This window comes from Pseudorca crassidens, chromosome 19 (assembly GCF_039906515.1).
Source record: "Pseudorca crassidens isolate mPseCra1 chromosome 19, mPseCra1.hap1, whole genome shotgun sequence".
In the NCBI taxonomy this organism is placed as follows: Eukaryota; Metazoa; Chordata; class Mammalia; order Artiodactyla; family Delphinidae; genus Pseudorca; species Pseudorca crassidens.
Window position 1 is genome coordinate 47,354,717 of NC_090314.1, and position 58,718 is coordinate 47,413,434.

Genomic DNA, 58,718 nt, shown 5'->3' on the forward strand with positions numbered 1-58,718 from the left:
CCTGCTTCTAAGGTTTGGAATTCCTTCAACTGAGGACCAAGACTTTCTGTCCACAATCAACATTAAGGCTTCAGATATGCGTACCCCTGGGAAAGGGGGCAGAATTCTCACACCCTCTAGGTCTCTAGAGGGGAGGGAAGGAGAGCAAGGGGACCCTGGACTGAGCGGAGAAAGGGGCCACCTGGGGAAAGGGAGGTGTCAGGCCTGATGCAAGCTTTGATGACGTCTCAGCTATATATATATATATATATATATATATATATATATATTTTTTTTTTTTTTTTTTTTGGTACGCGGGCCTCTCACTGTTGTGGCCTCTCCCGTTGCGGAGCACAGGCTCCGGACGCGCAGGCTCAGCGGCCATGGCTCACGGGCCCAGCCGCTCCGCGGCATGTGGGATCCTCCCGGACCAGGGCACGAACCCGTGTCCCCTGCATCGGCAGGCGAACTCTCAACCACTGCGCCACCAGGGAAGCCCACAGCTATATTTTTTATATTTTTCGATCATCATATGTTGAGCATCTTCAAATTATTCTAAACAAAATGAGACTAATTAGTGTCATTTATTTACTTATTTGTTTGTTTATTTGTTTAGGCCGTGCCACGAGGCTTGTGGGACCTTAATTCCCTGACTGAACCTGGGCCCACGAGAGTGAAAGCGCTGAGTCCTAACCACTGGACTGCCAGGGGATTCCCCCCAAGCAGTGTCATTTATTAGTGCTTACCATGTGCCAGGCATGGCGAAGCACTAAGACTTGTCTATTGATCTTCCCAACGATCTAATGAGGCAAGGACTCTTATTTTATCCCCATTTTGTAGACAAGGAAAGCAGAGCTCAGAGAAATGAACTTTCCCAAGGTCACATAGCTAGCGAATAGAAAAGTTGGGTTGAAACCTAAGGAGACAACTTCACAGTCTGTTTATCCCTCTGTGCCTCTGTCTCCTGGGACACCCAGCGAGGCAGAGGCACTGAATGCTCACTGAATAGCCGTGTGCTCCTCCACACTTCCCAGCCTTCCTTGCAGTCAGGTTGGGGCCAAGTGACTAACTCTGATCAACAGGCTGTGAATGGAAGTGACGCGTGTCATTTCTGGACCAAGGCATTAGGTGCTGGTGTCTGACCCTCCTGTTCTCTCTTTTCCTTTAGTGGTGACTATAGCGGCCATAGCTTGACATGGAGGAGCCACTAGGAGGAAGCAGCCTGGATCACTGGTTGTCGTACAAAGACAGCTGTCCTACCTGCAGCTGCTTTGTGTGTACAAGAAATACGCCTCTGTTGTGTTAAGCCACTGAGATTTGGAGATGAATTTGTTACCGCAGCATGTCATAGCCTCTCCTGACTAATGCACCAGACAGGACACCAAATATATCACTGTTTCACCCCGTTGTCTATTGACAACATAGTGTCCCTAAGATACTTTGTTTCGTGAACTGTATTGTGCCCAGAGTAAGAATGACTGCCCAAAGAAAAGCTTCCAGAAGCAGATGGGAGAATACTGAGGGTCTTCCTAAGCCCCCTGAGCAGCAGGGACCTCCAGGCCTGGCCTCTTGCTCTGGTTCCTCCTCTGCCTGGCATCAGGCTTCTCCCTGTTGCTGGTTTCCAGAGCTGCTCGTCTTTGGCACAGTGCCCCTGTCTCCACCCCCAGCAGATGGCTTCCAGAAGCAAAGGCCCAGACACCACTGGCTGCCCTCCAGATGCTGGCCAAAGTGCCTGGAAGTTTCTCTGAGCCTCACATTGTCTTTCAGATGTATCCCTGGGGACGTAGAGCTCTCGCAATCAGGGCAATCACCGTCTTTTGGCCCCTGCTCACCGGGAACCACGGGCTGGGTGTGGCAGGCAGGAAGCTCAGGGCAGGGCTGCCTGCTTTTAGTTCGTACCTGGGGAGGAAGTGGGGGTTTCAGGGCATTGGGCTGGCTCCTGGCTGGAGTGGAGACGGCCGGGACAGTGAGAGTGTTCACTCCTCATCCAGGCAGTTCTCAAACACTCATCTCTGAGCATCTCTGCGGGCCTGGCCCTGTGCTTGGTGCTGTGAGAGCACAAAGGCAAGAGGTCCTCGCCCCTGCCTTCCAGGAGCTTCCATCCCATAGGCTCAAATAGGACATTAGCTACAGAAAACCAGAGCACAGGGAGTAAATCAGTCTGGGGTTTTTCAGTCGTAAGTAATATAACCTCTAGAGAGAAAAGATTGTGTGCTTCTCACTTCTGAAGGTAATTCCGTTTCAAATGTTATTTTCTGAAGTGTTATTTTTTGGAATACGTGTGCGGCGTGTGTGTATGCCAAAATTAACATTGACTCTTTAGATTTTCTGATTGCAAAATTCTAAATACGTTTATCAAAGCTGAAATCTTTTCCTTTCTTCCTCTGTTGGTCCCCTCAGTTAGCTAGTGCCCTAAGTCCATGCTTTGAGTCATCCAAACTGAACCAATCTCAAAAAGGGAATATTTTGTCCTCATGTCTGAAGGGATTACAGCTTCAGGCTTGGCTGGATCCAGGTTCTTCCTTTAGTTCAGCTCAGACAGGTCCGGAGTTTTCCAGTAGAAATGCTTACTGAGAGACAGAAGGAAAGTGAAAGCACAAAGTGTGATTACAGCGTTTAGCTTTCTCCTGCCAAAGTACAGAAGGCTTGAGTACCCCTGACATCCCCACTACTCTGGGCTTAACCTCCCCTCTCCCACCCTATAGGCTGAGCCAGAGGCTGGGCAGAGGATGGGCAGGGTCTGTGGGGACCCTCAGGCTCTCCAGCCTCCAGTCAAAGGTGGGATTTGGAGTTGGTCAAACCTGTGTTTGAATTCCTCCTTTGTCCCTAGGGACAAGTCATGTAACCTCCCCGAGCCTCCGTTTCCTTTTCTGCAAAACGGAACGAATAAGCCCCATCTCACAAGACTGGCAGGAGGATTAAACGGGATCCTGTATGTCACATACAGGCACAGGGTCTGCAATAAATGGTGACAATGATGATGGTGAAGATGATGAAGGAGATGAAAGAACCAATCAGGGAGGGAGGAAATGGCCAGCAGAGTCCTGTCCCTTGGAGCCTCTGAGCTGAGCCTGTGCGTGAGGCCGTGTCATCAGGCTGGGCAGATGCGGGGGAAGGGAGGCCGGGACAGAGCACAGGGGCCAAGGGCAGCCCCAGCCCCAGACCACGTTCCTGGACTTTGAACTCTCCTTGCCCTGCTGGGCTCAGGGAACCCCAACATGAATATCATTGGGTCACCCTTCCTGGAGATCCCCAAATTAAGGGAAGCGTGGGCCCTGGGTCATGGCAGAGGACCCTGGAGAGTCAGACTGTGCCCACACATTCCAGGTAGTCACCCTCAGAGCCTCGTTTACCCCACTGGTTAGGGGATACCGGTCAGGCTCTTTGGGGTCCCAGGGCTGCCAGAGGAGCAAGCTTTTCACAGGATTTCTACAAATCTCAGGATGGCTGGAATAGGCCTGAAGGATGGGGTGGGGCTGGTGGTGGGGCAGAAGGGGGGTGAAGGCTCAAGCCAGGGGTGACCAAGCTTTACTGCTCCCTTCTCAGTAAAACCATTTGAAGATGTACCCCCAAAATGTCTTTGTTTAGTTATTTATGTCAGTGATATATACTATTACACTAATATATTATGCCCACTGCAAAATATACATAAAATGAAAAATTTAAACACTATCAATAGGAAACAAACAAATTATGGCCCATCCGTACAACGGATTACTAAGAATGAGGTCTTACAACTCAACAATAAGGTAACTAAATTGAAAAATGAACAAAGGATTTGAATGGACATTTCATTAATAAAAGAGATATGAATGGCTAATCAGCATATGAAAGTGGTCAATTTCATTTAACATTAGGGAAATGCAAGTTAAAAACCACGTGAGGCGGGGCTTCCCTGGTGGCACAGCAGTTGAAAGTCCGCCTGCCGAGGCAGGGGACATGGGTTCGTGCCCTGGTCCGGGAAGATCCCACATGCCGCGGAGCGGCTGGGCCCGTGAGTCATGGCCGCTGAGCCTGCGCGTCCGGAGCCTGTGCTCCGCAATGGGAGAGGCCACAACAGTGAGAGGCCTGCATACCGCAAAAAAAACAAAACAAAACAAAACAAAAAACACATGAGGGGGATTTCCCTGGTGGTCCAGTGGTAAAGAATCCGCCTTACAATGCAGGGGACGTGGGTTAGATCCCTGGTCAGGGAACTGAGATGCCACATGCCTCAGGGCAGCTAAGGCCACGTGCCACAACTACTGAGCTCGCACACCTCAACTAGAGGCCGTGTACCACAACTACAGAGCCCACGTGCCCTGGAGCCTGTGCACCACAACTAGAGAGAGAGAGAAAAAGAAACCTGCACGCCACAACTAGAGAGAAGCCTGCGTGCCATAAGGAAAGATCCCTCATGCCTCAGTGAAGATCCTGCAGTGCCGCAACTAAGACCCGACACAGCCAAAAAAAAAAAAAAGTCAATTATTAAAAACAGACAAAACGAAACAAAACAAAAAAACCACATGAGGTAACCCTTCACATCTTCTACCATGGCCTTCTTCAAAAAGAAAAACAATAGCAAGTGTTGTCAAGGACGTGGAGAAATTGGAACCTTCATCCATCACTGATGGAAATGTAAAATGGTGTGGCACTTTGGAAAAACAGCTTAGCAGTTTCTTAAAAAGTTAAACATAAACTTACCACACAGCTCAGCAATCCTCCTAGGTATCAGCCAAAGAAGAATAAAAACATATGCCCACACAGAGACTTGTATGTGTTTGTAAGCAGCATTATTCATCATAAAAAAACCTGGAGACGCCCTAATATCCATCCACTGGTGAACGGATAAACAAAATGTGAACTATCCTTACAATGGCTATTACTCAGGGACAAGCTAATTAAACGTGCTGCAACATGGATGAACCTCAAGGACATTATGCTCAGTGAAAGAAGCTAGACACAAAAGACTACATAGCCTATGATTCCATTTCTATGAAATTTCCAGAGAAAGCAAATCCCTAGAGACAGGAAGCAGCTCAGCAGTTGGCTGGACTAGGGGTGGGAATGAGGGTTAAACTGTAAATGACCTGAAGGAACTTTGGGGATGATGGAAATATTCTAAAACTGGATTGTGGTCAAAGTTGCACAACTCTATAAGCTTAGTAAAAATCATCAAACAGTATACTTACAGTGGATGAATTTTTATGTAAATTATATCTCAATATAGCTGTTGTTTTAAAAAAGAGGACATTCTTTAGGCATCAGTATATACAGGTTTCCAAGACATATTTTTTAAAATTTTTAATTGAAATATAGTTTGTTTACAATGTTGTGTTAATTTCTGCTGTATGGCAAAGTGATTCAGTTATCCATATCTATTTATTCTTTTTAAAAATATTCTTTTCGGGACTTCCCTGGTGGCGCAGTGATTAAGAATCCGCCTGCCAAGGCAGGGGACAGGGGTTCGATCCCTGGTCTGGGAAGATCCCACATGCTGTGGAGCAACTAAGCCCGTGCGCCACAACTACTGAGCCTGAGCTCTAGAGCCCACGAGCCACAACTACTGAAGCCTGCGCGCCTAGACCCCGTGCTCCACGACAAGAGAAACCACCACAGTGGGAAGCCTGCACGCCGCAATGAAGAGTAGCCCCCACTCGCCGCAACTAGAGAAAGCCCGCACACAGCAACGAAGACCCAACACAGCCAAAAATAAATAAATAAATAATAAATTTTAAAAAATAAATAAAAAATAAAATATTCTTTTCCATTATGGTCTATCACAGAATATTGAATATAGTTCCCTCTGCTACACAGTAGGACCTTGTGTTTATCCATGCTATATATAACAGTTTGCATGCAAGATGTATTTTAAATGGAAAAATCAATGTACAGAGTATGCTGCTGTTTGCATTTCTTAAAAAAGAAAAGGTGCGCTGCTATGGAAAACAGTACGGAGTTTTCTCAAAAAACTAAAAATAGAACTACCCTATGACCCAGCAATTCCACTCCTGGGTATATATCCAAAAAACCCCAAAACACTAATTTGAAAAGATACATGCACCCCAGTGTTCACAGCAGCATTATTTACAATTGCCCAGATATGGAAGCAACCTACGTGTCCATCAGCAAATAAATGGATAAAGAAGTTGTGGTATGTATACACAACGGAATATTACTCAGCCATAAAAAAGAATGAAAATTTTGCCATTTGCAACAACATGGATGGACTGGGAGGGTATTATACTCAGTGAAATAAGTCAGACAGAGAAAGACAAACACTGTATGATATCACTTATATGTGGAACCTAAAAAATAAACTAGTGAATATAACAAAAAAGAAACAGACTCACAGAAATAGAGAACAAACTAGTGGTTACCAGTGGGGAGAGGGAAGCGAGGAAGGGCAAGATAGGGGCAGAGGATTAAGAGATACAAACTATTTTGTATAAAATAAATAAGCTACAAGGATCTATTGTACAACACAGAGAATAGAGCCAATATTTTATAATAACTATAAAGGGAGTATAACCTTTAAAAATTGTAAATCACTATGTTGTACACCTGTAACTCACCACCATGCATCTCCAGAACTCTTCTCATCTTGCAAAACTGAAGCCCTGCACCCATTCATCAGTAACTCCCCCAGCCCCTGGCAACCACCATTCTACTTGCTGTGTCTGCGAATTTGGCCACCCTAGGTCCCTTATATAAGTGGAATCATACAGTCTCTGCCTTTTTGTCCCTGGCTTCTATCCATTCGCATAATGCCCTCAAGTCTCATCCATGCTGTAGCATGTGTCAGAATTTCCTTCCTTTTTAAGGGTGAATAATATTCCATTGTCTGTATATACCTTTTGTTTATCCATTCATCCTTCCGTGGATGCCTTGGGCCCCATCTTTTGGCTATTGTGAATACCGTCGCTATGAATACGGGTGTACAGATTATCTCGTGGAGATCCTTGTATATTTACATTTCTAAAGCATGTGACTTGTGCAACTTCTTTGAAGAAAAAAAAGTAAATTAAAATGTAAAACTATGAAATAGAAGTGAATCGAAATGTAGGTTGTACTATTTCTCCCCACATCCCCTTCGAAGGCCCCTGTGTAGCCGTTGGGCCTCCCGGGACGCGCTTGCCTGCCGGAAGGAGTGGGGGGGCACTGAGCGGGGTCCAAGGGGGCGCGTCCTCCCCGCCCCTTGCAGGGTAGCTGCCAGACGCTGGGGGTCCGGCAGGGGCCCGCAGGGAGGGTCTTGCTTAGTCACCGTTAGCCCAGCCGTGCCCTCGCCTGCCCGCCGCCCACCCCCTGCCAGGCGATTGGCCGGGCCACATTCCTGCAAGCTGCCTGCTGCGCCCCGGTGACTCACGGCCCAGGCAGCCAGGGAACGCCCGGCCTCGTCCTGGGGCCCCGCAGCCGTTGGTTTTCCTATTTGGAAACTCCTTAGACGCCTCCGCTCCAACCAGCCCCCTCTCCTCCCCGGTCCCCAGCAGGAGGGGGAAGGAGGGCAGGGAAGCCTGGGGACAAGCGCCCTCTCTGTGCAGCGACCCACCGGCCTTGGAGAGGAGCCATCCACACTCGCTTATCCCCAATTCCAGAATCCAAAAATGCCTGAAAACCAAATGGATGGCAAAACCTGCTGAACTGACCGTGAAACTAAGTTACAGTCTTTATCGCGCTGAATGCAGATGCTCAGACTTTGGCTACGGAAATGTACGTGTCTGATTACAGGATGCTGCCCCAGGTGCCCTGGAGGTGCTATATAGTGTACATTTCATGCTGAACCTCCTTTCTAGAATCTGAAAAATTCTGAATTCCAAAACCCACCTGGCCCCCAGGATTTTAGATAAGAGACTGTGGATCTGTGCTTTGCCCATTTTACTGAACAGGGTCAAGGCTCAGAGTGGTCAGTCAGAGCTGGGCATGGGCTGGTGGGTCTAAGCCTGAGGTGGTGTCTCTCCCAGATGCTGTCCCTGCAAGACTCTGCCACCCTCTCTGTCCCACCCCCTCTTCTGTCCCTCCTCTGGAAAACTTTCCTTGTCCCTCCAACCAAAACCTACTGTCCAACTTGGCAAAGGACCTTCCCCTGTTGGGTCCCAGTGCCCACCACTTATGGGCACTTGTTGGGAAGCAAGAGAGTAGAGAGACTCAGCAGGCTGACCCGAGGCTCCAACTACTCAGGACCTAGCTTTGGTTTGGTCACTTTTCAGCTATGTGACCTCATGCAGGTTACTCATCCCTTCTGTGCCTCCGTTCCCTCCGTAAAGGAAGATAATAATAATACCCCTCCCACAGGGCTGGTGTGAGGACTGGAGGGTGGTCTGGAGAAGGGCTGCCGGATAAAGTGCAGGACACCCATATTGCGTGGGACATGCTTATGCTAAAAACTCATTCACTGCTTACCTGAAATTCAAATGTAACTGGGTGTCCTGTATTTTTATTTGCTAGATCTGGCAACTTTAGCCTATATGTTAGCTAGTATATTAATAATAAATGTTGAACGACATGGGAAGCTTTTTAAAAAATGTATTGAAGTATAGTTGATTTACAGTGTTGTGGTAATTTCTGCTGTACAGCAAAGTGATTCAGTTACACACACACACACACACACACACACACACACATATATATATATATACTATGAAAGGCTTTTTATCATAGTATTTGTATGTGACTAATCTTCCTTACTAGATTAAAAGCTCTTCAAAAGTATTCATTCATTCAATCATTCACTTTATTTATTGAGCACCTACTATATGCAAGTCACAGTTCTAAGCTTTGGGGATAAAGTATCAAACCAGACTTGGTCCTCATGGAACTTCCAGTCTGGCAAGGAAGATGAAGATTAAATACCAATTACCCAAAATGATTAGTAACCATTGCGACAAGCCCTGAGGAGTCCTAGCTGCAGGGACTGTCTGTGATGGGGGCCTGGACTGGTCAGGGATGGGTGCCCAAGCCTCACACTTTTCCATCATTCTCTCAGTGTCCTGCCTGGTGGGTGGCTGGGTGGTGGTGCTAATGGAGAAGGGCTTAGCGAGGATGCTCTCGATCCCTGGGGAAGGAGGGTTGATGTATCCATCCGTGCTCCTGCAGGGGACCCATGGATGGACACACCCTAAACCATCCACGCTCTCTCCCCATCCTCCCTGTGAATGGAGCAGGTTGGGAGGTGGCAGGTTTAGCTGAGGACCCAGTCTGAGATCCAAGTGGATCTGGGCTGAATCCAGGTCCTTATCTTTAGGCACGTCTCCTTCCTGTGTGTTTTTCCAGTCATCAGGCTCTGGCTGGGGGCTAAGAGAACAGGTTTGGGGTGAATAAGGTCTGTGGAGGCTGGAGAATCAGCTTGTGATGTTACCAGAGGAGAGCGTCTTAAAGATCAACTGACCTGACATTTGATGGATAAGGAAACTGAGCACTCTAGAGGGAAGTGACTTCTGAAGGTCACGCAGATGTCTCCTGGTGGAGCTGCCACCAAAACCCAGGCTGACTCCCAGCCAGGCCAGAACCCACCCCCTGGCCCCACCCCCACCCTCCACTGCGGTGCTGGAGGAAAAGGGCCCTGTGAGTTTACTGCCCTGCCTCCACCCGGGAATCCCCGCGGGGGTCACCTGGGTACTGTGGCCCCCCTTCTCCCACATCCCCCAGGCAAGTTTCGGTACATTTCAGGTCCCAGACCTTTGCCTGCTGCTCCAAGCAGGGGAGCCACTGAAAGCCAGCCTCACACAACAGATGAGAAAGTTGACCTTGAAAAAGTTTCACTTCCTAAATTTCATGGTGGTGACTACAATCTGGGCAGCGGGATCTGACATCCCTATGGCTCCCTCACCAGCTCCTTAAAAAAACCCTGAGGAGTTTGGCCCGTGACCGTTCCAGGCTCACTGAGTGCAGGAAGGCCCTCTCCCTTTTCTCCCCGGTGCTAGGTACTGATTCAGGCCCCCTGCCCTGGAGAAGGGGCTCCCCGAGCCCCTGGAACCATCCAACCAGCCCAGCAGTCCCTGAGCCTCTGGGCTGGGATGTCCGCGGGGAGACAGGACAGAGCTCTCACCTTCTTAGCATCACTCCTCTCTGTCTCCTCTCCAAGCCCACATCTACTGCCTTCGTGAAGCCCCTTCTCTTTCTTTCTTGGCAACCTGGAGTCATGTGAGGTCCTATGGCCTAATGTGTAGACACTGCCATCAGACATCCCAAATTCACCTTCTGGTGCCACTACTCCTAGCGGTATGTGGCAGTTCTAAAACACGTCCACAAATTCTTTGGCCATCAAGAAGTGGGGTCTATGTCTCCTCCCCTTGGAGGAGAGCCAAACTTATAGAGTATGGCAACAATAGGGTATGGCAGAAGTGATGTGATGTGACTTCCAAGGCTAGGTCTTAAGGACAATCCAGCTTCCTTCAAGTTCTCCAGGGATACTCACCTTTGGAGACCTGAGCTGCCATGTAAACAGTGCGAGGCTGCCATGTTGTGAAGAAGCCCGGACCGTGTATAGGTGTCTGGCCAACAGTCACAGCCAAGGTCTGTGCTGACCAGTATCAACTGCAGACAGTGAGGGGAGCTGTATTTAGAGAGAGAAGAATGAGCCAGAGGTGTCTGCCAGGGATGCTGGGAGCTTCTCAATCAGGACCCACTAAGAGGTGGAACCTTGACTGGCCCCAAATCTGGGCTTACAGCTCGGAAACTCAATGTCAAGGGTCTCCAGAGATGAATGGGCTCAAGGGGAGAGAATCCCCCCGCCCCGGACTCATAATTAGAGATACTAGCTTTGGGTGCTATTCCCAGCTCTTAAGCTAGCACCCTCCTCCCAGCTCTTAAGCTAGCACCCTCCTCCCTCTGGGCTCTTAAGCTAGCACCCTGCTCCCTATGGGCTCCAGCCCAGGAGGAGCGTGTGCATGAGCGGCATGTTGGAAGGGACCGTTGGTCTGGGCTGTTAAACCACACCAGCTCTCAAATCTGTTTCCTTTATTTCTTTGTTTCTTACTTAGCTCTCTCTCTATGAAAGCAGGGGCTACAGGAGTTTATCTGTGTTGTAATCTGCAGCATCTCCGGCGCTTACAACAGTGCCTGGTATATAGGAGGTGCTCAATAAACATTCATTGAATAAGTAAATGAATGGATGCGTGGATGGTGTGTCTGTCACTGTGAGGCCAGACCAGCTGCAGACTAGGTCCTGCTCCCTCCTCTGTGCGATGGGCGCCATGACGGGACTTACCCATCGGGGTTGTTGGTGGGTGACTTGAGAGGATGGACGAGTGCTCATGCCTGACAGATCACTAACCCTCAAGGGGCAATTGCTGGGACTGTTACCATTATCAGTTGTCACCAGGACATTGGTTGGGTTCCCTCTGACCAGAAAGGCACATTCAGGTTTCCTGACGCCCCTTGGCCCAGGCTCCATGAAGACTCTCAACCTGTGAGCATACTACTGCTTCTGACACTCCAAGCAGCTGAGGCACCTTCTTGGGGCTCCCAGAGCCCCATGTGTACCCAAATCCTAGTTGTGGAACACTGATCACTTGTTGGTCTGTGAGATCCCAGCCTCCCTCCGTACACCGTAAGGATTACTGCTCTGTGACAGCCAAGATGGTGGCTCACAGGGCCCATTTCTTCTCATTTCCCTCCCAGAGCAGGAGCTCCATGTGGACCTGTCAAGACAAAGGCGGTGGTAGTGTCAAAGGGGTCCCCCTACACACACGGATAAGGTAGCCATGGCCTCTGAGAGGCAGCTTCTTTCTCCACAGCAAACACAGCAGGGACACCAGGGGACCTGGAGGCTAATCGGGCACCCCAGGTTCCCCACCACAGCCCCTCATGGTTGAAGAGCAGTTTCTGTGCCTCTCTGGTGCCCACGGAGATTATCTGCAAAGGAGCAGCGGTGAGGAGATGGGGCCTGTCCTCCCTGTGTCCCTCAGCTACTTTCCCCTGGGTCTGCCCAGCCTCGGGGCCCCAGGCCAGGAGGGAACCCCTCTCCCCAGAGTGAGGGAAGGAGGAAGGGGTCTGGGAAAGCCCAGTACTGCTGGCCTGGAAAGACCAGTGGTAGAAGCCACAGTTCTGGCAGTTTTGGGGGTTCAAGGCAGTTCTGCAAAAGAATGGATAGTTAACCTGGTCTACAAGCTAGTTAACTTCTCGCCCTCTTTGGGACCTTCCTTCTTCCACAGCGCCCTCTGCCGCCACGACCCATGGCCTCCGCCCTCTCCGTCCCCACCCGGCCTGCCCGGCTGGCCTGTTTGTTCTTCTACTCCAGCTAGTTGGGAAGTCCACCCAGGGTGACCTCAGCCTGGCCCATCTCCGCATCCGGGCCTCTCTCTCAACCCCTTTACAGCCCTTCCTGGGGGCCTCGGGGTTCTCAGGGTATCCCCCCAACCTCCTGGTCAGGGTGGAGACTTCCCAGCAGCCCTTGCAAAAGGAGGCATCTCAGGGCCAGGAAGTGTGTGTAGGGGTGTGTCCTCCTCTTTCCCTATAGTTTCCAGACCATTCCTCCTTCAACCCCCGGCCCCTCTGAACACACACCAACCGCAGCTGTACCGGCCTCTGCCAGTGCTGGCGTCCACCACCTCCCAGCCACCCCCAACACTCTGGGGGCCCCGATGCCTGTCACCCAGCCTGGCCTGGTTCCCAGTGACTCCCACATCCACGCAGACGGTCCTCAGCATCCTGACCTCCTGGCCTCCAGCCGTTGCTCTCCGCTCTGCCGGCTGCCCACTGCCAGAGTCACCCCCTGACCTCGTCCTCGTTGCTGCCAGTGCGGTGCCCAGGTCTCCACCCTGACCACACCTCTTATCCTCCCAGCTCACTTTCTCTCGGGTGGGCACTGTCTAAAACCCCCAACCAGGGACTCTCTCACTTTCTCACTGGCCGTCACCCCTGCCCTTTCCCTTCTGTCTCTACCACCTTGGAGCCCATGGTCTACCATCTTGATTATCCTCTCGCAACCACCCCAACTCCCGTTCCCTCCTCCCTTCATCATCCAAGTCTGCTGGAGCCTCCCTGTGGCTGAAGCCTGCTCTCCACTTTCTCCCCAGAGAAGCAGGAAGCTGCTGAGCCAGTCCCACAGCCAGGCTGCCTGGGCGCAGCCCCTCAGATGGGCACTGGCCTGGCCTGGAGACGGTTCTATTTTCCTGGTGTGAACACGGACAGAACTGAACCTGTGTGGAGGGTGAAAGGAAGAAAGGATGTGCAGGAAGGACTTGGAAATTTCTGGCTGGAGCAGTAGGGTACGCCGTGGGGCCGCTTTTCTGAGATGGGACAGATGGGGAGAAGCAGGTTTGGAAGAGAAACCAAGGCTTCCTGCAGTGGGTTCTGCCTGTTTTACCCCGCACACAGACCGTCCATCGTTGCTGATCTCGCACCTCTGCTGCCTCCAGCTTAGCCCCGTGGTCTTGTTCAAGCCTCACTCAGGATACATCAGCTCACTTCCTTAACACCTTTCCATGGATTCACATCTCACTGCAGAATTAATCCAACGTCTACAAATCTTTTCTAATCTGGCTGCTGGCTTCCGCCTCTGTCTCATCCCTTCCACTCTCCACTTCACCCTCATCGAATATTCTAGTTTTCCAGCTACGCAGAGTGCCTTCCTTCTGCGCCTCCAATGCCCCCGGCACTGTCCCACCTCAGCACCTTTGCACTTGCTGTGCACTCGGCCTGCCCTGCTCTTTCCACGGCTGATAACTTCTCAGATGTCACCTTCTCTGAGAGCCTTCCGCACACGCACCCAGCGCAGCCCCGCCAGTCACTCCTGGTCATGTCACCCCGTTTGCCGTGTCTTTCTCAGAACTTAGCATCACCTAGAATTACCCTGCTGGTTTGTGTACAAATTTACTCTCCGCCACACACGGATGAGGGGTCTTGCTCGACTTACATTCTTGGCAACTGGCACATACTAAGCTGTCAATATATATTTACGGAGTGTATGAATGGATGGATAGATGGAGGGATCCCTCTCTCCAGCGTTGCTGTGAGGATGTGCTGTGATCCTGGCTGATCCTGGCTGATCCTGTGAGGATGCGCTGTGATCCTGGCTGGGCCAGGATCACTCTGGAAACTGCCTAATGCTGCACATGGTGGGTGTTCTGCTCCTGCATCACACCTGGCACGAAGTAGGTGCTCAGTAAGCGCTGATGAATGAACTCATGCAACACGAGGCAGGATTTAGGGTGTAGAGGAAGTGCAGATGCAGTGCCCGGGGCAGAGGGAACTCATCAGAGAAAGCAAGCGGGGGGGGGGGGGGGGGGGAGGCAGGGGCTCTGTCTGGCCCTCTCCGCCCTGCCTGTCTCTCCGGCCTCATCCCTCGCCAGTCTCCGCCCCTTCCCACCCCAGCTGCATCTCATTCCCCTCACATGTCCTGCCCTTTCCCACCTCCAGCCCTTTGTTCACAAAGTGCCCCCCTCCTAGAAAGCCTGCAGAAAGGTCAGCTTTCACTCATCCCGCACATCTTAGCTCAGCTCTTGCCCGATTCCTTCACCGATACTCCTGGAACACCTGCTCTATGCCTGTCCCTGTCCCGGACTTTCAGGCATTGGAAAAACAGCTGAGGACAAGGTGTGAGGTCCCTGCCCTCGTGGAGCTTACATTCTAGTGGAACAGAAAGCAAACTGATCAGCAACCAACACATCAACCTCCTCCGGGAAGCCTTCCCCTTCCCCAGCCGCCCCTGCCCAAATCTGATGCCTCTTCTCTGGTCCCCTGTACCCTTCCCCCACTGCACTCACCGCCCTCTTCTGTGAATTTCTGTCTGTATCTGTCTACACTTAGGAGATAGGATAGCTGGGATTCCTGTCTTTTCCATTTCTTATTCCCACGGATCTGGTACTTGGTGATAACGGTACCTTTGAGTTGAATTTCAGACGCTGAAAAGGTGAGGCACGTTGTTCTGGGCTGAGGGGCCAGCAGGGTACAGTGTAAGTGGCTGCGTGTTTGGGGAGAGCATGGGGTGCAGGAGGTGGGGTGAAGGCGGCATGACCGTTGTCACCAGATCTTGGAGGGCTGCTCAGGTTTCAAATGGGGGTCTTGCCGAGGGAATGTGTCCCGATTTACTAAACCGCCAAGGGAGCCATGGACTCGATCACGTGTGACGTCACATCGGAATGAGTTGCCCCATTCAGTTACTCTCCTCCCGTCCTGCACAGCGACCTGTAAAAGCTGAAAACTAGGTGTCATTGTCTCAATCAGCAAGTTCCTGGCTTAGGGACCCTGTTAGGCTACCAAGAGGTTAAGTAGAAGTTGGAGTCACTCTCGTGGGTGACCTATCCATATAAGGTGGTAAAGGGAACTGGGATGACTTGGGGACATTCTAACCTTTGAGGCTGACGTCATGGTGATAACCACTCACCCACAACGCATCGTGTGGTACCCGTTCTCCACAGAGATGGATGAGGTCCCTAACACGGGGCTGAGTGTCTGATGCTCTTACAGGCACGCAAAGGGAACCAGCCCCTGCCCCACCCCACCAGGAAACTGCAGAGAAGTTAGAATCATTTGAAGTTACAATCATTCTTTCGTTCGGCAAATATGTATCGAGGGTCTCCTCCTATAAGAAGGTGCCAACCACTAAAGGAATAAAAAACCACGTATAGGTACACCTTGGAGATATTACAGATTCAGTTCCACACCACCACAGTAAAGCAAATGTCTTGATAAAAGGGGTCACACAAAGTTTTTGGTTTCCCGGTTCATATAAATTTATCTTTATCCTGTACTGTAGCCTACTAAGTGTGCAATAGCGTTATGTCTAAAAAAATACTTTATTGAGCTTCCCTGGTGGTGCAGTGGTTAAGAATCCGCCTGCCAATGCAAGGGACATGGTTGCGAGCCCTGATCTGGGAAGATCCCACATGCCACAGAGCAGCTAAGCCCGTGCACCACAACTACTGAGCCTGCGCTCTAGAGCCCGCAAGCCACAACTACTGAGCCCACGCGCCACAACTACTGAGCCCACGTGCCACAACTATTGAAGCCCGCGTGCCCAGAGCCTGTGCTCTGCAACAAGAGAAGCCCCCGCTCACTGCAACTAAAGAAAGCCTGTGTGCAGCGACGAAGACCCAACGCAGCCAAAAAGAAAATAAGTAAAATAAATAAATAAATAAAAAATACTTTATTGTTAAAAAATGCTAACCATCATCTGAGCCTTCAGAGTCCTAATCTATTTGCAATAGTAACATTAAAGATCACCATAAAAATACAATAATGATGAAAAAGTTTGAAATATTGTGAGATTTACCAAAATGTGACACAGACATGAAGTGAGCAAATTTGTTGGAAAAATGGTGCCTGTAGGCTTGCTTCACACAGGGTTGCCACAAAGCTTCAATTAAAAAAAAAAAAGCAATGTGTGTGAAGTGCAGTAAAACGATGTATGCCTGGATATTGTATGTGTTCATGGGTGGGATGGCGCAGAGAGGGCGGAGCTAGCCTCTTGTGGGGCCTGGCATCAGGTAGGAAGGTAGGTGCTTGAACTGGGCATTGAAGGATGGGCCAGTGTGATCACCAGACAGAAGGGCGTTCCAGGGGAACAGCATGCACAGACACTTGGGGGTGCAAAAAGGTGTGATACAGCAGGGCTTGGGCAGGGACAGTCAGGCAGTGGGTGTGGCTCCATTTATCAAGGCCATCCTATGTGCCCAGCACTGGACCACGTTGTTCCTCTGATCAAGCCCATCACCCTCTAAGGTGATTTATAGATGAAGACGCTGATGCCCAGAGAGGCTAGGTAACTTGTCTGAAGTCCCACAGCCAGTGGCAGAGCTCAGGTTCCAACTCAGGTTTGTCAGGTTCCCAAATCTGTGCTCCTAACCACCACGCTGAACTGCCCCATGACATGATGCAGGACCAGAGGAGCCAGGTATGACCATTCGGACTTGAGTCCTGAGAACTCCCCGAACGTCGGCCATTTGCACTCCATCTTCAAGAGACCTGTCGTGTCCTCAGACTTTCATTGTCTGAATGCTTGTCTTTATTTTTTAAAATTTTTCTTTATTTTTAAATTTCTTAATTGATTTACAATGTTGCGTTAGTTTCAGATGTACAGCAAAGTGACTCAGTTATACATAAATTTTTTTTTCAGATTCTTTTCCCTTATAGGTTATTACAAAATATTCAATATAGTTCCCCGTGCTATAGGTAGGTCCTTGCTGGTTACCTATTTTATATATAGCAGTGTGTGTATGTTAATCCCAACCTCCTCATTTATCCTTCCCTAAATGCTTGTCTTTAAATGTTCCACTTTTTAAAAACTTATTTAAGTAATTTTTTTCTTGACATACAACACATATGAAGAAGTACACAAATCAATTAACTTTCACTCACGTTAAAAAAAAGCGCAGTGGTTGAGAGTCCGCCTGCCGATGCAGGGGACACGGGTTCGTGCCCCGGTCCGGGAGGATCCCACATGCCATGGAGTGGCTGAGCCCGTGAGCCATGGCCTCTGAGCCTGCGCGTCTGGAGCCTGTGCTCCGCAACGGGAGAGGCCACAACAGTAAGAGGCCCGCGTACCACAAAAAAAACAAACAAACAAACAAACAATTTTTCACTCAGGTCAATAACAGAATATTATGAGCCCTCAGCAGCCGGTCTTGTGCCGCCTGCCAGACATAGCCCCGCAGGTAGCCACTCCCTGAGTTGTAACAGCATAGATTAGTTTTGTTTGCTTTTGAACTTCATATAAATGGAACCATTCATATAAAGGCTGTTCTTTTAATGTGTCTGGCTCAACATTTGTGTAGTTTAATTTATTCATTCTCACTTTTATACAATATTTCATTATGTGTATATACCAGAATGTTATTTCTCCATTCTACTGACATGTAGCTTGTTTTCAGTTTCTGGCTGTTATGAGTAAAGCTGCTATGAGCATTCTTGTGCACGACTCTTGGTGAACACATGTGCTCATATCTGTTGGGATCATACCCAGAAGTTGAGTTCCTGGGTCAGAGGGTAGTGTGGAAATGCCCAACATGAGTGGATATGGCCAATTTCCCAAAGTAGTTGTCATAAATTACATCCTCACTACCAGTGGGTCAGAGTTCCAATTACTCCACAGTCCTGCCAACATGTGATACTGAAAATCTTTTTCTTTTTAGTCCTGGTGCATGTACAGGGATATCAAACTGTGACTTTAATTCATACTTCTCTGATGACTAATGCAGTTGAGCACTTCTCATCTGTTCATTGGTCACTTATATATGGCCTTTTTTTTTGGAAGCGTTTAAGTCTTTTGCTCATTTTTCTATTTGATTTTTAATTTCTATTCCTTTTTTCTTATTGATAAGTAAGAGTTCTTTATATATACTGGATGTTAGTCCTTTGATGGATATATGATTTACAATCTTTTCCCAAGTAAATTTATTTTATGGGCCATTACTACTATAACTAAAAAACCAATATCACGTGTCATAGATAGTAGGCAAAATACATAAAATAAAAATAAGACAATGTTATTACATTCTAGCTAAATATCTCATGGCTGGCAGAATGGATAGAATCCTGTTAAGAGATTAGCAAGTGAAAAGGAGGTGTTAAAGACATTCGTGGAGACTTTCTCCTTGATGTCTTCAGGAGGTTGGAAAAAATTAGAAAAGATATAATTTTCTCATTTTGCAGCTCCATGTTAATTATCACCCCAGTGTACCCTTTGTCCTTGAGTCTCCTATAATTATGCCACCCACTGTGTGAAGTCTGCACAATAGTTAGGAGATGGTGGATGCGAGGAGGGTTTTTTTTTTTTTTTTGCGGTACGCGGGCCTCTCATTGTTGTGGCCTCTCCCGTTGCGAAGCACAGGCTTCGAACGCGCAGGCTCAGCGGCCGTGGCTCACGGGCCTAGCCGCTCCGCGGCATGTAGGACCCTCCCGGACCGGGGCACGAACTCGTGTCCCCTGCATTGGCAGGCGGACTCTCAACCACTGCGCCACCAGGGAAGCCCAGCGAGGAGGGTTTTAACGAAGGAGGTTAAACTAAGGGGTTGACATAATAAAACTGATGTTTTAGAAAATCGTTCAGATAACAATGTGAATAAAAAAACAAAAATAGAGGTGAGGAAGCTAAGTTAGGAGAAGTTGAAGAAGTCCAGGCGGTAAGTGTCAAGGGTCTAAACCAGGGGTAAGCCAGGGGCTGGGGGTGAGTGTGGGGACTGGAAAGACAAGAGGTAGAATCTGGGCAACGTAGTGGCTGATTGACGGGTTAAGAGAGAAAAAGAAGATGTCTGGGGGACATCTGTGGGATTTGTGGGATTTGTGGGATTTCTAAGTCGGACTGGGAGGAGGGGGATAGCAAAGACTGGAGAAGCCAATCATGGGAGGGAGGAGGTGGTGAAATCTATCTGGAATGCGTTGAATTTGAACTGTTTGCAGGACCTCACAGGGAGAGTCTCCGTTTTTTTATTCATTTCACAAATATTCACTGAACGCGTATGGGTGCCAGGGGTACAGCAGTGGATCAGACAGATAAGATTTCTGCTCTGACGGAGTTTAACATTCATGGGAAAGATGGACGGTGGGAAAGACAGATAAGGACCAGCAAAGTATGCACGTGGCTCAGGGCTCTGGGCCATGGGGCGGATTGGGGGCCTGTGGGAGTCAACGCAGCCATTAAAGCTGTCGGCGTGAGTGAGCTTGCCTAGCGAGAGGGACAGAGTGAACTGTGCGGAAGGGAGGGTGGAATGCCAGCCTTTAGAGGCAGCAGGGGAAGGAACACCCTCAAAGTAAACCACGGAGGAGTCATCAGAGGAGGAGGAGGGTGGAAGTGGGTCACAGGAAGAGGGTTTCAAAGATCTTTCAACTGATGCATTCATTCATTTATTCAATCAAACTTTACTTGGTGTCTTCTGAGTACCAGGCTCTGGGGAATCAGAGATGAATGTGAAGTCTCTGGGGGAGGAAGTTGTGTCAACTACAAATGATTAGGCAAGGCTGCATGAGAAATATTCTATTATGGAAGCACAGCTGATGTATGTCGTGGGAGCTCAGAGGATGGGAACTCCCGCTTTTTGAACCTAGTATGCGCTAGGCTTCCTGGAGGGGTGGGCATGGAGCTAGAGAATGGGGGCAAGGGCCTTGACAGAGAAGGACCAGCCTGAGCAAGGGCGAGGAGGTGGAAAGCTGCTTGGTGAGTTGTGGCAGCCAGGATCCACAAGCACAGGAGGGGTGGAGCAAAGCCAGAGGACCAGAAACCCGGGACAGGCTTGAGATCATGCCGAGACAGTGGGCTGAATTCAGAAGGTGATGGGGCCAGTGCAGATTTCGAGGAGAGTGCCTGCCACCGAGCCCACGGGAGCCAGAGCCCCTGACAACGCCCCTTCTCTTCCCAGCCCCCAGCCGTTAGGAGGCGCCCGCACGCTGCGCAGCCAGTGTCCACTCTGCGCACTCCACACAGCCCGGAGCGCCCTGGACAAGCCCCGGGAGAAGGGGTAGGCATGTGCTGGAAGACATCTTTCAGAGAGGTATGTGAGAGCCGGGTAGAGCATGGGCGCTCCAGGGTCTTGGGAGCGTTCTCGGAAGAGTGGACGGAGAACTGAGGGCATCTGTCAGAGAAGGGAGAAGGGTGGATGGGGCAGGAAGTGCCAAGGTCCAGCCCGGTGGCCTGAGCTCCGAGCCACCTCCTGATGGGGAGCCCTGGGCTGACGAAGGGCCAGAGCTCTCTCCCTCCGCACCTTCTCCTAGTCCAGGCCTCACCTTGCCTCCTCCCCCACTACGGGTCATCAGCCTCATCCCCCAGCCTTGGAACTCAGGGCTGCACTGAAACTTTGGGGCTGAGGGCTGGAGGGGGTCAAGACTCTAGGTTCTCTTGGCGCACGCCCACAGCGGCCCACAGCGCTAGCAAATCCTCCCTGGTGTTCGGGGTTGGGAATCGCCCTTTGGGCAAAAGACCTCTGGCGCCCCCTACTGCCAGCTCAGCTTCAACGACCCCAATCCCTCCTCTCTGCTGCCTACCCTGACCCACGTGGCCGGAACACACCGAGGGCCAGTTTCAGTGGCAGGAAGTGATGAGGAGCCCCGTCAGGACACAGGTCTGGCTTGTGATGTTTACCTGGACTCCAGCAGCTTCCTAATTGGTCTCCCTCCCTCCCTCCTCCACCCACAGCTGGGAGAATCTCTTTAAAACATATCTGTGGAATACTACTCCGTGATAACAAGTAATGAACTATCGGTACTCGCAGTGACTTAAATGGCTCTTAAGCACATTATGCTGAGTGCAAAAAGCCAACCTCAGAAGGTTACATACTTTATGATTCCATTATGTAACATTCTTGAAATGACACAATGATAGAGATGGAGAACTGACAAGATTGCCAGGCCTTAAGGAAAGGGAGGGAGGGTGTGGCTATAAAAGGCCAGCAGAAGGGATTTCTTTTAAGGTGATGGAACAGTTCTGTGTCTTGATTGTGGTGGTGGTTATATGAATCTATACATGTGATAAAATGTCATAGAATTAAACACAAAGACATATAAAAAAATAAGTGCATGCCCGAAATGGTGAAATTGAGTGAGGTCTGTAGTCTAGTTGTGTCTAATGTCAATCACTTTTCTGGTTTTCGTAACACTACAGTTATGTAAGTTGTCACCACTGGGGGAAGCTAGGTGATGGGTACACGGGACCTCTTGGTACTATTCATGTGACTTCCTGTGAGTCAATAATTCTTTCAAAATAAAAAGCTTACGAAAAGAAAAAAAAGCATACCTGGCCATATCACCTAGATTTTGCTTTTGTTTTTTTTAACACATTTATTTATTTATTTATTTTTGTGTTGGGTCTTTGTTGCTGCGCGGGCTTTCTCAAGTTGTGGTGAGCAGAGGCTACTCTTCGTTGTGGTGCACAGGCTTCTCATTGCGGTGGCTTCTCTCGTTGCGGAGCATGGGCTCTAGGCACGCGGACTTCAGTAGTTGTGGTGCATGGGGCTTAGTTGCTCCGCGGCATGTGGGATCTTCCCGGACCAGGGCTCGAACCCGTGTCCCCTGCATTGGCAGGTGGATTCTTAACCACCGCGCCACCAGGGAAGCCTCCACCTACCTGTTTATCTTGTGGCACCTGGTGGGCCACATAGGATGAAGTTCACGGAAGGAAAAGTGCCCACTCCTTTAGTATACCAAGCCCTCCTCTGAGGCTGGCAACAGAAAAAGAATATTCCCTCTTGGAGGGCACAGGGGACTGGACCTCACAGCCCCGATTCTACCTGGGGGGACTCGCTTGTTAATCCCAATGCATTCCCTCCTGTACTGGCCTGAGGGGGCGCTCTTCCACCTCTGATGCTCTGGTCGCCAAGTGGACAAAGAACCCTTCCCTTAACACTGCTGGGCCTCAGTTTTGTTTGTTTGTTTTATTGTATTTCTCTTTTTAAAAATTTTTTTAACAATCATGTAAAGTTTTAAATCAGGAAATAAACTTTTTTAACTTAAAAAAAATTTTAAGACACATCAAACTTCCTATCTAGATATAGTCGTGTATGAAAATCGTATCTTAGCACTTTTCTGTATCACTTTTAAAAACGGGATCATTTCAATGGCTGTGATCCTCTATATGAGTTAGAAGGCTAATTAAGCATTGAAAGGCAAGTTTTTCACCAGCTAAATATTTAGTCTTATTTCAGTAAGACATTTCATTTAGACATAAAATTTCACAAAACTACAGCTTGGGAGTATAGCTTGGGTATAGCAATCTATTGACAGAGGCTACTTACATGTGTAACACAATAATAAACCTTTATGAAAATGTTTCTGCAGGTATGCTGGTGTCCTCCTGGGTATCACAAATACATCTGTGGGGATCAGTCTCGGAAAAAAGGCTGCTCTGGAGCTCCGAGAAACAAAAGCTGAAATAAATTATGTTTTCAGACAATGCAAAGTAAGCTTTTAAGCTTCCACGATGTTGGGTGAGGCATTATAATGAGCTGGTTGGTCCCCATTTTTTGAAGTGCAGCAAAGGATAACCAGAATGAATTTTCAAGATGTCTTATTCACTTTCCCCTTAAAATGAAACTGGTGAATGGTAGTCAGTGCTTGGCTACTGTTAAGTTTACCCCCCAAAATGTTGATGAATAAATAATTTTTACTCTTAAAAAAAAAAAAAAAGAAAAGAAGAGGGAGAGATGAGCTCCCTCTCTCCCGCCGTGCCGTGTGAGGTCACAGCAAGAAGGCAGCCATCTGCAAGCCAGGATGAGAGCCCTCACCACAACCCCACTCTGCTGCCACACTGATCTCAGACTTCCAGTTTCCAGAGCTGTGAGAAATAATTTCTGTTGTTGAAGCTACCCAGTCTATGTTATTTTGTTATAGAAGCCCATGCTAAGACAGTATTTCCCATAAAAACTCGCACCTGAATGTTCACAACAGCATTATTCATAACAGCCCCAAAGTGGAAACAATCCAAACATCCATCAGTTAGTGAATGGATAAAAAAATGTGGCATATCCATACAATGGAATGCTATTTGGCCGTAAGAGTGAGTGACGTACCTCCATGGACTACATGGATGAACCTGGAAGACATGTAGCCCTTAGCCTAGAGGGGAAGTGAAGGCTATGAAAGCACAATTCCGTTACAGCGAGGCAAGTGTGATGAGGGAGAGAGGCACGTATGAGAGATCTGAGGAGGGGTGTGGGGGCAGGTGTGAGCTGAGGCTGAGAGGAGAAGGAGGAATTAGCCAGGAGAAAGAGAGGAAGACAGGGGACTGTGAGCCCAAAAGCATGCAGGCAAGGAACATTCCGGAGTGTGCTGGGAGCTATAGGCATGGGCACAGCTGCTGTGCAGAGAGGTGGGAGGCATGGCTGGGGAGGGCCTCAGAGGCCACACACCAGAGTACCATGGTCAGATGGCTGCTAAGTGGGCGATGGAACTGGAAGTGGAGGAGTCCATCCAGATGAGAGGCTGAGCAGGGGTGGGAGAGGCAGATCCCGGAAATCTTTAGCGGGTAGAAGATAGGGACTTGGAAGCTGACTGGATGCGGAAGGGAAGAAGCCCTGGGTGCATGGATGTGCTGTGCCCTGAAATAGTGGGAGGGGCTGGCTTCAGTTTTGTTTTAGGCAGTGCGGTGCCTGGCAGCCACCCGTGCAGGTGGACATTTGCACTTGGAACTCGGAAGCGAGCGGTTCAGGCTGGTGACAGAGCTCTGAGTGATGCACGTGCAGGCTTGATGACAGTCCCCAGAGTGGAACGGGTGAGCGCCATCAGGGAGGCGGAGAGGAGAGAGCAGTGGGCCCGGGGCATCGCCATTTACAGGCTGGGCAAAGACCCATGTTGCTGTGAGCGAAGGACAGCTTGTCTAGGAGGATGACAGGCAGTTCACGAGTCCACTCACATGAAGGCTGGGCGCGTCCACGGTACTTAGCAAACAGGTGGACACCGGAAGCGTCTTCTAGGGCAGCGTCAGGGCAGATGCCTGGCTGTCGGAGGACATGGGGTATCTGCTGGGAGGGGGGCAGAGGCTGCCCCCTGGGGCAGCCCTTATCAACTGTGTCACTTATTTTTGTCTATCCCCCAACCAGATGGTACTTCAAGAGGGCAGACACTCTTTCTATATATACGAGTATACATATACTCTTTCTATGTATCTTTGTGTCTCCAGACAAAATCCAATTCACCCCAAACGTGTTCACTGTGCACCTGCAGTGCTCGCCATGCACTGTGCTCGCCATGCACTGTGCTCGCAGCTGAGGGTTTATGGCTGAGCTCAACCTTCTGGTGGGGCTCACGTAGGTGCTCAGACCGTGGGCATGAAGCTCTGGGCAGGCTCTGCCGCCAACCTGCCGTGTGACCTCAGGTGAGTTACAGCTCGTCTCTCCAGGAGTTTACTCTCTGGCAGTAGCTGATTTCTGAAGCTCCTCCTGGGAATAGTATGTGATGATTCTGGGACATTCGTGCCTGCAGTTGCCCACATTACTTGCTGCCCACCAAGCTCTTGGCAGGGTCAAAAGCTTGGGGTGGGGTGGGGAGCTGACACTTCCCAAGACCTTCCTGCCCAAGGATCCTCCTGCCACTGTCCTGCCACAGGTCCCCATTCATCGTGGTCCACAAGGCCCTGTGCACTCTGCCCCGTCAGCCTCTCCAGCATCACCTCCCCCCCAGGCCTGCTGGCTTTGTGGGCTCCAGTCACGATGGTCCTCGCTCAGATTTTGTTCTCCCCACAAGACTTCTTGCCTCAGAGCCTTTGCACATGCTGTTCCCTCTGACTAGACACCTTTCCCTTAATTCCTCACCTTGTTGACTCCTCCTCATTCTTTAGTGCTTGGCTCAAATGTGGCTTCAGCAGAGACATCTTGGCCCCCTGGGGGACAGTCACACCCCAGTGACACACCTTCAGAGCACCCTGTGCTTTTCTCAGCTCCCGTACCAACATGGTTAACCAAGTAGTTGGGTGTTTAATATCCGTCCAGTTCCGCCCTTAGACCTGTGAGAGGGGTCTCTGCCCTGCCATGGGTCCCACTTTAGCTCTGGACCTTCTCTGTCTGTGCCTCTCCCCCCAGGATGAGGAATCTTTGGTGCCCCCTTGGAGCCCAGGCCCATCCCTTTAGACCATGCTCCTGACACGTGGGACCCCAGGCCCATTCCCTCAGTGGGTGGACCATGTGGGGTGGCCAAGGGGCAGCAGATTGCACTGCTGTGTCCACCTCCCCTTGGGCCAGGATGCTCTGAGGGTGGGAAGATACGGTGTGTGTGGCTGAGAGCAGAGCCAGCTCTTCTCATGCCAGCCATCTGGGCCTGGAATTCGGAAGAGTCAAAGAAGTTTATGTTAGAACCTGGCCTTCGGGGATTCCCTGGCGGTCCAGTGGTTAGGACTCCTTGCTTTCACTGCCTCGGGCGCAGGTTCGATCCCTGGTTGGGGCACTAAGCTCCCACGAGCCGCATGGCAAGGCAAAACGAAAAAACAAAAAAAACCCCTGGCCTCCCAGGTCATCATGAAAGATATTTGTCAAAGTAGGAGAATAGAACACATTTTATTGAACACTTGTTAGCTTGATTTGTAGCTTTACGACATGTTGACGTATGGTATGAGGCCTCCACTTCTCCTCTTGCCCCAGTCCCTCTGGCATTAGGGGCGGGCTTCGGTCAGCCCTGCCCGCCGAACCATACGCTCCACCAGGGAGGCCGTGTGCGGTACCCCCGCCCCAGAGCACAGTGCCTGGCACAGAAGAGCAGATAATAAATATCGGCTGTGAGAAACAAGTGAGATGATATGGTGCAAATGTCAATAAATATTAGCTATTATTGTTTGAACACATGAACGGGCCGGTGGGCCGGGGGGCTGACACCCATATACTGAGGTCATTTGTGTACAAGAAGGGAAGGGGGGCTGATGACCGCAGCGTCCACGCTTCCTTTTCTGAGGATGTGCCCTCCTTCCCCCTACCCATCGGGTCTCCCTCCCAGCTCTTCATGGCAAGGTGGGCACCAGGGAGGCCTACCTGACAGCCGAGGCACTGAGAGGGGCTAGGAGCTCCTGCCAGTGCTACTTCCCCTCCCCCAGAGAAGAACAGCTGCGGCAGATTCCCTCTTTGCCTCAGGGACCTCCCCAGGCCCAGACAGAACCCACTCAGCTTCGTTTCCCTGCTTTACCGTGAGGCCATGCTGGGGTTGAGGGGTAGCTGAAAGGACTGATTTCACCCTCACAGGAGGCTGTGCTCTGGTGTGAGAGGAGTCCGATCACCCCCCAGACCCTGAACCAGGCACGTTGCCTTTGTACGCCTCAGTCTCGTCATCTGCAAGACGGCATTACTAGTAGAAATGGTGCAAGTCAAGTGGCAGGTGCAGAGCACACATTTAGTGACCAGGAAGAACCCCTGCACAGAGCGCAAGTGGATCAGGGAGGGCAGAGGCCCAGAACCCCAACAGGAAAGTCAATGAAGAGGGTCTACAGCCAGCCAGTGATTGGGCCTGGCAGGAGCTTCAGCCCAGAGGCCCGGGGAAAGGTAGCTTCAGCTGCCCGCCGGAGGCCCGGCTCAGTCCTGTTTCCGCAGCAGGGAGGTTGTCGATTGCTGCTTCATGATGGGCACAGTGCCACGCACGGGCAGGGGACCCACAGGGCCTCCCTGAAGGCCTCCACCAGGTGCAGGCCTGACGAAGCCAGGAAGCCCTTCGGCCAAATTCCTCCTCGCGACAGCGGCCGTCCCAGAAAACTCTCCCCCCACCCCTCGTTCTCGCACACGCACAGTAGGTGGCGCTGTGATAAAGAATAGAGCCCAATTAACCCCCAAACAGGCCAAATCAGAGAAAAAAAAAAAAAAAAAAAATCACATTTTGCGAACTGCCCACCAGAGGTCACCATACCCTCAGAACCGAGAGGTGCAGAACTCGCACGGGCCTGCGGACTGGCGGGAGGCGGAGGGTCTCAGAGATAGTGAGTCCAGCCGCGTGGCTTCCAGCCGCCCCGCTTCTATGCGGGACCACTGTCGCCGCCCCCACTCCCAGGTCCGCAGCGCCAGCAGCGGGGGTAGGGGTGCGGGCCCGCGGTCAGTGCGGCGGGAAGACGTCTGCGCACTGCTGCAGGATGAGCTCCACCACCTGGTTCTGGAACACCATGGTCATGGGCATGCTGGTTTCCTCTGTCTCGGGCCGCAGCAGCGTGGGCCCGAACACTATGGCCACGCTCTGCACGGACATGCGGTTCTGTTCTCCGTGCTCGATCACCCTGCGGTGGGGGTGGGGTGGAATCAGGGCCCAGAGCTGGGGGGAGGCGTGCGGGGGAGGGTCCTATCAGGCCCGCCTCCCCATTCCCCTGCGGCTCCCCGGCTCACCTGCACAGGTGCTGGAAGAGCAGCCGCATTGTGTCGTGGTTGGGGGCGGGCAGCGAGCGCACCAGGCTCTGAATACAGCGGCTGCGCTGGGCCTGGTCCTGCAGCTCTGGGCAGGGGAAGGGTCAGAGGCAGAGAGAAGAGAGGGAGGGAAAGAGAGGGGGCTGACTTCCAGTATTTTGCGGGGACGGTCCCAGCCAGACGGGTGCCTGAGGCAGCCCAGCCCCACCCCTACCCCATCCGCCCCACCTCCCTCAGGCGCTCACTGATGGCTGCGATGAACTGGGGGAAGTGCGAGAAGGGGAAGAGGGGCTCGGGCAGCTCTCGAAAGAAGAGCTTCAGGGCGCCGGTGATTACGTGGACGTCCTCCCAGCGTCCGTCGTCCAGGTCCAGACGTTCATCTGCGGAAAGGGGGGAAGGGAGGAAGAGGAGGTCAGCATCCCTTTGCGCCCTCGGGCCTGGGGCAGGGACAGGGGACGGGCCTCACCGTGGTCCACCTTATAGCGCAGCTTCTGGATGGTGGCCAGGTTTCCACTGATGCGGTATAGACCGTCGATGTCCAGCCCTGTAGCGGAGGGAGGCGCTGACCGCGGGTTCGGTGGGATGGCGCTAAAGCCCCTGCTATGATTCCTGCTCAGGAACTCCCGTTTTTTCCCCCTCGACCCTGTGCTCCCCGGGGGTTCCGTCTGGGGTCCTGGAAGGAGGCCTTCAGGCTCCCGGAATGCCAGGCCCAGCCGGCCGGCGCACGTACGTACCCCGGGCCTCGACGGCGCGGATGCACTGCTGCACGAAGCGCGGCACCTGTTTCTTCTCGCGCTCACACAGCACGGCCAGCGCGCAGCCGAACACCTGGTCTGGGGGAAAGGCTCGTCAGCGTCGCCTCGCCCCTGCGCCACCGGCGCCCAGCTCTCCGGGTCCCTCCTGTACCTCTGATGTAGCCCTTCTCCCGCAGCGACTGCAGCGTGGGCCGCTTCAGCAGGAACTTGCGGAGCTTGTTCCGGACCTTGCTCAGGTCGCTCTCCAGACCTCCCTGCCCCGGGGTGGGCACGGCTGCCCAACGGGAATGGGAATGCCAGGGCTGGGTCAGTCAGTGGTGCCGGGGTTGGCCCGGCAGCCCTAGCCCGGTCGTCACCACCCCACCCAAAGGACGCCCACCATCCCCTCCACCAGCCTCACCCCCAAGCACACCTGCACCAGGCCGTGCCTCATCGTCCCGCCAGCTTCCTAGGCGCTCACTCGACCCAAAGTCCACGGTGCTGCTCTCACTTTCCTCCTCGGGGGGTAGGTCTGCGGACTAGAATCACACAGCCTCAGAGAGGCAGAGCCTTGGGCCAGCTGCATGTCCTTCTGGGATGGGGTGAGGGACCCGAAGTGCCCTCCCAGCAGGCCTGGACTGGAGACCCCCAGGCAGGGAGTTTGCTGTTTCCTTATCCAGGCCAACCCCCTTCGCCTCCACCAGAGAACCCCAAACGCTCCCCTCCCTTGACTGCATGGAGCCCTCCAGGTGTTGGAGACAGTCATCCTGTCCTCCCCCACCTTTTCTTATCCTGACTACCCCTACCGACCTCCCAGTTCCTGGTCCACTTTCCCCATAATTTTCCTTAGCTCCTCTGTACACACTCCAGTAGGTCAGTGCTCCTCAGTACGAGGCTCCCAGTTCGAGCTGGCAGTTTGAGCTGGGGCCGGAGCGCTGCCAACAACCTCACCGGCATCACCTCCCTGGATCTGGATCCCTACCTCTATTAATACAGCCAGGCAGGGCATCCAGTGTTGCCTGGTCCCTTAACAGGGACTTAAGGATCAAAAAGCCTCAGGTCGTTTCCAGGTGAAGAGCTGTCAGAGCGGGCCTACCCCATCTCTACGTATGCAATTGATATATTGAACTTCCAAAACAATGCTAGACTCATCAATTCAATCCTTTTAAGTTCTGTCTTCTGGTTTCAGCCTGTCTTTCCAGCCTCAGGCTGTTTAGCAGAGTATTTACTTTTCTCTTGCCTCAGTGTGGAATGGGACACTCCTCTAGGATATGCCCACCTGGAGAGTCCTCCTGTGTGGCCAACCCCAGAGGCTGGATTCACTTCCTTAAGAAAGGCTAATTTCTTCAGCAGCCCATCTGCATCTGCAGAGAGGGCTACTTACCCACCGGTGCCATGGAGCTCCCAGTGCCCGAGTGGAGGGCCCCACCCACAGTGGGCACAGCTGCCCTGCATAATGGCTGCCCATCCCCTCCCCACCAGCCTTGGCGGCCCCCAACTCTGCCTACCAGCTCCTGGATGCCCTGGGCGATGGCCTTGTGCCAGGTGCTGATGATGGCTTCCGAGTCATGCTGGATCAGGTACTCTGAGCCATCTCGGCTCCGCAGCTGGTGGGACACAAATCACTCAGTCATCTCTGGTTCGCTGGGTCTGTCCCAGGGGGGATACAGAGGTAGAGGTGACCTGTTCCTGTCCCCAGGAACTCAGAGCCTAACAGAGCAAGGGCCTCACCCCAAGCCAAGGTATTTCACCTCATTAAAGCGGTAGGTAACAGCACCTCCGTGTTACAGATGGGCAAACTGAGGCACAGTGAGTGTAAGCAACTTCCTCGTGGACACACAGCAAGGATCTGAGTGCAGAAGATCTGCACGTCTGTCAACGGTCTGGTGTGCTTTTCCCTGCCCCATCCTGTCTCTCCATGAGCCACAGAACACGGCAGGCCTACCCAGAGCACAGGCCAGCAAAAAAGTCAATGAAAGAAACTTCCGGTGGGAGAGCCCAAAGCCACTATTTTATACTATTGAGGAGCAAGCAGATATTAACAGCCTGGGCTATTTTTCAGCTGACTGCTGTTTCCCTAACAAAGTCTACAAAGAACAAGGTGAGGCAACTTGGATGGATCTCTCCTCAACCTCTGGCTCTGAGACCCAAACGTTCAAGGTCGATGGGAATGGTTGGTTGCCACAGCTTTGGGTCAAATGAGAGTCAGAGTCAGCAAAAACTGTCTCAGACAACAGGGTACAAACTTCCAGAATCAGAGAGGGCTGTGTTTTGGCTGTCTACCTATCTAACTCAGACTTGAATGCTACTTAAAATGCTTTCCAAGACAAAACCAAACAAACCTGCAAGTTCTACCCCATCCCCCTCCCTGCAAAGACTAGAGAACCTTCAGTGGGCACACCTCGTGTGTGCCCACAGATAGCACAACCTCGTGCTAACCTAAACTGACAGGAGCCCTGTCTGTTATCCCGGGGAATGGCCTAACAATGCCTCTGAAACAACAGCCATTACTGTTGGCAGCTGTCTCAAAACATATTCAGTTCCTATTTGAGTTTCATACGGAGGCACATCTGTCTAGTTACATTATCAATATACTGCTCAAGACATTCATTCTGTTTACTGCACAGGCAAGCCGAGCTCAAACCAGCCATTCTCAGGGGACTGTTACTGAAGTTTTCTGTGACTCTGGGGTGACCAGAAAGACCAGCCATCCTCAATGATATAGAATTTGGGGCGGTCTCTTGAGAAATATCCAAAGTCACCTACAGGTCACCCCTGAGTGGAGGAAGGATGGCTGCCAGCCAGTGGGAAGCAGGGGCCTCCAGGATTTCCATTCAAGACTGTCAGCCTTCCCGTCGGCTGGAGGAGCTCTCAAAAGCACCATCTGCCTTCCAGTCCTTGCCAGAAAAGACAACTCAGAAGCGTCTCCTCTGAAACTTTCATCCAAAGCCCGGTCAGAGAGGTGACATTCAGAGAGCCCTGTTTGAAGGATGTCCCTCCAGATCAGGAAGGAGCATACCTAGCAAATATGATGTCCCTCCTCAATCTGACGTCCACGGCAGACATTGCTAGTCGCTTACAGCGCTAAGCCTGGAGAAGGCTCCAGACCTACTGATCAGAGTGGCTCATGAGACAAAACAGGTTTCCAGCTCTGCTCTGTGGATACTCTGGTTCTAGAACTGAATGAAGCTGGGTGAATCATCATTAAACGACACACTCAAGCTCCTTGCGGAATTGCTTTTTCTGAGCTGAGATGGAAGGTCATGCTTTTGGGGCTTTCATCAGATGTTAGCTGAAGCAGCCCAAGCGTCCCTTTACTAAACTAGAACGGAGCTGCACACTAGAAACTGATTTCCCTCAAAATCTAGGAAGGTTTCCCCCCGCCCCAATAATAAGAGCCGTGTAACTGATTGCCGTTCTCTTTTCACTCTGGCAACCAGGAAGCCTGGAGGTGATTTTTTTCAGCAACGACAACTTTAGCACCTGTACATCATTCCAATCCCTCTCCGCGCTGCCCTCTTCCTCTGACTTGTTTCGTGCGTCCTGGCTTTCAGTGGCTTTTTCCAGCTCACCATATGCATTGTTACTGTGAGCTGCCTCAAAACATTTGGGGACTGAGGTGAGGGTAAGAGTAGTTTAAAAAAAAGACAACACATGGACAGTGAAGGGAAACACAACAGTGAAGACGGTGAAGACAACACATGGACAGTGGCCTGGGAGGGTCTTGCCTGGGCCCCACCTGGCCTCTCTCTTCCTGCTGCAGAGCCTGAGAAACGTGTCCACTACCCTGGTTTATTCACTGCCAGTTGGAAGCTGGGCTCTGACCAGCTAGAGCAGGTGTCCCAGCCTACCAGAGTAAGTAGCTGGGGACCCAGAGCCTCCTGTCTGTCTCAGGCCAAAGCAGCTAGGATGAGGACTGCGCTTCTAGGCGTGACAGTTTCATTCCCCAAGGACCCCCTGCTTAGGACCAAGGACTCCAGTGAACTCCACTCCTGGAGAGGGAGCTGCAGAATCTGTGATGCCGGAAACACTGTGGATGGATCCCCAAGGTGGAGGCAGTTTTGGTTTTGAGCCCCGAGAATTCCAGCCCTAACTCCCCAGGTCCACCTGCTTGGGGCTTGCTTAGTGAGGGTCCCAAGCCATCAGTAAGCCCCTTCTCCTTCTCCCCCACCCCACCACTCACCTCCAGCACATTCTTCTTGCTGGATTTGTCTTTGGGGGCCCAGGCGAGAGAGGCCCCCTTCAGCTCCACCGTGTACTCGGGGGTGGAGAGCTTGGAAGGCTGCCTCTGCGGGAGAGGGAAGAAGGGTTGGAGAGAGCATGGTTACAGCGCACCCTCAGCTCAGCTTGGGCCCATCACAGCGTCCTGGCTCCAATATACCAGGCTCCCTTGGCTTCAGGGACAAAATGGGGTCACAGTTCTGGGGGCAGGGGCCCCAAGGGTTCCTGGACCCCAGAGATGCTGGTACTTCTTAACCATGGAGCCTGCAGGCTGGCTGGTTGTTTGCTACCTGCCCACCTAGGAGAGGAAAGGAGAAAGGAGTGCAGCCCCATCTCTGCGAGCGGGTGTGTCCAGTCCCCAGTCTCCCTGCCCACCAGGCTGGAGCTGTCCATCCTCAAGGACTGGTCCCCAGGCCCAAGGTGGCTGGAAGTGCTTGTCCTGGGGTGATCTGCTCTCATCACCCCCTGCCAAGGCCCAGCTCCCTTGACACTCATATTCCACGGTCTCAGACCTAGCCTTTGGCAAGGCTGATGAGATGAAGACCCACAGGAGTCAGGAGCAGACGGGGTGGTCCCTGCTGGGCGCCTGGGCCTTACCAGGCCACCTGCAGTCGAGGTCTTCGAGTCCTTGAAGAATGTCAGGATGCCGCCCTCCAGCACTGTCCACGAGGCACTCCAGTTCTTCTTCCTAGGCGGGGCGGTGGTGGCAGGGCTTGGGTTCAGTCCTGGTCTGAGGCCCCCCTCCCACCCCCAGGAGCAGGGCGCAGAGTTTAAGAACACAGCTTGGGGCACCCAACCGTAAGGGGTGGACTCCCAGCGCTAACACCTGGTAGCCAAGGGACCTGGGGCAAGTCACTTCCTCAGTGCCTCAGGGTCCTCACAGGACCTCATAAAGTCGCTCTGAGGGTTAACAAGAGCCTGGCATACGGGAAGTGCTCAGTGAACGGCATCGTTAAGGCCCACCGTGGAGTCTGGGGGCAGACGGGTTCTCACCGGAGCCGCTTTCCTTTGTCCACCGTCTTGGTTCGATGGAGCACGCCTGCCTTGTCCAGGGTCTTGATCTTAGAGAAAGAAGGGGAAGGAGGAGGCAGTTAAGGGGGGAGCCACGGGGGTGGGGCGGGGGGCGAGAGGCTTGCCTCCCTCTCAGCCAGCCACTCCCCACAGGCTGGGCCTGAGTCTCCACTGAACCCTCTTTGCCGGCACCTGGCCGCTGCTTGGTGGGGTGCCTGCTCCCACAGCAGGAGCAGCAGCAGGAGAGACTTCCTTCCAGCTCCGAGCCTCGCCCAGCTCTGAGCCTGGGATGACCCAGAACCCAGGTTCATTCAGCCCAGGCTAGTGCTCGGGGCTATGGTGGAGACGTGCCTCCAGACCCAATCCCAGCCTCCAGAACCTCCAGAAACACCCCAGTTTTTCTGCGGGGGTCCTGCCTGGTCCTACATGCCCTCTCCCTCACCTTCTCCTCAGGTGGGCTGGCCTGGGCCGGGGTCTCACTGTCCTGGCTGGATTTGCGGATGCTTCGAGGGGCAGGGACAGGGACCTGGGGAGAAAGACACTGTCGTATACAACCACCCCCCTCCTCTCCCCGGCACTCTCCCTTCCCCACTTGGTTACCTGGGGCAGCTCCCACTGAACGGAGGCGTCATCTGGATTGTAGAAGTAAGGCTTCCCGTGTTGGTCCTCCAACCTCATCCACTGTGGGAAGAGGGATGGTCAGGGACCTAGCTCTCCTCATGATGGGGGAGCAAAAGGTTCCCTCCAACCAGAGGCCAACATAGCCCCGAAGAGTTTACACGGGCAGGTGTGGGTGATTCTGTCTTGGGCTGACTTGGAGCCCGCGCGGGAACTTCAGTTTAGAGTGTTAAGGGGAGCGACCCCGCAGCTGTCTGGGACCATCTGCCCACTGCCCCTACCTGTTCCTGGGTGTAGTTGTTAGTGTACAGCGTCTGCCCATCCTGGCTCACGTGGCAAGACCAGCCTGGAGGTGTGACCAAGGGAGAGGCGGGGCCGGGCTCACCGAAGGAGCCCACGGGGGAATAGTCTTCCTCTGGGTAACTGGTCAGCAACTCGGGGTAGTCCGTCTCAGGGGTGGGGGGCTGCAGGGAGCAGAAGAGTCAGAGGCTCTCAGAGCCAGCAGTGACCCCAGAGGCCCGGCCCTTTCGGTCCAGGCCACGCCCCCTCACCCTAGTTCCCCCGAGCTGTGGGAGACAGAGGCGGGGTCAAAGTCTCTCAGAGATAGCCCCGCCCACCCATGACCACGACTCCTCTCTCTCTGAGGCCCTCAGAGCCAGCCCCGCCCACCCTGGCCAGGCCCCGCCCTTTCAGACGAGGCCCCGCCCCTCACCCTCTGGTCCCTGGGGCTGCCGGGGCTCAGGCCAGGCTGCATCTCCTGCTCGTCCTCCGGCTGGTCCTCGGACTCGTCCTCCCAGGCCGTCTCGCCCGTCAGCGGGTTGTAGAAGAACACCCTGCGGCTCTCCTCATCCCAGTACTGGCCCCACTCGGTCTCGAGGCTCTCGTGGCTGCCCACCGAAGCCGGAGACGTGGCCGGGCTGGCGGCGCCCTCGGCAGCCTCGAAGGGCGACTCCCAGGTGGTCACGCCCGTGTCCGGGTTGTAGTAGTAGGGGCGCCCGGTGCCCGCGTCCGTGTGCGTCTCCCACACCGAGCCGATGCAGTGGGCTGCGGTGGCGCCAGGCGACGTGGCCCGAGACTGCCTCTCTACGTTCGCGTACACGGGCTCTGGGAGGTCATCCACCTGCGGCGGGAGGAAGGAGACGTGACCTTCAGGGCAGCCCCGCGGTCACATCGTCCCCACTCGGGCACTCGCCACTTGGGCGACTTTCAGCAAGTCACAGCACCTCTCTGCCTCGGTTCCCCCGGCTGCAAAATGTCTGCCCTCCCCACCCCGGAAATTGTAGTGAAGAGAGAATGAGGAAATGTTCTTGAAAGTGCCTTGTAAAGTATGAAGTGCCCCAGATGCATGGGACAATTAGATTAATTATTTATCAACAGTAGTAAAATATCGATAACGAAGTTCTCCAGCTGCACACTCACAGGTGTGAATCAAAGGTTGCGCAGGAACAGAGAAATGGCCTGGGCCCAGTTCCTTCTCGCCTCAGGCCCCAGGACACTGGGGGGCGGGGCCCTGCTCCATTCTACAGCCCCCACAAAGAACCCCCAGCCCTCCTTCCTCCTCTGCCAAGAAAGCTCTGAACTGGAACCAGTACTGCCTCCGGTTCCAGATTTGGAGCCGTTACTTCCCCAATACAGGGTTTGCAGGCCTCAGAATCAATCGCACACAAGAGAAAGAGAAAGAACCAGATGGGAAGGAGGAAGGAGGGCAAAGAAAAGGTGAGCCCCATGTCCCCCTCCAAAGTAAAGTGAGGTGGGCTGGAGGGTCCAGTCACACAGAATATAAGCCTGGTCATGCTTAACACCCTCACGGCTCCCTGCTGGGCAAACTCTAAGCCCTTACCAGGGCCCCAGAGGCCTTCCGTCACCTGCCTGTCTTCCCCCCTATTTCCTGCCACTCCTGGCCCTTGCCTTGAACTTCAAGCTCCAGTAGCACCGGCTTGCTGGAGGCCCCCAGCCTCTCTGCTGTGTCTGCTACAGGCCTCTGCTCCCTCACAACCTGCCCCTCCTGGCTGACTCCTATTCCTTCTTTAGGACTCAGCTCAGGTGTCAGGTTCCAGATCTCTCCCGAGATTTCTCCTGTGTGCCCACCACCCCCAGCCTAGCACCCACCAGAAAGATAACTAATGACACTATCAAACCCCAGGCAGCAGAAGAGCACGAGGAGATTAATACTGTTTTCTAAGAATGCATAATGGTACAAGGGAAAAGCAGATTTCAAAAATGTAAACTCAGTACAATTCCAATTTTGTGTTTTTAGAAACTCTCCAAAATGCTAACGGAGGTCATCTCTGGGTAGGGTAATTATAGGACTTGGATTTGGTCTTGTTTAGTATTTTTCTTTTCTGCAGCATCAAAATTTTGTGCAATAAATCTTTTTTAAAAAATCATAGAGGGACTTCCCTGGTGGCGCAGTGGTTAAGAATCCGCCTTCCAATGCCGGGGACACGGGTTCGAGCCCTGGTCCGGGAAGATCCCACATGCCGTGGAGCATCTAAGCCCATGCGCCACAACTACTGAGCCTGTGCTCTAGAGCCTGCGAGCCCCAACTACTGAGCCCACGTGACACAACTACTGAAGCCCGCGTGCTCTGGGGCCTGCATGCCGCAACTGCTGAAGCTTGTGTGCCTAGAGCCCGTGCTCCGCAGCAAGAGAAGCCACCGCAATGAGAAGCCCGCGCACCACAACGAAGAGTGGCCCCCGCTCGCCTCAGCTAGAGAAAGCCCGCACACAGCAACAAAGACCCAACGCAGCCAAAAATAAATAAATTAATTTTAAAAAAACATAGAGGTTCCTCTGTTGCTGTAACACCTTCACTAAGCTATAAACCAGGGGTCCCCAATCCCCTGGCCACGGACCGGTAGTGGTCCCCAGCCTGTTAGGAACTGGGCCGCACAGCCCAAGGTGAGCGGCGGGCGAGCAAGCGAAGCTTCATCTGCTGCGCCCCACCACTCCCCATAGCTGGCATTACAGCCTGAACCATCCCCCCCCCCCTCCTGCCCCGGTCTTCCATGAAACTGGTGCCTGGTGCCAAAAAGTTTGGGGACTGCTGCTATAAACTGCTCGAGAGGGGAAGCACCTCCCGCTCAAGGCAGCCTCTCACTGGGCCTTGGGCAGGCGCCTACAAAAACATTCACTTGGCCAGCAAAGATCTGCCTGCTCTGTGCCAGGCACTGTTCTAGGCACTGGGAATGCAGCCGTGGACAAATGGACACAAATCTGCCCTGGCGGAGCTGACACTCTAGCGCATATGCGTGTAAATGGTGGTGGGGTGTGGAGGGCACCAAGCAGGGTGATAGGGAAATGCACCGCACCTCAGTGATGACTGCTGCTAACAAGAAAACGAAAATAGAAGGGGGTGTTGCCATTTGAGACAGTGTGATGGGCCCCAGGCATGGAGGGGGCAGGAAGACCTGCGTACACCAGTCCACTCCTCTCCCTCGCTCCACAAGCTCCTGTGTGGCCGAAATGGGACCTTCCGCACCACTTCTCTCTCTGTCCACAACAGCCCTCCTGTGGCATCCTGTATTCCAACCACACTGGCCTGCTGACCCTCCCCCAAACACAAAAGGCATCTTCTTACCCCCATGCCTTTGCTCCAGATGTTCCTGTAGCCTGGAAACCCACCACCCTCCCTCCGCATTCCCTGCTGGTCCAAATCCTGCTCCTCTGCTGGTGCTCAGCCCACAAGCCTCACCTGGGGGAGGCTTTCTCCCTCGGATGAGAAGTCTAACCCGCTGGAACTCTGCTTGTCGCTCTGTTGGGGCCTGATGGCATTCTGCCTTGGTGGTCCGTTCATTGTCCACCCATCTGCTTAACTTCTCTGCCCCCAAAAGGCAAGAGTTTCTTGAGATCAAGACCCAGGATGATGTAACTGACCATAGTTGACCCCCAGGAGATGGTCCAGTGCCCTGAGCCACACAGCCGATCCATCAGAAACACTTACTGAGACCTCCCTGGTGGTCCAGTGGTTAAGACTCCGCGCTCCCAATGCAGGGGGCCCAGATTCGATCCCTGGTCAGGGAACTAGATCCCACATGCCACAACTAAGAGCCCGCGTGACGCAACTAAGGATTCCGAATGCCACTACTAAAAGGTCCCACGTGCCACAGCAAAGATGTCACGTGCCGCAAGTAAGACCCGGCACAGCCAAGTAAATAGATAAATATTTTTTAAAAAATGCTTTATAACAAACAAACAAAAACAATTACTGCATGAGTACGCAAGTCAATTCCATGCCAAACTTCAGTAACAAACAAAAATCAAACACACCTGATATTGCAGGAGAGACTGGGGTTAGCTTTGAGCAAGAACTTCCTGAAAATGAGAGTTCAGGCACAGGAACCAGGGAAATCCTTGGGAGAACAGGATATGGGCAGCGGGTGGAGGAAAGTGGATGACCGGACACACCTCCTACCCACCCCAGCTGGACCCCAGCGGCCTTGCTCATCCCGGGGACAGGGGCTGGAAGGGTGCCAAGGAAGGAGACAGGCTCTTGGGAGTGGGGAATTCCACGTGGCCAGGCTGCTGGCCCTGGCTCTGAGTCCACGGGGAGCCCCAGGCTGGTCCGGCTGATCGGGGCCTTGTACAAGGAACACGCCCAGACGGTATAGAGGAGATTTGGGAGGTAGAAGTTGAGGCCCCCCACGTGACTGTCACCAGGAAGAGAAGACACAGAATTACACTGGGGAGCTCCAGACTGCAAATCAGAGGCCAAACGGGGGCAGGGCAATGCCCCTCGGAGGGAAGCACAGTCTCAGGATTGGAGCTGCCCCAGAGACACAGGCAGCTTTGGAAGGTTGTGAGGGGCCTTCGTCTGAGGTGGGCAAGCAGAGTCGAACCCCTGCTAGGGACGCTGCAGCGCTGTGGAAAGAGCTGGACTGAAGTAGCCCCGAGGCCCTTTCAGACTCTAGAACTCTCTGTAGAGCCCCCGCAGTGCTGAGATAGAGGTACTTCCCTCTCCTGGCAGAGCCTCAGACAGGTTCAGACTGGCTCCTGGAAGCCAGATGGTGAAGCCAGGCCCTCCAGGCCCTCAGGCCTTCAAGGAGGAGCTCTCCCCGGTTAGAGCAGGGCTGCCGCCCCTCCCCCAACTCCTGGAGGCTGAGACTAGATGCAGACACAGCCCGTCAACAGGGGTCTGACTAGGGCACCAGGGGCTCTTGGGCCCCAGATCCCAGTTATGTTAGAGACACAGGGGACACTGAGTGGGAAAGAGAAAGTGGTCTCCCACCTCAGTCCGGAGAACAGAGCCAAGAGGGGCCTGGCTGCACCCATGCCCCTCTCAAATCCAGTCCCCTCCCCTTGCCCACAGGCAGGTGACAGGCCTTGCCTCTCCCCTCCCCGCCCCCCAGCCCCGAAGCAGGTCACCACCTCTCAGCATCCCTATGCCACCCCTCTCAGACAGGCGGGGCCTCAGAGAAGGAAAGAGGAAAGAAGGGAGGAGTCCCACCTCGGTGAGGCTCCCTCAGCTCCTAGTGGGGCCGGAGGATGGAGGCCCACTGGCAGCCCCTGACCCCATAGACCCCTCTGCCATCCCCATCAGAGGCTGAGCTCTCCCCGCAATGCCAGGGTCCCCTACCTGTCCCCGCAGGCCTCGACTCTGCCTCCTGGTCAGTTTGGCAATGATGTCCACCATCCTGTGCCCCTGAGCTGCTGGGATGGAGCCCTGGGAAGGCTTTGGGGGTGGAGCTAAGGGGCACAAGCCCAGGGCTGGTACAGGGCAACAGGGAAACAAGAAGTTGTCTTGCGATGGCGGGAGGCTGAGCCTCCAGCCCATTTCCTGTCAGGGCTGCGGAAATGCTGCCTGAGAAGGAAGCCTCCTGAGACAGGGTGGGGTGGAGTCGGGTAAGGGTACCTCGGGGCAGGGGTATTTTATGTCCAGGGAAACCACTGACCACCCCGCTCAGTGCTCTGATTACCAGGGAGTTCTGAAACCCAGGCCCAGACGCAGACGCGGAGCAGGCTGCACAGAGGACGGCACTGGGCCCGTGTAGGGGGGAGGGGTGGGCTGCACATATGGGGGCCGGCAGAGGGGGCAGCTGGGTGCTGGGGCCTGGGCTGGTGTAGACAGGACAACGAGTGGCCGTCAACTCCTCCAAGGCCCAGGGAGGATGTGATGGAGAAGAGGAAGCTTGTGTGTGGGGGGGGATGTCTCAAAGAGGAAGGGGCCTGGGCAGACGTGGTATCGGAGGGAGCTGGTGTCTGGATCCCTCCAGCCACGCGGAGGACAGGCGGGATTCTGGCCACACCACCATCTACCCGCCTGACCGCCTGGGTCCGCCTCCTCCAGCCTTGGTCACCAAGACGCATGCGTGCACCCTCACCTGCGTGCCCACACACACGAGCAGGTACGCCCGGGCCCCTCCCCCGCCCTCCAAGGACCCAGAGACTAGCCCCCCACCCCACCCTACCCTAAGAGCTTTCTTCTGGCCTCTCCTCTCTTCACCTCCTCACCAGGTGGGTGCTCACAGAGGACACAGCAGGTCCTGGATGAGAAGCTGCGGCCTCTCCTCCGAGCCTTTGGGGTCCATCTTGTCTTTATTAATCCCCTCAGAGGTGCTTCCTCCTCAGCCCCAAGTGCCCACCACCCGGCAGCCCGCGGGCTCGCCCGCAGTGGCTGACCAGGACGCTCTGACCCTCACCCTCCCACCTGCATCCCAGGGCCCTCATCTCCCATTTCAGCAATCCCTCACCCCACAGCCCTGGCTCTCCTTCCTTCCCGGCCCACATCCCCCAGGCTCTCCTCCCCTGCACCCACTGTGGGCTCAGGACAGGGACACCCAAGTCGAGCCAGGCATGGTGTAGATCTGGGGTGTGGAACACCTGGGGAGACCCCATTCAGAGCAAGTCTGAGGCCTATGCCCTACTCTGCCCTCAGGGCTCTAGTATCACTTCACTACCATCCCCTGTGCCCCAACTCAGAAGCCAGCAGCCCAGGGGCAAGACTAATCCCCCAGAGAGGCCTGGAGTCCTCACTTGTCACACATATGGCGCGTCACCTTGCCCCTACCCTGAGGGCCAGGGAATACACACACACACACACACACACACACACACACACACACACACACACAGCCACCAAGAGAGAAGAAGCCAAGCCCCAGAGAAGGGAAGAAGCTCTGCAAATCCCAGAGCAGCTGAGCCACCAGCGAGGAGCTGGGGTGGGGAGGGAAGACAGGAGGACAGGCGCGGGAACCTAGGCCCTCAGCACGGCCCCACAGGAGGAATTGGGGAGCAGGGTCTCCCTGTGGCAGGGACCAGGAGTGACAGTGGAGGGATGGCTGGGACCACAGAAAAGGCAGCGCCCCGGCCACAGCTCCTCCCCTCTAAGAGGCCTGGCTCCCACGCCTGGGGTCTCCCTCTGGACTCCGGCTCCACACTTCAGGGACCGAGCAAAACCCACGCAGCTCTGGCCTGTCCTGGTCACCGAGGCTGGCTCCTCAGGCCTCCTGCCCGGGCTTCCCCTCCCCCGAGGAGAGGAGGTGTTGACCACAGCGGCTCCCCAGCAGGGTCCTCCTCTCTCACCACACCCTCGCGCCTGGAGAGGCACATGCGGGGGGGAAGGGGACACAACAAGCCAGCTGCATATCGCCCATCTCTCCAAAACTCTCACAGAAGTATCGGGCCAGAAGCAGGTGCAACCAGAAAATCCTATCAGCTGTCTGGGACCAGAGGCAAAAGAAATGCCCACAGACCAGCGACTGAGCCCAGGGGCTGGCTAAGGGGGGCCGGGGCAGGGGGGACAGGAACTCCTCGGCTGCCTCTGAGCCTGCTCTGTGCCACCCGGGCTGGGGTGGAGGGGGAAATGAGTCGTGATCTTTGTCCCCAGGGCCTTAGCCGTGTACAGAACCGCCCCTGTTCTGGCGTCTGTCCCTCCTCTGAGCACACCTTCTCCAGCACAGAGTCCAGGCCTCACTCCATATCCACCCCTACCACCGTGCAGTGGGGAGTCATGCCTGGCTCCGCCCCCTGAGAGGCACTTAGTGTGAGATTCCAAACACAATGACCTGGGGTGAGGTTCTTCTCCTGGGTTTGGGGCAGAAGCTCCATTCAATTAAAGGGAAAAGAGAATGGAGCCAGAGTCCAGAGACCTGGCTTCTTGTGTAGACTCTGTCTCAGTGTCTCTCTGGGCACCCCCTGGAATCTCTGGACCTCAGTTTCTTTATCCATAGAATGGGCTGTCATTCTCTCCCCCGCTCAAAGGGTTGGCTGGTACAAAAGAGCCAAGCAGGAACCTGAGTTCCCACCCCCACATGGGGACGTGGGGAGGAAAGCAGGGTTGCACTTCTGTTTTTCTGGTTTGGGGTTTCACTTGGGTGCCCTTGGTTCTGGACTCTGTTCCCAGCCTCTTGGTGCCCATCTCCCGGGTGCTTCGTGTCTCATCTCTGCTTCTCACTCTACTGTCCTGGGAAGGCTCAACCAGCTTTATTAGGTTAACAACTTGCAACCATATCTCCAGGTTGAGAAATCCAGCTGCCCCCCTCCCCCCGCCCCAGGATGGCCTCGGTACACTGAAAAGATGCACACACCGAGTTCATCTTCATTCTCCTCCCCATCTCAGCATCACCTCTGCTGCTCAAGCAGAAACCTAGAATCACCCTTGATTCCTTGTATCACCTGCCTCGGAGCCCTGGCGATCCAGCCTGCGGAAACCTTTCAGAATTACCAGTCCCCAGGTAACACCAGGGTTAGAGGAGCATGGGAACATCACCACAGGGAAGCCAACATTCAGATCTGAAACACACATTCTACAGGACAGCTGGTCTGGTGTCTTTAACAAGTCCGTGTCAGGGCAGAAGGAAAGGAAGGGGGTTGTCAAGGGAGATTTAAGAGACAACCGAATGCAATGAATGCATAGGATTGGATCCTGGTTTGAACCGGCTGTGAGAGACTTGTCTTAGGATAATGGGGGAAATTTGACTATGGCTTGGATCTTAGAGGATATTAAAGCATTAATGTTAATTTTGTTAGATATAATAATGGTATCATGGTGATAGAGAAAAAGATCATTTTTGATCATTTTTAAGAGGTGCATGCTGAAGTTTTCAAGGGTGAAATATAATGAACTCTGGCATTTGTAACTTTCATAATTTTATTCTTGGCAAAAAAGATAGAACATGGAAAACGGTAACTGTTGAATCTAGCTAATAAGTATAATTATATTCACTTCAGTATTCTTTTTTCTTTTTTGTATGTTTGAAAAATTTCATAATAGAAAGAAAAAAAACCCTCAGACTTTTTTTTTTTTTCTATTCTTCATCCTCAGTGTTACTACTTCACAAGGTATTCATTACTTCTTATCTGCAAACAGACCGGCCCTTCCAGCTCTCCCCTATTCCCAATCTGTCATAGACAAAGGAATTTCTCTCCCTTTACGATACAGTTCTGGGGCCAGGGATTCTGAAATATAGCAGCTTAAACATGCCCTGCTTCTCTTCTTCTCCCAGCTGCTACCCTCTCCTGCCCAAACCAAGTGGAAGCTGGTGCAGGTGAGTGGGCAGGACCTGGCTGGCACAGGTGAGAGGTCCTGAGACAGAGGCTGGGACCCGGGAGACCCTGGTGTAGACTGCCCCTGCCACGGGACTTCACCTAGGGTGAAGGCAGGGGGAACCTTGTCCAGACCCCTTGCCCCCAGGAGCTGATGGGGAGCCAAGCAGGTGGGCTAAACACCCTCTGTCCTTAAGGCTGGGCCTGCCAAGGAGGCAGGGAGAATTCACACTGGCAGAGACCACCGCTGCTCTAGGGACCCCCCACCAAGCTCACCCCCAGCCCTGATGAGCAAAGACTCATAATAAACTCCACTCCTCTGATGGCCCAGGGGCTGGAGAGAGGTGGAACAAACAGAGCCACCAAACTGGCCACTGCTATCAGACCCCAGTACGACTGGGACGCAGGACACGCTAAAGACGCCATCACAAATCATGGCAGGAAGAAGAACTTGTCAGTAAAGGGGGATGGGACAACTGGAGGACCATCTGGAAAGAAAAGGTAATTAAAGGTGAGTCGACATCTCACTCTGTCCACTCAGACATACCCCCGAAGGATCAAAGATTCAGATGTTAAAAGTGAAGCCATAGGGCTTCCCTGGTGGCACAGTGGTTGAGAGTCTGCCTGCCGATGCAGGGGACGCGGGTTCGTGCCCGGGTTCGGGAGGATCCCACATGCCGCGGAGCGGCTGGGCCCGTGAGCCATGGCCGCTGAGCCTGCGCGTTTGGACCCTGTGCTCCGCAACGGGAGAGGCCCCAGCAGTGAGAGGCCCGCGTACCGCAAAAAAAAAAAAAAAAAAAAGTGAAGCCATAACAACAATACTCAGAGAGGAAAATACAAGCAAAATTCTCTTTTAAAAAAAAGCCTTTGTGGGATTTCCCTGGAGGTCCAGTGGTTAAGACTCCGCACTTCCAATGCAGGGGGCGCGGGTTCGATCCCTGTTGGGGAACTAAGATCCCACATGCCGCGTAGTGCAGCCAAAGGTGGGGGGGGGGGAAGCCTTAGTAACAAAGACCCTAAATATAAATGCCATAAAATAAGTGATTATACATTTGACTACATAAATGTATTTTAAGAAAACTTGTGTGGCCAAAAATTACCATTAGCAAAGTCAAAAGACAAACTTTGACAAGGGATTACAGCTCATGTAATAAGACAAAGGGTGATTTTCCCTACAGAAAGACCTCCTGGAAATCAACAAAGAAAAAGACCAATAATTCAACAGATAAATGAGCAAAGGATAGGAACAGGCCATTCACAGAGAAAGAGAAGCAAACAGTCCTCAAATATGTAAAAAGATGCTCATTCTCACTGGAAAGAGAAATGCAAATTCAAGCTACCTTAAGATAATACATTTTCCTGTCAGATTGGCAGAAACCAAAATTTTGATGACACTCAGTCGGTAAGGCCGTGGAGAAATAGTCGTGCTCATTTGCATCGGTGGGAGAGCAAATTGGTATAAGCCCCACCCACAGCAATTTGGCAACATCTAACGAATACCTACTGTTTACCCTACTGTTCAACCCAGCAACTGTACTTCTGGGATTTATCCTCGATTTACCGGTACAGGTGTAAAAGATGATTTATTATAGTGTTGTTTGTAATAGCAAAAGATAGGACACAATCCAAGTGTCCATCAACAGTGGACTGGTTAAATGAATTATGATACCTCCCTACAATGGGAAACCATGTAGCTATAAGGAAGGATACTTTCTGTGTACAATCTCCAAGATACACTGTTAAATCAAAAAGGCAAAAAATAACAAGATATAGGACCCTGTGTCCTGCATACTATCTTTGTGTAAGAGAGACAGAAAACAGTCAAATATATATTGATACCAGTTTGTGTTTGTATAAAGAAACTCTGGAAGAATAGAAAAAGAATTAATAAGAGTGGTGACTTTTGAGCCAATGGAGAACAGGGCATGGAAGCAATGGTGTGAGAATTATTGCTATATACTTTTTTTTTTTTTTTTTGCCGTACGCGGGCCTCTCACTGCTGTGGCCTCTCCTGTTGCAGAGCACAGGCTCCGGACGCGCAGGCTCAGCGGCCATGGCTCACGGGCCCAACTGCTCCGCGGCATGTGGGATCTTCCCAGACCGGGGCACAAACCCGTGTCCCCTGCATCGGCAGGCGGACTCTCAACCACTGCACCACCAGGGAAGCCCTGCTATATACTTTTTAATATTGCTTTGATTTTTTTTAACACATGTAAGTATACTACCTGGTTTACGAAAACAAAAACAAAAAACACCTTGAGGCTATTCGAAAGATAGAGGGCTGGAAAATATAATTACAACATGAACAAAAAATAAAAACTCTTAAGGAGATTCAAGTAAGGCACAAAAGAAGGAAAAAAAGGACTATTTTAGAACTTAAAATATATTGTTGTACTACTAATTGAAGGAGAAGAGAGTCACTCTTGAGATTCAAATGTGTGGCCTGGGAGACCAAGCAGAAAAATACCTCAAACCTCAGAGCAAAAGCACATAGAGATGGAAGTAAAGAGGGAAAAGATAAGAAACTGGTGGGATCCAGCCAGGAGCGCTAACATGCAAAAGAAAGAAAAAGTAAAAGAAACAATAATCATGTAACAAAGAGATTCCCTAAGCTGGAAAAAGACCCAAGTCTGCAGACTGACAGTGCTCTGAGAGCTCCAGATGGGCTGCTGAGAAAGAGTCCTCATCACACACATCCTCTACAACACACTGGATTAGGAACCCCAGGGAAAAGCAGAAGCCACTAATGGCGAGCAAAGTGCAGCAGGACAACAGATTAACAGGGAGAGAAAAAGGGAATCGAGAGCAACCTGACTGAAGGGGAAAAGAAAACCACAAGGTAAACCAATCAATGTAAAATCAACCATTAGTGGGACTTCCCTGATGGTCCAGTGGTTAAGACTCCACGCTCCCAATGCAGGGGGTCCGGGTTTGATCTCCGGTCAGGGAACTAGATCCTGCATGCCGCAACAACTAAAGACACCACGCGGCAACGAAGATCCCCGCGTGCCGCAACTAAGACCTGGCGCAGCCAAATAAATAAATAAGTAACAAAATAAAATAAACCATTAGTAATAAAATCAAGGACAGTGTATCAATTGTTAAATGAAATGTGAACAGATTGAATTATCCCATTAAGAGACAGCTTGGGTTTTAAAAAAACAGTGATATGATATGTACAAGAAATACACTTAAAAAAATGATAATGGTTGAAAATAAAAGGATACTGAGAGACCAGCAAGTGCAAAAAATAAAATAAAATGAAATAAAAAGGAAGCATGGCCATATTAATAACAGAAAGGTGGAATTTCAGGTTTAAGCACTAAGCAGGATAAAAAGGGACATGGCAGAATGATAGAAAGGCACGATTTGTGAAGATGGGACGGTCAAAACCTGTATGCTCCCAATAGCATTATAGTTAAACAGAAAAAGCAAAAACTATTAAAAGTACAAGAAAAGGGCTTCCCTGGTGGTGAAGTGGTTAGGAATCCGCCTGCCAATGCAGGGGACACGGGTTCGAGCCCTGGTCCGGGAAGATCCCACATGCCGCGGAGCAACTCAGCCCGTGCGCCACAACTACTGAGCCTGCGCTCTAGAGCCCGCGAGCCACAACTACTGAGCCCGCGAGCCTAGAGCCCGTGCTCCGCAACAAGAGAAGCCACCGCAATGAGAAACCTGCGCACCGCAGCGAAGAGTAGCCCCCGCTCACCGCAACTAGAGAAAGCCCGCGCGCAGCAACGAAGACCCAACACAGCCAAAAATAAATAAGTTTTTTAAAAAAGTACAAGAATAAATTTACAGAGAGAATTTGAGTGGGAGATTTAATAAACCTCTATCAGAATCAGAACAAAAGACAAAAAAAGAAGCGTACAAAGGAAATGTATCTGAATAATATAATCAATAAACTTGATTTGATACATATGGACCCTTACATCCCTTAAACAGAAAATATATACAGTTTTTGTAGGTCTATGGAGAACTTTGAAAACTTAAAAAGGAATACTTTCCCGGTAAAATATGAAAAGGACAAAATTAACTAGAGAACCAGTGGGAAAATTGAAAAGACTAATTACCACTGATGAGAAGAAGAAAAAAAAATCTGTCACTGCAAAAGCACCAGGTCCAGAAGGTTCTGCAGGAGGCTGAACTGTAGAAACCGTTAGGATTCACCTCTGACATCCCCTCCCTGGACAGGAGGATTGTAGATTTCCCTTTCGCCTGAGAGATCCCGGGAGGGGGGCTTCTCGGACGTGCCCCCCACAGCACCGTGCAGTGACATTCGCCACAAAATACTGTAACTGTCATTTACTTGTCAATCTCTCCCCCTGGACAGTAAGCTACCTGAGGGCAGGGACCACCTCTGATTTTTCATTGTCTCCCAGAGCCTGGTAACATCACCTGCCATTTACTGAATCAAGGAACGTGGAAGTGAAAAAGTACAGCATAATCGTCAGCACACTGGGATGCCTGTAAAACTCCCCAACATGTAAGCCTAGGAAAGCAGAATGGATGGAGAGAAACCCAAATCCTAAATCATTAGATTGAAGTTCCCCCTCCCACCCCTTTATCCAAATATTTGCAATGGGGTTAAATTATTTTTATAGGGAAACAGGCATTTACAAGTTCAGACAAGGCGAGGAGCACTCCAGTGTATAATGAGGAGTGAAGACGGCTGGCAGGGTCTGGAGGCAGGCCTCTTCTGGGCTTCCTCTCTCCGGCCCAAGTGGGCCCGGCCTCCAGGACAGACATGAAGCCTAGACATGGAGTCCTGGCCTACTCACCTTCATGCTCACGATGGACCTGCAGGCAGGGCAAGGAGAGGATGCAGGGCGGCACCATGGAGCCCAGAGCCTGGGCTGGACAAAGGGTCCTGCAGGCTTCATCTTGCCTAGGCAGTAGCTCTGGAAATCCCCTCAACACCACAATCCTTCCTCAATTTGGAAACAGTGTCCGAATTTTAGCAAGCACCCCTTCGCGGGACCCAGCGCTGGGAGCCCCATTTCCCTCAACACCAACCAACATCAACTGTCCCCTTGCTGATCCACTTAGATCCAGCTCCAAAGCTCCCCAACACTCTGCCGTGGAACCTTGACCACGTTCTGATCATCAGCTACCTCCGGCCATGACCATGGGCTCTCCCATGCCCAGGACCTGGCACTGACTGGCCATCGGGGCTGGCATTCAGTACCAACTGCCCGACCCCTCCCACTGTTGGACCGACAGCTCCAGGAAGGGCAGAGAAAATAGATACAGAGTGAGGCCAGCTGCCGGAGCCCAGGAAGGAAGTGGGGAGGCAGGTGGGCTTGCCGCGGGGTTGTCTCAGGAGGCCTGGGGGCTGAAGGGAACCGGGTGAAATGAGGCCCAGGCTGGGGGAGCGGGGGAATCACCGAGTGACAACAGTCTGCAGGGTGGGAGGTTGCTCCTTTCTGCCTTGGGGGCAGTGGGCAGGGGGGGCTCTCAGTGGGCAGGAATGTGGGGTGAGGATGGAAGGGAGCTCCCCAAGAACCTGCTCTTTCACAAACCAGGTCATAGGTTGGGCAGTGGGGCTCCCGGGCCAGCCTGGGGCTGCAGGTGAGTCATGGGGAGGGTAAGTTCAGGCCAGGTGTCAAGAAAGCAGCTGGGCCACCCCAGGGCAGCTGCCCTTGCTGGGTCGGGGTGGGCTGAGGTGTTGGAAGGAGGGCGTATGGACAAGGGGACTCATTAGGTCCTTCGCTTGGCCTCGGCTCCCCTGTTCTTACCAGCCCCCCGTTTTAGAAGGCCCCCTGGCTGGTCCCAAAGGGGGATCCAGGTGGGTCAGCCCAAGGCCAGTTCCCTTATCTCCATCACAGCTGCCTGGGGCTGCCCCTGGAGTCTGTCCCAGGGAGTGCGTGCCAGGGCTGGGATCCAGAGAGGAGAGTGGGGCACCTGGCAGCAGGGGTCACCGGGTGGGTTCTAGGGTACAGGGAAAGGCCGGGAGGGGAGTCGGGGAGAGAGTGGGAAAACCGCTGTGGCACGCCCCTCCTCCCCCCAGGGTCCCAGCTCCTTGGGAGGCGAAAGGTCACTCACGGTTCCTGGAAGAGGAGGAGGGAGCAACGAGGGCCCTGGGGTTCCTTCCAGTCCAGAACCCGCTCAGGTGCGGTGCCTCCTGGGCTGTTTGCATAAGCAGCTGCAGAGGCCAGGGCTGTAATGCCTTCCTCCCTGGGGCCAATGCCCCGGCAGCAGGGGCGGGCTCCAGTCCAGGTGGCCGGCCTGGGCCTTCCCACCTCTGAGTCAGCTTGGGGCAGCGATGGTGACCACACCCTGAAATCCCAGAGTCAGGACGGGCCCCCCCCCCCCGCCCGCCTCAGAAGGGTGTGCTTCTGCCCCCTCCTGGGGCATCTCATTCTCAAGGGGAGCGTTTGGAATCCCTGCCTCCTCCGTGCCCCCATGCCCACGGCTGGGCACATACGGAGCACACAGAAAAGTGAACACTTGGGAATCCCCTGGCGGTCCAGGGGTTAGGACTCGGCGCTTCCACTGCCGGGGGCCCGGGTTCAATCCCTGGTCAGGGAACTAAGATCCCGCGAGCCGCGCGGTGCCGCCAAAAAATACCCAAAAGTGAACCCTTGTTTGCCTTGGGCTTGTACTGTCCTTGCTGAGAACAGTGGCCAAGCCCGAAAGCCGCCTGGCTGAGACTGGGCCTGGTAAGGGTGGGGTTTGGGGTCTGGAGGCCTGCAGCTGGTCTGGAAGCAGCCACCCCCTGGCCGTGTGGCCTCTGGCCAGTCACTAAAGCTCTTTGAACCTCTGTTTGCACTCGGGACAAACATGTGGGGGTACCCATGCCTGCCTCCCGGGCTGCTGGGAGGATGAGTGTTTGAGAGCCCACAGGACCGTTAGCCCCTTTGGGACAGGGACCGTCATGTCTTACCATGCTTTGTGTCCCGGTGGCCAGCACACGCTAGACGCTCACTGTGTGCTTCCCCAGCCAAGTGAATGGTTAATGACGAGGCTATGAAATGCCCCACGTGGTACAGGCTCCTCTCCTGTGGCGGGGACAGTCCCTGCCTCTGCCAATTGTCCTGCCCTCCTCGCCACCATCTCCCCCTGTCCAATGGCCCATCAAGTGGACACTGTTCCTACCCCGCCAATGACCCCATGTCACCTCCATGCACACATCCTTGCTCCTCCTCAGAGGAAGTAGGTCCCTTCCCCTCTGCTCTGGGTCCCTCCCTCACTCCTTTCTCCTGGGATCTCATCCCTTCAACGACCTCCTCACCATCCTCAGCCTCCCCCTCTTCCTGCCCCTTCACTGAGATTTGGGGGAGTCTCCACCCTAGATCTGCACCCGCATCTGACCACACGGGTCCCCCTCCCTGCTAAGCTTCTGAGAGTTGTCTACATGCTACCTGTGTCCTCACCCTCATTTCTCTGGCCCTTTGCTCTCTGCCTTCAGCAACCCCTTGACCCCTTGACCAGCTTCTGATAAGGTGGCCGCTGACCTTCTGGTGGCCACTACCGATAAATGTTCGATGGCCTTCATCTAACTTCCCTTTTCTCTGGACACTTCCCCTCGGCTTCTGGGTCAGCACTCTCCTGCTTTTTCTCTTTGTTCCCTGACTGTTCTTTCCCCTTATGATCCTCTCTCCTCCCTCTGTCAGTCACCCAAATGCAATAGCCCCAAGGCTGTTCAGGTGCTCCATTCCCCAAGCCCACATTCTCTCCACACCCATGGCTCCTCCATCACAGGCTGAAGGTCTCCTCCTGGATGGCAGCCCCAGCTATCCGACTGCCTACTGGACCAGGCAGGGCCAAAGTGGGCACCGCGTCTTTCCTCCACCCCTTCCTCCCCAGTTATCCAGCTGTGAACAGCACCACTGTCTGCCCCAGAGTGCAGACTGGGAGACTGGAGCTCCTCCTGATTTCCCACCACCCCCCCCCCGACCCATCAGCCACCAGGTCCCGCCAAGTCTACCTCCCAAATCTCCCATTATCACTGCGTGCCTGGGAGACCATGAAGGTCCTCGTCATTCTCCAAGGCCCAGCCACAGGGGTTTTTCCTCAATCCCCCTCCCTTCTCTGCTGAAAGCCTTCCAACAGCTGCAGGATAAAGTCCAAATTCCTGGCGAGAGCCCATGAGCCCCGGCTCGGCAAGACACCATCCACTCCCGACCCCAAGCCCCCATTCCTGAGCCCCAGCTGTAAGGCCCCAGAGGTGCCGCATCTTCCCGCACCTCCACCTCTGCCCATGCACCCCGAGTGTAGCTCCATTACAGGTGGCCTGTGTCAGGCACTGAAGTCCCCTCCTCCCAATCTCCCATCCCAGACAGCGAACCCCTCAGAGCTGGATCTGTGCCTCAGTCACCTTTAGATCCAAAGGTCCACCTGGTGCTTGGCAGGTGTTCAGTCAATTCACATGTAGTGAATGGAGGGGAAAGGTAGGACCTGCTTCTCCTGCATCCTCCAAGGAGAAAACAGGCAGGCTCACCTTTCAGGAAACTACTTCTCTAAATGCTATCTTGAACAACTGAGAGCAGGGTGGGATTTCCTTCCCAGGAGGGAACCATCTGCCCACCCCTGGAGTTCGTCAGGGATGGGGTGTCAAGGGAAGCCCACAGCTGACACTCGAATAAAGCACAGTCACAGGGAGTGTGGTATTATACCCATTACACAGGGGAGGAAACAGGACCAGAGATGCTAAGTGACTTGTTGAGGTCACACAGTGAATTAGGGCCAGAAGTGGGACTGGGCAGAGCCTCTCTGCCAAAACCCAGGTGTCTGGGAGACACCCCAGTTCCTCCCTGTACAAGCGCTACCCCCATCATCACCTGTGTCCACATACTCCTAATACACCACTGCAGCTGCCGCAGCTAGAGAAAGAAAGGGCAGTGACCCTGGCTCCTGGGGTGATTTCTCTTCTCAGGAGGTACCAGGATGCGGGGAGTGGGGTGGGGTGGTGGTGTCTCCTCTCCCTCTTTCTCCCATCTTGGTCCTGGGCTCATGGGTGGAGCCCCTTGGGCAGACCTGCAGAGCCCCGGTTCATGGTAAGGGGGCTGGCTCTCCTCGTCCCTCTTCAACACATTCGGCAAGGCTCTGGGCCAGGCCCTATGCCAGGTGCTGGGGTTCAGAGAGAAAGGCCAGTCCCCCACCTCAAGGATCGAGGAGTGCACCTCCAAGGGCCAGACAGACATTCCCACCATCACAAGGACAGAGAATGTGGAAAGGCCCCGGAGTGTGCCGCCGAGAGCCTGCTCAGTAAACGGAGGGGCGCCGGGGAAGGGGTGCTGGCATCCAGCCATGTATTCCAGAGGAGCCTGGCTGAAGGACTCGCCCCATCCCTGCTCCGCCCTCGCAACTCTCCCAGCTCCGGGTCTGGGTCCCGATCTCCTTCCCCACCCACCGCATGCTGTTCTCCGCTCTGGCCACCAGGAGGCGGGTTGGTCCTTGCAGAAACCTTAGCAAAGGTGGCGTGCACCCGGAGGAAAAGACACCCAGTGGGACCTCAGCCGGTCTTGGCTGACCGCCTACTACGTGCCAAGCACTTCCACGCTTCACCTCGTTTAAGGCTCTCAACGCCTCGAATCCTTTGGTATTGTTCTGCATGTACACAAGAGGGCATCGTGGCCAGGGGAATGAAGCGGCTTGTCAGGAGCTGGCAGGTGACCCAGCAGAGTCAAATTCGAGTCTCTGCCTCAAATCCTGAACACTGCACCATAACGAGACCGGGCGGAGGGAAGACCCAGGAACTCACAGATGGGGACGGTGCCTCTTTCTTCCCAGACTCAGTCCCTGAACGTGGCAGGCATCAATATTTATTGTAATCATACTGGGTCCAAAGAAGGAAATCAGAGACTCACAAGCTTCAGGGGTCATCCATCCCCTACCCCCTTGATCTAAACACGAACTGAGACCCTGAGAGAGGAAGTGGATTGCCCATAATTACACAGCTGTCAGATGTGGCACATGTCAGAGGGGGCCTGTGCCCTCCACGCCCCCACCTCTCCCTGAAAAGTCCCTAAACTTGAAGAAGTCCAGGCCGCCGAAGTATTCTGAGGATGTAAGAGTTTTTAAAAGGTGCTCTTATTTTAAATGATATTTAAATAAAAATTTTAAATTTCCCAAATTTACATAACCGAATTCTGAGGCAAAAAGAACATCCTCGCGATAACTGGACTTCTTTCTGAAACAAAACCATCAAAATTACAAAAAAAAAAAAAAGGAACTAAAATGTTGGAACCAGTCAAAAAAGGAAGGAAGCAGACCCCTGACTTTCACATCCATTATCTCCTCCGACGCCCAAGCTCATGTGAGAAAGGCGAGGCAGGTAGAGCCGGCGGCGGCAGGTCCACAGTCCCCTATTTCATTCTGGATACGTTTTGGAATGGTTCGGATTTTAGAAGGATAACCGGCGCACACACCTGCCACAGGTGACATAACTCTCCCTGCAAGGCTTGGGCAGCAGCCTGTAATCGGGTTTATTTGCACTTCTGCAGCAAAACTTGAATATTCACACTAAATGGGATAAATTAAGACCGTCCACGGCCGCACATGGTTCAAGTCAAAGTTTGCCATCAGCTGAGTTACAAAAACCCTTTGGGCTCCAGGGAGCTTTGACATTTGGGAATTGCAGCTAAGAGATCGTTAGTAAGCCTGTACCCCTCTCGTTTCGTAGTTGAGTAAAGTTAGGCTCGGCGTGAGCGGTCCAAAGCCGGCGGACACTGCTGCTCCGTGGAGCCCGATGCAAGACTGAGCGGGTCTCCTAGGGCCGCCACTCGCGGCGCGCGTAACTCCCGCCCGTCTGCCCGCTCCCGGCTCCCCATGGCGTACCTGCTCCGGGTGCTGCTCCAGCGGCTGGCCGCGCACGTCCTGGATGGCCTCGTAGACGTTTTCGGAGTTGCTGCCCGGCAGAGGCCGCGGGCACAACCAAGAGCCCGCCACGCTGCAGGCCTTGAGGCTGCCCCCGCTCCCGAGGAGACCGGCAGGGGGCGCGGCGGTGCGGGCCAGGTCGTCCAAAGACTGCGCGGGCCGCACAGGTGCCATGGGCCTCGTGTACAGGCAGGCGGGCAGGCAGGGCGCCAGGCTTCGGCGCTGGCTTGCTGCGCCGCGCCGAGCTAGGCCGCACATGGAGCCCGCGCGGCCCCGGGGCTCGGCGGGCGCGCCGTCGGGACCGGCGGGCGCCGACGCTCTCACGAAGCGGTAGTCATAGGAGAGCGGTTCGGGGTCTGCGGGACCCGGAAGGCGCGCGGGCGGCTGCGGGGCGGGGGCAGGGTGACCGAGGGCAGGCAGCTCGCGCACGTACTGCGCCGGCAGGTAGAAGGGGCGGCCGCCGGGCTCGCTGCGCACGTGCCACCAGTGCTCCGTGCTGCGGCGCAGCAGGCGGTAGCGCTCGTTGGGCTGGATGGCAACGCGGCGCCCGTCCTTGCCCGTGTACTCGAAGGGATGCTCCACCAGCACGTACACGTCCCCCTCGACGTCCGCCGCCATCGTGGCCGCGGCGTGTCCCTGTGGGCAACGAGGAGGAGGGGCGCGGAGGTCAGGGCCGCCGAGCCGGGAAGCGCACCGCACTAGGGAGACGGAAAACTTGGGTTCGAGTACCGAAGCTACAATCGTTTGTGTACGTTCAGGCCTCAGTTTTCCTATCTCTAAAACGGGGGACTTGGATAAAATAACCTCTAAGGTTCTCATTCTTACACTCAGTGATGGAATTAAGACAGCCCTTTCATTCTCTTGGTTGATAGTAAAATTCTATCCCTTGGTGGGGAGATTGTGGGTAATACTGGTTCAGCTTTACAGCCAGGGAAGCTTTGGCTCAAAGAGATGGGGGTGATTGCCCGCGATAAAGTCGACACCACGTTTGCCTAAAAGTTGACTAGGCCTCAGTTTCCGCGTCTGTGAAGTGGGAAGAATAGCTCATTCCATTACCCCCGTCCCACCCCTCCCCGACGCTTCCAGCCCTCAGGGAATCGCGTCCTTGGCACCCCACTCCCCAGGCGTGTGCGCCCAAGGCCCGCGGGAACAGGGTTGGGGCGCGGGCTCCAGGAGCGGCCCCCGCTTTGCTCTAGTCCGGGAGTGTCCCTGCCCCGCTTAGTCCAAGGGCCTTGGCGTAAGGGGCCGCAACTGCCAAGGCCGGGGGAACCGGTTCTCTCGGTTGCTCTTTCCTTCCCCGGCGGCTTTGCCACAGACGTGAACCCGGAGTCCGGCCAGCCCAGACCGACCGGCACCGCCCCCTGCTCTCTGGCTCCCATCTCCACCTCCCGAGAGAGGCTCGGCCTTGCGGCCTGCCCCCCTGCCCTGTGATCTCTACTTTGCCCCATGAGAATGGCCCCTAGGGAATGCACTTTGGGACAGTGACTACCCGTGAGGTGTAACCAGGGACCTCCAAAGCTCTCCTGGAGTGATCACCACAACACGACCCCCTCCACGCCAGCTCAGTCTGGCCCTTGGTATGTTGGGGGAGGGAGTCAGAGCCCAGTTGTAAGCCTGCCTGTGTGGCTGGTCCCTCCAAGCCTTTACATCGACCACACCTACTGACCCACAAAGGTGACCTGGGACCAGCAGCTGGGAGCTCGGCCTCTTGCTGAGGCTGAGGGATCCAAGGCACAAGGTCTGGTCTGGTGTAGCGCTCCTTCTTCTCAAGCTTTCCCCGATGGGGAAGGGGTGTAAACTGAGTCATTAAGCACACTGGGCCCTGGAGGCGGGGTCCTTGAGCTGACGGGAGCTAAGCCACCAAACCCTAGGGGGGGGACACCACTTCTCACCACCTTCCCCTGGACCCCCGCGCTCACTCACGTCGGCAGGGCTGACCTCAAGGAGCCCATGGGCTGGCTGGGCGGAGCCGGCGGATGCATGCAGGTTAGGCCCCTGCCATCTCCTTGGGCGGGGCTTCAAAGAGCTAGGCTGGAGAGACCTCGGGAAGGAGGAGCTGGCGAGGAGAGCAAAGAAGGAGAGGGCTGCCTTCAGTTCCCAAAGCGGCTGCGTCTGGGAGGGGCGAGGAGGAGCCTAAAGAAATCTGCCTGGGCCGGTGGGGACTTTGGGGGCGGGGCCCGGGGCAGGAGAAGGCCAGAGGGAGGGGCAGGGGCAGGGAGGGCTGCGACCGAAGGGGCGCTGGAGGGTCGCGAGCGGATCCAAGGGAGGGTAGGGTCCCGACCCTGCCCCGCTCCACCCCTACGCGCGACATTCGTTGTCCGCGAGCCTCTGCGTCCCGCGGGCGCGCTGCTTAGGGGCTGTTCGACCCGGGCTTGCAGTCTTGCCGGGGCGTTCCCAATCCGAGCAAGGCCATTTGCATCCTGAACTGTGCGGATTGCAGGCACTACCCGCTCCCGTCCCATCTACGTCCTCCCCAGGCTCTTTCCGAACGCAACTCGGCCGGGCCTGGCAAAACTTGGAGCGGAGTTCCCACCGCAGGGACGCTCCCCCGAACGCAGGGTCACTGGCTGGGTGGGGAGGGGACCCAACCCTCGGCTCCTTCCCCGACCCTGGGGGAGCTAAGAGAACGGAAGGGATGGGGGAGCTGGGAGGATCCCTGGAGCGCGAGGACGGACCCATCACCAGGAGGTGCACTGCGTCCACTGCCCGGGAGACAGACAAGAGCCACAGCGGCGCCAACGCCTGGGTCGAAGCTGGGGGCCTGGGCCTGCGCCCCTCCTGCCCCGGGACGGAGGGCAGCCCTTCGCCTCCCACCTCCTCCCGGGGGAGGGGAAGATCCGTCCCGCGCGGCCCTCCTTCCGAGCCCGCGCAGCTCAGGCTTCAGCGCAGTGCGAAGGGGCTGGCTCGCGATGCTCCCGGGTGAGGACCCGCCACCTGCGGTCCCCTTCCCCGCCCCAGATCAGCACCCCCGCCCAGTCCGGCCCTACCCTGGCACCTCGGGGTGTCCGACCGCTGGCCTCGCCTCCACTTGTCCTGGCAGCCGCGCGGGGGCTCGGCGTCCGGCGCTCCCTCCTCCACCGCCCTGCTCCCACGCTGCCCTGTTTCCTGTTCAACAATATAGCGAGGGAGGCACCGGCGGAGAGCACCCGGCAGAACTTCCTCCCGGACTGGGGTTGCGGCTCCGAGAGACAATCCCCGGTGTCCTGGCTTCCTGTCCCCTCTGGGACGGGCCAGCGCCCGAAGAGCAGAGGCGCCACCCCTTCTCCTGCACCTCCCGGGATCCTGGGCCACACCTGGCGGTCTCCCGGAGGTGGAGACAGCAGAACCAGGATGGTGGGATGAGAGGGGAGGAGGCCTTCTCACCAACTGCTGGCCAGATTTCCCTCCACTGCTCTACCCCACCCCTTTCCCCCACTGCCCTGCCTTGATCCTTGTGGGGGAGGAGGGCCTCCTCCAATCTGTCCGTAGGATAAGCTCAGAGCAGGCTCCTGGGGCTTGAACGCAAGATGCTCACCTTATCTCTGCATCTCAGTTTTCTTTCCTATAAACTGGGGATTATAACACCTACTTCATAGGATTGTTGTGAAGATTAAATGAGATGCACTAAGCAGATGTATTGTTATGATCACGTTCTAAGAACACACATTAGATTAGTTATTACCACTAATTTTATTATGAGGTGAGCTGTCCTCCTCTTTGGGGTTGAATTGAGGTCTCCAATCCCCACTCCCCCCATCCTCCTTTAGGCAGGAGGGGGAAGGGAGACACAAGTGTTCTCAGAAACACCTTGCTAAGGATGGAGGATTGAGTCCAAAGGCAGCACACAGGTCATGTGCTCCTGGCCCTCCTCTGGGCCCGCCGCCTCTAGCCCGCGCACCAGGTCCCTCAGGTTTCCTCGGAGCCCACCACTGCCTGCCCTTGACGGAAGCTGGGGCTCGTGCAGTGGGCGGAGAGTGAGTGGTCCCTCGAAGGCCGAGAGGCATCTTCAAGGACAGGAAACTGCAGACCTGAATCTTTCAGTCCCATTTTCCTGCAACCTGATTTCCCTGGGAATTACTCTGTTTCCTTCTTCTGTCTTTACAGTGGGCAGTGGCGGGCTTCCCACTGCAGGCGCCCCCCACCCCCACCCCTGGGACTTCTTCTG

The 58,718-nt window shown here is 53.7% G+C and overlaps 1 protein-coding gene and 1 long non-coding RNA gene across 12 annotated transcripts; one reads left to right on the forward strand and one right to left on the reverse strand.

Moving 5' to 3' along the window:
* Nucleotides 1-19,672: 19,672 nt before the first annotated feature.
* LOC137211608 (uncharacterized) lies at nt 19,673-22,783 on the forward strand. Of its 2 annotated transcripts, none has more exons than XR_010937155.1 (3): nt 19,673-20,050; nt 20,253-20,384; nt 22,663-22,783. It is a non-coding gene; the product is annotated as an uncharacterized lncRNA (long non-coding RNA). The 2 variants fall into 2 exon arrangements; XR_010937154.1 differs by having other exon boundaries at nt 19,683-19,892.
* A 4,413-nt stretch (nt 22,784-27,196) lies between these two features.
* Nucleotides 27,197-57,958, reverse strand: ARHGAP27 (Rho GTPase activating protein 27). 10 transcript variants are annotated; one of them, XM_067717593.1, is made up of 18 exons: nt 57,570-57,954; nt 56,498-56,630; nt 54,536-55,272; nt 35,166-35,390; nt 34,552-34,734; nt 34,253-34,333; nt 34,095-34,178; nt 33,635-33,702; nt 33,239-33,329; nt 32,604-32,708; nt 29,929-30,027; nt 28,854-28,959; nt 28,593-28,715; nt 28,421-28,519; nt 28,153-28,230; nt 27,932-28,066; nt 27,669-27,774; nt 27,197-27,562 (listed from the first exon to the last, which is right to left on the reverse strand). In XM_067717593.1, exons 3-18 carry the CDS (start codon nt 55,190-55,192, stop codon nt 27,385-27,387), a joined length of 2,418 nt encoding a protein of 805 aa, XP_067573694.1. In that variant the 5' UTR covers nt 55,193-55,272; nt 56,498-56,630; nt 57,570-57,954; the 3' UTR covers nt 27,197-27,384. The 10 variants fall into 10 exon arrangements, 8 of the variants coding, with proteins under 8 accessions (XP_067573694.1, XP_067573692.1, XP_067573690.1 ...); XM_067717591.1 differs by having other exon boundaries at nt 34,983-35,390; nt 54,536-55,210; nt 56,513-56,630; nt 57,570-57,953; XM_067717589.1 differs by having other exon boundaries at nt 34,983-35,390; nt 54,536-55,210; nt 57,570-57,953.
* Nucleotides 57,959-58,718: the final 760 nt, after the last annotated feature.

Excerpts from the sequence above, each read along its gene's own strand:
- ARHGAP27 (XM_067717591.1), bottom strand. The coding sequence starts at position 55,192 with ATGGCGGCGGACGTCGAGGGGGACGTGTACGTGCTGGTGGAGCATCCC. Across the intron at positions 28,716-28,853 it reads TGAGGCACGGCCTGGTGCAG|CCGTGCCCACCCCGGGGCAG; the intron begins GTGTGCTTGGGG and ends CCCGTTGGGCAG. Across the intron at positions 28,067-28,152 it reads GCGCTATAAGGTGGACCACG|ATGAACGTCTGGACCTGGAC; the intron begins GTGAGGCCCGTC and ends CCCTTTCCGCAG.